Source organism: Oncorhynchus mykiss, chromosome 31, assembly GCF_013265735.2.
Source record: "Oncorhynchus mykiss isolate Arlee chromosome 31, USDA_OmykA_1.1, whole genome shotgun sequence".
NCBI lineage: Eukaryota > Metazoa > Chordata > Actinopteri > Salmoniformes > Salmonidae > Oncorhynchus > Oncorhynchus mykiss.
The window spans coordinates 28328185-28399134 of NC_050571.1; the positions used below are offsets into that span (position 1 = coordinate 28328185).

The 70950-nt window shown below is 43.0% G+C and overlaps 4 protein-coding genes and 1 non-coding gene across 15 annotated transcripts; 2 read left to right on the forward strand and 3 right to left on the reverse strand.

Annotated features, from left to right (window-relative positions):
• Positions 1-758: 758 nt before the first annotated feature.
• LOC110504930 (BCL-6 corepressor-like protein 1) lies at positions 759-30275 on the reverse strand. Of its 8 annotated transcripts, none has more exons than XM_036969911.1 (14): positions 30121-30274; positions 27690-27778; positions 27113-27184; positions 10396-10483; positions 7716-10268; positions 7219-7351; positions 6632-7114; positions 6019-6227; positions 5469-5738; positions 4056-4222; positions 3698-3843; positions 3498-3575; positions 3085-3247; positions 759-2874 (listed from the first exon to the last, which is right to left on the reverse strand). In XM_036969911.1, the coding sequence occupies exons 2-14, from the start codon at positions 27773-27775 to the stop codon at positions 2565-2567; spliced, it is 4758 nt and encodes a 1585-aa protein (XP_036825806.1). In that variant the 5' UTR covers positions 27776-27778; positions 30121-30274; the 3' UTR covers positions 759-2564. The 8 variants fall into 8 exon arrangements, 7 of the variants coding, with proteins under 7 accessions (XP_036825806.1, XP_036825805.1, XP_036825804.1 ...); XM_036969910.1 differs by having other exon boundaries at positions 6632-7111; positions 7219-7354; XM_036969909.1 differs by having other exon boundaries at positions 5469-5735; positions 7219-7354.
• Positions 25433-25505, forward strand: trnav-uac. The gene has a single exon. It is a non-coding gene; the product is annotated as a tRNA-Val (tRNA).
• Positions 30276-30507: 232 nt separating the features above from the next.
• LOC110504931 (cleavage stimulation factor subunit 2) lies at positions 30508-42323 on the forward strand. 4 transcript variants are annotated; one of them, XM_036969776.1, is made up of 15 exons: positions 30508-30662; positions 32161-32239; positions 32787-32956; positions 33128-33264; positions 33455-33574; positions 33790-33912; positions 34122-34221; positions 34957-35016; positions 38057-38156; positions 40231-40355; positions 40401-40727; positions 40928-41052; positions 41126-41200; positions 41511-41658; positions 42001-42323. In XM_036969776.1, exons 1-14 carry the CDS (start codon positions 30581-30583, stop codon positions 41631-41633), a joined length of 1746 nt encoding a protein of 581 aa, XP_036825671.1. In that variant the 5' UTR covers positions 30508-30580; the 3' UTR covers positions 41634-41658; positions 42001-42323. The 4 variants fall into 4 exon arrangements, with proteins under 4 accessions (XP_036825671.1, XP_021439483.1, XP_021439485.1 ...); XM_021583808.2 differs by having other exon boundaries at positions 40231-40727; XM_021583810.2 differs by having other exon boundaries at positions 40231-40727; positions 42177-42323.
• LOC110504932 (cytochrome b-245 heavy chain) lies at positions 42322-52973 on the reverse strand. Its single transcript, XM_021583812.2, has 13 exons — positions 52692-52973; positions 52295-52390; positions 51930-52040; positions 51576-51660; positions 49787-49932; positions 47420-47601; positions 47203-47329; positions 46996-47088; positions 46647-46888; positions 46260-46422; positions 45836-45982; positions 45603-45727; positions 42322-45430 (listed from the first exon to the last, which is right to left on the reverse strand). The coding sequence occupies exons 1-13, from the start codon at positions 52734-52736 to the stop codon at positions 45304-45306; spliced, it is 1689 nt and encodes a 562-aa protein (XP_021439487.1). The 5' UTR covers positions 52737-52973; the 3' UTR covers positions 42322-45303.
• A 3293-nt stretch (positions 52974-56266) lies between these two features.
• On the reverse strand, positions 56267-63941 carry LOC110504933 (membrane transport protein XK). Its single transcript, XM_021583813.2, has 3 exons — positions 62674-63941; positions 57268-57527; positions 56267-57182 (listed from the first exon to the last, which is right to left on the reverse strand). The coding sequence occupies exons 1-3, from the start codon at positions 63021-63023 to the stop codon at positions 56344-56346; spliced, it is 1449 nt and encodes a 482-aa protein (XP_021439488.2). The 5' UTR covers positions 63024-63941; the 3' UTR covers positions 56267-56343.
• Between the last annotated feature and the right edge of the window lie 7009 nt (positions 63942-70950).

Below are 70950 nucleotides of genomic sequence, written 5' to 3' on the forward strand. Positions count from 1 at the left end.
GGTATTATATGACTAATGATAAGATTGGATAGACTACATACATACCTGACTCTGATGATCTCTTCAAAAGGTTGATTTATCACCAGTCTGAGTATTAAGATCAACTAACATCTGTCTGCCTTCAGCCTTACATAATACGGTTTACAATGTAAAAGGTTGATTTATCACCAGTCTGAGTATTAAGATCAGCTAACATCTGTCTGCCTTCAGCCTTACATAATACGGTTTACAATGTAAAAGGTTGATTTATCACCAGTCTGAGTATTAAGATCAGCTAACATCTGTCTGCCTTCAGCCTTACATAATACGGTTTACAATGTAAAAGGTTGATTTATCACCAGTCTGAGTATTAAGATCAGCTAACATCTGTCTGCCTTCAGCCTTACATAATACGGTTTACAATGTAAAAGGTTGATTTATCACCAGTCTGAGTATTAAGATCAGCTAACATCTGTCTGCCTTCAGCCTTACATAATACGGTTTACAATGTAAAAGGTTGATTTATCACCAGTCTGAGTATTAAGATCAGCTAACATCTGTCTGCCTTCAGCCTTACATAATACGGTTTACAATGTAAAAGGTTGATTTATCACCAGTCTGAGTATTAAGATCAGCTAACATCTGTCTGCCTTCAGCCTTACATAATACGGTTTACAATGTAAAAGGTTGCGGTAACCGTTTTCTTAAAAAGAGCACAGAGCAACCGACTGCAAATAGAATATGCTTTCTGATGAGCCAAATGAATACCCCACAAACAATACTTCACAATCATGCTTTATTCTGGTTGATTTAAAAATCAAATAAAAATTGAATAGAAGGTTAACCTGTTTTAACAGCACTCACACAAGCAGTACATTGTCCTCTTCTCCAGACTAGATGTATTCCACTTTCTTCATTTTAGGAAATGAAACGATACTTTTTCTTTACATTTCTGTCACTTCATCGTAATTAAATATAATTTATTGGTTTTAACTTCAAACAAAAACTTCATTGATTGTCAACACAAATTCTAGCTTAGCACCAGTACAATAAAACTGTACTTTTGCTTGTTAAAATACTGTTTGCAATAAGGGGAGAAAAAGAAACATCTCAGGAAGGATAAAGGGATCCTGAATTGTACATTTCAAATGAAGCACCAACCATACAAAGCAATTTTTCATAAATTGTTTGTCAGATACACAAGAGGTCAAATATATTAATGACTATTAAATTAAGCACAAACAACAGTGTAAATAAAACACACGCCACATAGCACGATGGAGTCCGCCCATAGCCCCATGAGGAGGGATTAGCAAGGCGCAGTAAAACAATACCTATCCTATCCCTCCTGTGAGTCACTCTTATGCAGCAAAGTGAAGGGTGGCAGTCAGAACAGAGGACGTTGGCCTCCCCAGACGCTATGTGGCACTTCTATTCCCACTCCCATCATCTGGTAAGCAGGAGGAGGGAAGAAAACTACAGGGACACCTTTCCATCTGTTGAGATCTGTAAACAAGTATTAATTCTCAACTAAATCAATCCATGATCTGAGGGTAAGAAGCCTACAGGTAGATGCTTGGTGAAATCATGTGCACTGCAAAATGAAAGACAAAAGAAAAGTAACACAAATCGAATGGCCAGATAGCCATTAGCAAACTTGAGAGTGCTGTGTGGTTGAAATGCATTACTGTGGTTCTATGGTTCTGTTAGCTGGGCAGATTGTGTGCCTGTGTGTGTGGGTCCGTGGTCTCTTCTCTGTGGGTCTCTGGGTCTCCCATTTTAACAGAGGAACCATCTGGCCCTGGGGCCTTCCTGCCACTGTTAGCTGGCCTGGCTGTAAGCCTTTTAGCTGCACGCAAGAGTTCACCGAGATAAAAGCCTTGGATTATCTCCCACCCAAAAATATTATCTTTCCTTCAGGAACAAACAAACTGAACAAAACCACAAAAATAAAATCCTAAACATAATCCATCCCTTGCCACACGAATACATTAATACCAAATGCGATCACTCTCATGGCAAGATATACATATAGTACCATATACATACAGAATCATAAAAAAGATCGTTCCAGAATATTTCTTGGGTCCTGAAAAATACCTACAGATTGGAACCTGAAATCTGCTCTCCAGCACCGAGCACCCACACCCATCCTCAAGGTGGTGCTGCCTTGACCCCCATTTCTCCTCAATGTGGAAGTCCCAGGTCATTAGTGAGGTGTGTTCTTCCCAGTGGTGTAGACCAGTGGAGGCTGCTGAGGGGAGGACGGCTCATAATAATGGCCGGTAACGGAGCAAATGGAATGGCATTAAACACATGTAAACCATGTGTTTGATGCATTTGATACCATTCCACAAATTCCACTCCAGCCTTTATCACGAGCACATAGTCCCCAATTAAGGTGCCACCAGCCTCCTGTGGCGTAGACATTGTTTGGTATTACCATACCACAACCACCATTACAACGGCTGCAGCCTCCCAACATAGTTAATTTTAATCTGCTGCTTGCGGGAGGTTAGGGTGAGACTGAGGACGTGTAAGGGAACAGTTGGGATGTGTGAGGGGCTGTGAGAGAGCAGGGGGGGCTACCGACTGCAGGGCGTGGCTGTATCCATCCTGTCCCCTTCCTCCTCCTCCTCGTCCTCCTGTAGGATGTGAATGGAGGAACCCAGCAGTCCCTGGAGCTCCGGGACACAGCGGACCAGCTCCACCGGCCCCTCTCCCTCTTCCTGAGGCTGTGCAGAGGCTGTGCTCACCTGGCTGACAGACACCTGCCTACACATCTCTGTTCGCGACAGGCTCACCACCTCCAAGTGCGGGTACCGCGCCCGGAATATCCGGGAAGACATCTTCAGCCGCTTCAGGACGTCCGTCAACAGGAACCAATTGCAAAAGCTGTCAGGGACAAACGTAGGGTTGGTATTAGAACTAGCTGAGCCTATCCAACAAGCTGATTGCTGAAGAGCGGTTTGAAGGATTTCAAAAGGTGCTTCGGGGTTTAAAATAGTAAGGAACGAAAAGCACTGGATTATGGGTGGAAAAGCTGGGACTGTGTGTGTGAATGATTGTGTTGACAGGTGATTTTCTGCTCTGGTGTTGACTCACCCCTGGGTTAATGACACTTGGACATGGTAACAGGGTAAGAGGGGCTCCGAAGAGAACTCAAACATGAGACAGTCCCTATCAGAGTCTCTCTCCTTCCTTCCCTCGTCCTCCTCCTCCACCCGCTGAGAGAGCAGGAAGTCCCAGCATGCCTCCTGGCCATTCTCTGAAAATGTAGTGATGTGAGCTCAGGACGGCCAGGAGAACTTGATTCACCTTTGTTCTAAGGACAATAAGCCTCTTGTTTCACCATGGGCTTAAGGCTCCCCCTAGTGGACTGTCCTGTTCATACCAACCACACTACGCATTCTAATCACGGCATATACAAGTCATAGCACAGATAAGAGTGGATACATAGCAGTGGATGCAGAGGTCAATGGTGAGGAAAAGAAACCAATCAAACTAAGGCTTTTTACCAAACACGGAGCTGCTGTAGAAGTCCCATGGCAGACTGGGGTCCTGGTCACTTCTCCCCTCCAGGTCTGTGAAGTATTCTGAAACAAAGCAGATCCAGGGTCAGATTAAAACTCCACCAAGCACTCCTCTGTGATGTTCAGAAAAGGACAGACTGATGTGTGTCGCAGGGGTCACAAGTGATGATGACAGGTTAGAGTACCTTTGAGGAAGGTCTTCATGCTGGGGCTCTGGGCCAGTTTGACCGCCGTCTGTCCGGAGTAGGTAGCCAGGGTGGGGTCAGCCCCGTGGTTCAGCAGCATCCACAGCTCAGGTAGGTTATCACTGGCTACTGCGTCATGGATGGGCCTGAAAATATACAATAACACGTGTTACTTTTCTCATTTCATCAACATACATATCAACAGCATTACAACGGATCTCATATAAGCCAAGCGTGAATGTCCAGAATGAAAGTCCTTTATTGCAGGCATAACCATTCAGCTCAGGAGTGTATGGCATACAATATGCTCTCCAAGTCCGAGCCCTTATTAAGTGTTCAGAAATCATTAGACGCCCACCGTGTTCCGTCCTGGGCGCTGCAATTGACGTCGGCCCCGTGTTTCAGCAGCACCTGGACGATGTGGCTCCAGCCTCGAGAGCACGCCTCGTGGAGAGCCGTGTAACCTGCGTTGTCACGCCGATTGACCTCCCGCACATCTTTTTCCAGACAGTAGAGCACCACGTCCTGCAGGAGGGACAGCAGGGGTTTAACATCACAATATATAATACAATATATATATATTATATGTAAATAACACTGGTCTTTTCCTGCTAGCACTGACTGATCCATTTTTTGTTGTTGATTTGATTTTATTATTATATTGTCCTGTATCTTCAGGATGCCCAGCACACTTGGACTTATAAGACACTCTATTTGCTGTGGCAAAAATAAATAAATGAAGTCTATTTATGTTCACGTACACTACATGGCCAAAGGTATGTGGACACCTGCTGGTCGAACATCTCATTCTAAAATCATGGGCGTTAATATGGAATTGGTCCCCACTTTGCAGCTTTAACAGCCTCCACTCTTCTGGGAAGGCTTTCCACTAGATGTTGGAACATTGCTGAGGGGACTTGTTTCCATTCAGCCACAGAACATTAATGAGGTCGGGCACTGATGTTGGGCGATTATGCCTGGCTTGTTACAATTCATCCCAAAGGTGTTCGATGGGGTTGAGGTCAGGGCTCTGTGCAGACCAGTCAAGTTCTTTCACACCAATCTTGACAAACGATTTCTGTATGGACCTCACTTTGTGCACGGGAGCATTGTCATGCTGAAACAGGAAAAGGCCTTCCCAAAATTGTTGCCACAATGTTGGAAGCACAGAATCGTCTAGAATGTCATTGTATGCTGTAGTGTTAATATTTCCCTATACTGTAAATAAAGGGCCTAGCCCAAACCATGAAAAACAGCCCCATACCATTGTTCCTCTACCAAACTTACAGTTGGCACTATGCATTCGGGCAGGTAGCGTTATACTGGCATCTGCCAAACCCAGATTCGTCCGTCGCAGTGCCAGATGGTGAAGCGTGATTTATCACTACAGAGCTTTACACCACTCCAGCCGTGTGGCTGAAATAGCCAAATCTACTAATTTGATGGGGTGTCCACAGTCTTTTGGCCATGTAGTGTATAACATACTGATTTTGCTGATAACTATTTAATTGAAAATGTCTTTACTATTGATGACTGTGATATATAGTATAACTAGCTATCTTAAGATGAGTACACTAACTAACTGTAAGTCACTCTAGATAAGAGCGCCTGCTAAATTGTTCAAATGTAAATGTAATGTGTGATAAACTGAAACATCATTGGGTTAGGGTCTGGTATGGGGTATGGGGCCCACCACACCGGAGTAATGGTAGGGCGAAATGCGCTGAGGATGAATGCAGGCAGGTGATTGGGTGGAGCAGTAGAGCAGTACCAGGTAGCCCAATCGGGCAGCTCTTTGTAGCAGAGTCTCCCCGGCGTTCTTGTTGACAATGAGCCGGCGAACCTCTGGAGGAACAGGTCTGCTAGGGGGAGACTCTGGTACCCCTCCCCTCCCTGAGGTCCCCTTCTTACTGGCTGGAGGGGAGGACGAGCACTTAGGGGTAGCCTGGAGGCCTGCTGGTTTCTTAGCGTCGGGGCTGTCGTCATCCGTTGCCACAGAGGCAGGGCGCTTTCCCAAGCTGCAACGTTTGGTCTTGAGCTGCTTAAAAAAATAAACATTTTGCAGGGTAATGAGAAAGTAATGTGTGATGGAGAGTCACAGCAAGGACGAATGGCCTCACACTCTGCGCTGGAGGAAATCAGCTGCCAGAGCACAAAAAAATGTAATATGTTGTAGTAACGATTTGCGCCACAAGGGGGAACCATGAGCTAAGCCTTTAGGCTCATCACAGCACACTAAATCTCACAACAAGGATCTATTTGGCAGGAAACACAAAGTTCAGACCTATGGCCTCTGCGATGGATGCCGCTGAACTTCCTACCTTCTTGGGCTCATCTGTGTCACTCAAGTGCTTGCTCTTGAACTTCCTCTTCCCAGAGGGTTTGTCGCTGGGCTCTGGGGAGGCCTCTCTCTCCGGGCGCCGCACCGACCCTGAGCGGGTGAACGAGGGCCTCCTGGGATCAGGCTCTGGGCTGGTGCCACAGCAGGTCAGAGTGGCACTGAGGCGTGGGTACATGGCAGCCGTCAAATCTACAGAAACACAGCAAATATTTACTCAATGGTTCTAAGCAGTGTATTGGATGTTATTTAAACATGTTGTGTACCGACAGACTAATATGAAGCTACAAGACAAGAAAACAATGAGACCAGAACCAAAGCCCCATCACATTAAACATGCCTTCCATCTCTCCTGAAGTGTGCCATGCTAAATAAACGGTGGGTTAACAGCACTTTAAGGATATATGGATGTTTTAACATAATACGCTGCAAATAGTGGGAAGCTCCTGCATACGAAACCAGTTACACTGTATACAGTTCTATTCAGTCATTCAACTCGTACCAACTTTGCCTTGTGTAAGGCCCACTGTGATATTAACCACATCCAGACAAACCTGCAGCTGCTTCTATTTGTTCCATTTCCAGGTGAACAGTACCTGATTCAGATTGAGTGCCCTGCCTGGTGGTGACAGATCTCTCCTCCCCCTCTCCGTCTCCATCCCTGTCCTTCCCCGTGATGTACTCCCCATTCTGGTATTTCCTGTTCCGGCAGCGGGACCGTTTCTTGTGTTTGAGGGCGTCTCCCTCAGTGCTGGGGGCGGGTCTGGCCTTGCCCTGGGCTGCCTTCTCAGGCAGGGGGTTGGTGCGCGGTCTGCCCCTGGGCCGGCGGGCAGGCTGGAGAGGAGGGGCTGTAGGGGAGTGGGGGAGATTTGGGGGAGGTGGAGGAGCAAAGCCCCAGTCGTCCAGCCAAGCCTCATCACCCCTCCGTCGGCCCCTCCTCAGCCTGGGGGTGGAGCTCTCTGAGCACGCTGGCTCCTTATTGGGTCTTGCAGGGCTGCTGAAGGGGACTGGGGTCTCAGAGCACTGGGGACTGGGGAGAGGACTGCTCCCATTACCTGTGAAACCTACTTCGAAACCTACTGCAAAACAACGTGGGCAGAGGAATCATAATAAAGGATTTGTGATTAGATCTTTGGCTGATGTAGTATGTGAAGTTCTAATCTATCAGAAGAGACAGAAATACCTGGTTTGTTGTGAGCACTCTGCTTGTTATCAGTGGTGCTGGTCTTCTCCCTGCTAGTGTTCTCTCCCTCCTCCCTGTGTGGGGATGGTTCAGCCAGCGACAGACTGTGCTCCAGTACAGGTGCACATGGCTTCTTCTGTGGCAACACACAAGGGACAGAGTGAGAGCACTAAATGGGCCATTCAGGCAATTGCTCGTAAAGCTTTGATGGTAACGGAGAGCATATGGACTGTATAAGCACTGAATTGCCTTTGTATTTCAATCAGTATACTTTAATCATAATACAGACAGGTAAGTTGATGGGTGGTTGATATTTCACATATTTTTTCCAATTCTGCTTCATTATAAATGCGGACAAATGTGTCAAGTGTGTGAATGTAATACCCGTCTTTCTTTGTTCAACCAACAAAACAGAATAATGTCATTGTACAACACATAATCAAAACAACACACCTTGATGGAATTGTAAATATTACAAAAGCAGAATAACAACTTACCTTTTTGGGACGTGGTTCTTTCTTAACTGGAGTGGTCTCTTGGCCTGGCTTTTTCTTCACTGGCACTACAGCCTTCTTTGAAGGGTCCAGTGATGACTTTTCCTTTGCCGGCTTCCTTGGGCTAGGGGGCTTCTTCTGTTTGGTGAAGGCAGCTATTGGTTTGGTGGGAGACTCCTCTTTAGTTCCATTGGTCTTCTTCTCCACCTCGGCTAACCCTGCACACTGGCCAGTGAGGATGGATAGGGCAATCCCCTCCAATTTAGCACGGGGATCGAGACCAGCAGGGGCCATATTCTCCTCCTTCACCGTTCCTCCCTCCAACTCCTGGGCTAATTTGCTGTCCATCCTGTTTCTGTTAGCTGAACCACTACTTCCAAAGACCTGTATCTCTTTTCCACCTGCCTGCTCCCCCAGTTTAACATGTTTCTCAGAGCTCTTTTCTCTGCACTCAGAGACACCCGTTTTCTCAAGTTTGTTCATAACTTGTGTGGAATACCCTTTAGAGGAAAGTGTCTCTTTGTTCTCCACAGATCTGATAGGTGGACATCCAAAGGCAGCAGTCTGACGGAACAATGTGTCCTGGCCCATTGTGTGGGAGCTCACCACAGCCTTTCTGGATGCCATAGGCGATAGATGGCAGTATCCCTCGCCAGTCAATGCAGTGTTCTCTAGAGCTTTTTGCTTCACTATGGACTCAAGGTTGGACAGCGGGGACATTCTGGACAGGCTTTGATGGGCACTCTGAAATTTGGGACCTTCTGAACCTGTGGCCCCCTTGACTTTGGGAGTCCCTTGACTGATCTTTCTCTGAACAGAAGCACCTTGGTAAGGAAGAAGTGGTGGTTGCTGCCATAATGGCTTGACGACAGTGAGGGAGTATGGGATTGCTGCTTTGACACTTGCAGATTTCTGATAAGAGTGTGAGTTGGTAGAGCCGGGCAGAGCTGTGGAGAAAGCTCCCTTAAAGGGACAGCTTTCTGTTACAGCTGGGCTGGTACTGTTAGGGTGCTTGATACCATGAACGTGCTGGTTGCTCTTTGTCATGAACAATGCCTTCTTTCCCCTTGTGGCCAGGTGTTCCCCTTGGTCAATGATAGAGATAGTCTCTTGTCTAGCGAAAGTCTGGAACTCGTCCTCAAAGGACCCCTTCCCATCTTTGCTACGTAGGGTGGAAGCAAGTATGGGGCTGGCCACACCTACATAGGTTCCTGGGAGGTTATTAATAGGGCCTTGAGAGCAACCTTTGACCCAGGATGATTTGGGTTCCAAACCCTGGTGATTTAGGGGCCTGCTGCTCTGCTTCTGATAAGCCCCATTTCTGTGGGTGTCGGGTAGGATTGGGTATGGCCTCTTTGGATGGAGGGCAACTTTCTGACATGCCTCGTTATGGAGATGCTCTGTGGTGGCAACTGTGTTTGGGGGGTCTTTGACCGCTTTTGGCCTCTTCGACTTGGCGGACAGGTCGAGGGGCACGTCCCTTGCTTCAGTCGGGCAAGTGACCGCATGGTCCTTAGCAGCAGACGAAGCCTTCAGTTTTAGAAAGCCTACAGATGTCTTGTCTGCACTGCGGTGCGAAGGGCCTTTCTCCACATGGTTCAGCAGCCTGCCCTGAGTGGTGATGCTGGCCAGTGAAGGGCCACAGCAGATGGCAGCGGTGGGAGACAATGTGAAGCGGGTTGGTGGGGCAGAGCCTAATGCTGGGAGAGTGATAGTGGGAGAGGCCACCACTGAGGCGATGGAGGATTTCTGCTCCCCTCCAGCTTTGGAGCTCTTGCTACTGGACGTCGACTTACATTTGAGTTTGTGTGTTGCGGTGGGTGTTTTCTTTTCAAGCGCTGGACTTCGACCCACTGAGAAGTGATATGGATAGGTCCGCAGCAGTGGTGCCACGCCAGCAGCTGCGCTTTGTGGTTGACTCCCCTTCTGAAACTGGCTGCCTGTGGCTTCTCGCAATGCTGCGATCTGACCCAATGCGGGTGGAAGAGTGATTTTGCAGAGTGGGGATGAAAAGTTAGTGGAGGGAAGAAAAGCAACAGGCGGGCCTGGTTTAAATAGTGTTGAGCACTGAAAACCAGCTGGAAGACCAATCACTGGCTGGGTCTGAGTATGTGGTTTCTTATTGGACATCACACTGCTGTGACTTGGGTTAACTAGGTCCTCAGGGCTGTTCTTTGTACCACACGGCCACTGATGTGTGGGAACGACCCCAGCACCATCAGCCTTGGGTTTAGGGACCTCTGATCTCTTCTTGTCGGCTCTCTTGTCAGAGCTAATGAGGGGAGGGCCTGACGTTGGAGCATTGTTGTGTTCTTGCGGGGGATGGACAACTGGGCAATGGTTGAAGTTGCTAGGGTCTGAACAGACGTTGATCTGCGTTTTACAGTCTGTTGCTGTGGTGGTCTTATTTGGCTGACTGAGGGGCACATCTCCTCTGAGCTCAGGGGGCAGCGTCTGAGGGGGATTCCCCACCATGCTCGCAGACACTTTAATGGGAGCACCGATCTCTCGGCTCACCGTGCCTCCATCCCCTACATTCATTGGAGTGGGATCCACCTAGATAACAAGAAAGGTACATAAAGCCCATGTTCACTGCTCATGCATATATCTCTCAGGTAAAGCACCATAGCATAATCTGTGAAGCGTACAGCTCACTCAGTCAGTGATCAGGCACAACAATTACCTGCATATGCGTTTCCTTAACACAACATTTCTTAGGTGTAGTTGACCTCAGGTCTGCAGCAAGGTCTTCCTCTGTATAGGATGCTATGCTGTTGAATGAGCATATTTTCATTAACATAAAACAAAGCTGTAACTGCATTAGATTATAAAAAACAATGTCAAACATTCTGGAAAAGAGACAATTGTACAGATATTGCATTAATTTTCATCATGGTAACATTGGCTAATACAACCGAAACTGGTCAAAATGGCTGATTATTTTTAGCTCATGAGTCTTGTCATAGGAGAGGTTAGAAAAATATTAGTAACCTTGTAGTGTTGTGAAACCGTTTAGCCAGCCTACTGCTAACACTACCAAATATTCATAAAAGTAGTACACATTTATGTTAAGTTGGCACATTTAGGCTAGACATAATTGTTTAACGATTTTCGGGGGATTTGTTGAGAAAGTGCTTGATTGTTTTCTATGTGTAAAGGCTTGCACATGCATCACACTCAATGTGGATGTAGCGTTCGTCTGCCGATCATTCAGCGCATTTAGGGACCACCCGCTGTAGACGTCTGACTGCCGACACTGAACACACTCGATTCGCAAATTACATTCAGAGGTGCTAAGTACTCTCAGCCAGCAAACACTATTGGTGTGTCTCAGCCCAAAGAGAAGCTTGATGACGAGAGATGTCACTGTCCTCAGTGTCACACTCCAGGAAGGCTTGGATGTTGAAGTAAAAATATATGTTATATATTACTTTACTTTTTTTACTCTTTGGTATGTTATTCTTATAAAGAAAAATGCAATATTGGTACAAGGCATATTTGCCAATAACTTTCACTTACTCTATATTTATATTTTGTAGTTGAGCTATGAGTAGGCCTATTTGCATGGACATAAAGAACATTGGTGTTGATGGTTTGCCCTCGACTCGGGCCGGGATGATACCAGTATCATAAAACGTGTTAGTATCGAGGAAACAAAACAACGAAGCAGATTTGACTTCTTTAGGAGAACAGCCCTAATGTTGGAAACAAACATCATTATGTTGTCATCCAGAGTGATATGTATTTATTTTCCAAGCTACCGCACACAATATTTAAATAAAGTGGTTTTTATTTTTTTTAATTCCATGGAAAAAATATTGCGATACTGGTATCGTCACAACCCTACTCTTAGCCAAGGGAAATTGGCACATATTGCTTTAAAGATGGAAACCATATTTTATGACATCTCTCACAGTTCTCCTTAGTGTTGAACGGATGGACTCGGTCAGTGCTGACCAAGTCATGCATGCTGCAGCACAGTGGACTGTCTGAGACCACAGAGAGAAGAATAAACATGGGAAGCAGGTGGCGGTAGCATTCTGAAATCCCTATACCAAACTCATTCAAGCGGCCTCAACCCTCAACCCATTTCCAGCTCATTTAAGAAATCAATCCAAGAGTCAATGGGAAGAGTACCTGAGGAATAACGTCATATAGTGTAATTCAAATTCTTAACTACAGATACTCTATTATCAAGAATGAATCCTACAGTTGATACATCTCAAAGCAAGGGAGAGTAAAGAAGACTCAAAATGCAAGTCTAGCTTCTGTATCCCTGCCATGATGCCCACATTCCAAAGTAAAGAGAGCAGTTAGCAATGACATCTCATCAGATAGGCCAGGAGACTATAACAAGGGCCATATACATCAAAACTATGAAATAACACATATGGAATCATGTAGAAACCAAAAAAGTGTTAAACAAATCTAAATATATTTTAGATTCTTCAAAGTAGCCACTCTTTGCTTTGATGACAGCTTTGCACACTATTGGCATTCTCTCAACCAACTTCACCTGGAATGCTTTTCCAACAGTCTTGAAGGACTGGGCACTTGTTGTCTGTTTTTCCTTCACTCTGCAGTCCAACTCATCCCAAACCATCTCAATTGGGTTGAGGTCGGGTGATTGTGGAGGCAGGTCATCTGATGCAGCACTCCATCACTCTCCTTCTTGGTCAAATAGCCCTTACATAGCCTGGAGGGGTGTTGGGTCATTGTCCTGTTGAAAAACAAATGATAGCCCCACTAAGCGCAAACCAGATGGGATGGCGTTACGTTGCAGAATGCTGTGGCAGCCATGCCAGTTGAGTGTGCCTTGAATTCTAAATAAATCACTGAGTGTCACTAGCAAAGCACCACCTTGCCATCACACATCTTCGTCCATGCTTCACGGTGGGAACCACACATGCAGAGATAATCCGTTCACCTACTCTGCGTCTCAGAAAGACACGGCAGTTGGAAACAAAAATCTTACATTTGGACTCATCAGACCAAAGGACAGATTTCCACCGGTCTAATGTCCATTGCTCGTGTTTCTCTTCTTCTTATTGGTGTCCTTTAGTAGTGGTTTATTTGCAGCAAATCAACCATGAAGGCATGATTCATGCAGTCTCCCCTGAACAGTTGATGTTCAGATGTGTCTGTTACTTGAACTACATTAAGCATTTATTTGGGCTGCAATTTCAGAGGCTGGTAACTCTAATTAACTTATCCTTTGCAGGAAAGGTAACTCTGGATCTTCCTTTTCCTGTGGTGGTCCTCATGAGAGTCAGTTTCGCCATTGCGCTTGATGTTTTTTTGCGTCTGCACTTGAAGAAACCTTCAAAGCTCTTGAAGTTTTCCATATTGACTGACCTTCATGTCTTAAAGTAATGATGGACTGTCGTTTCGTTTTGCTTATTTGAGCTGTTCTTGCCATAATATGGACTTGGTATTTTACCAAATAGGGCTATCTTCTGTATACCACCCCTACCTTGTCACAACACAACTGATTTGCCTAAAACGCATTACGAAGGAAATAAATTCCACAAATTAACACCTGTTAATTGAAATGCATTCCAAGTGACTACATCATGAAGCTGGAGAATGACAAGAGTATGCAAAGCTGTCATCAAGGCAAAGGATGGCTACTTTGAAGAATCTCTAATCTAAAATATATTTTGATTTGTTTAACACTTTTTTGGTTACTACATGATTCCATATGTGTTATTTCAGTTTTGATGTCTTCACTATTATCCTACAATGTAGAAAATAGTACAAATAAAGAAAAACCCTTGAATGAGTAGGTGTGTCCAAACTTTTAACTGGTACTGTAAGTATTCCCACCCGAGTCAATACTTTGTATACTGAACAAAAATATTTACTCAACATGCAACAATTTCAACGATTTTACTGAGTTATAGTTCATATAAGGAAATCAGTCAATTGAAAAAAATTTATTTGCCCATAATCTATGGATTTCACGAGACTGGGAATACAGATATGCATCTATTGGTCACAGATACCAGATACCATGGATCAGAAAACCAGTCAGTATCTGGTGTAACCACCATTTGTCTCATGCAGCTCGACACATCTCCTTCACATAGAGTTGATCAGGCTGTTGATTTTGGCCTGTGGAATATTGTCCTACTCCTCTTCAATGGCTGTGCGAAGTTGCTGGATATCCAGAGCATCCCAAACATGGTATATAGGTGACATGTCGAGTATGGCGAGTATGCAGGTCAGGTAAGAACTGGGACATTTTCAGCTTCCAGAAATTGTGTACAGATCCTTGCAACATGGGGCTGTGCATTATCATGCTGAAACATGAGTTGATGGCAGCGGATGAATGGCACGACAATGGCCCTCAGAATCTCGTCACGATATCTCTGTGCATTAAAATTGTCATCAATAAAATGCAAATGTGTTGTGCCCATACCATAACCCCACCATGGGGCACTCTATTCACAACGTTGACATCAGCAAACTGCTCACCCACACAAGCCATACATGTAGTCTGCAGTTGTGAGGCCGGTTGGACGTGCTGCCAAATTCTCTAAAATTACGGAGGTGGCTTATGGTAGAGAAATGAGCATTCAATTCTCTGGCGACAGCTCTGGTGGACATTCCTGCAGTCAGCATGCCAATAGCACGCTCGCTCAAAACTTGAGACGTCTGTGGCATTGTGTTGTGTGACAAAACTACAAAATATGCTTTTTGCACATTTTGGAAAATGTCAGGGATCTTTTATTTCAGCTCATGAAACATGGGACCAACACTTTGCATGTTGTGTTCATATTTTTGTTCAGTTTACATACACTGAGTGTACAAAAGATTAAGAAACACTTGCTCTTTCCATGACATAGACTGACCAGGTCAAACTAGGATCCCTTATTGAGGTCACTAGTTAAATCCACTTCAAATCAGTGTAGACGAAGGGCAGGAGACAGGCTAACGAATGATTTTCAAGCATTGAGACATGGACTGTGTATGTGTGCCATTCAGAGGGTGAACGGCAAGACAAAAGATTGAAGTGCCTTTGATTGGGGTATGGTAGCAGGTGCCAGGCGCACCAGTTTGAATGTGTCAAGAACTGCAACGCTACTAGGTTTTTCATGCTAAACAGTTTCCTGTGTGTATCAAGAATGGTCCACCACCCAAAGGACATACAGGCAACCCAACTGTGGGAAGCATTGGAGTCAACATGGACAACCATCCCTGTGGAACGCTTGACAACTTGTAGAGTCCATGCCCTGATGAATCGAGGCTGTTCTGAGGGCAAAAGAGAGGGTGCAACTAAATATTACAAAGGTGTTTTTAATGTTTTGCATACTCAGTGTATATTTTGTACCCAATAAAGAAAATCTATTACGGGTCAACATGTAAATATTTCTCCCAGGTTTGATCAAAGCTCATAATTATTGATCTGACTGACTTTTAATTTCGCCTGCCTCTTTGCAATCATGTACAGATTTTTTTTCCTGTTACAGTGGGGCAAAAAGTATTTAGTCAGCCACTCATTGTGCAAGTTCTCGCACTTAAAAAGATGAGAGAGGCCTGTAATTTTCATCATAGGTACACTTCAACTATGACAGACAAAATGAGAAAAAAAATCCAGAAAATCACATTGTAGGATTGTTAATGAATTTATTTGCAAATGATGGTGGAAAATAAGTATTTGGTCAATAACAAAAGTTTATCTCAATACTTTGTTATATACTCTTTGTTGGCAATGACAGAGGTCAAACGTTTTCTGTAACTCTTCACAAGGTTTCCACACACTGTTGCTGGTATTTTGGCCCATTCCTCCATGTAGATCTCCTCTAAAGCAGTGATGTTTTGGGGCTGTTGCTGGGCAACACAGACTTTCAACTCCCTCCAAAGATTTTCTATGGGGTTGAGATCTGGAGACTGGCTAGGCCACTCCAGGACCTTGAAATGCTTCTTACAAAGCCACTCCTTCGTTGCCCAAGCGGTGTGTTTGGGATCATTGTCATGCTGAAAGACCCAGCCACGTTTCATCTTCAATGCCCTTGCTGATGGAAGGAGGTTTTCACTCAAAATCTCACGATACATGGCCCCATTCATTCTTTCCTTTACACGGATCAGTCGTCCTGGTCCCTTTGCAGAAAAACAGCCCCAAAGCATGATGTTTCCACCCCCATGCTTCACAGTCGGTATGGTGTTCTTTGGATGCAACTCAGCATTCTTTGTCCTCCAAACACGACGAGTTGAGTTTTTACCAAAAAGTTGTATTTTGGTTTCATCTGACCATATGACATTCTCCCAATCTTCTTCTGGATCATCCAAATGCTCTCTAACAAACTTCAGACAGGCCTGGACATGTACTGGCTTAAGCAGGGGGACACGTCTGGCACTGCAGGATTTGAGTCCCTGGCGGCGTAGTGTGTTACTGATGGTAGGCTTTGTTACTTTGGTCCCAGCTCTCTGCAGATCATTCACTAGGTCCCCCCGTGTGGTTCTGGGATTTTTGCTCACCGTTCTTGTGATCATTTTGACCCCACGGGGTGAGATCTTGCGTGGAGCCCCAGATCGAGGGAGATTATCAGTGGTCTTGTATGTCTTCAATTTCCTAATAATTGCTCCCACAGTTGATTTCTTCAAACCAAGCTGCTTACCTATTGCAGATTCAGTCTTCCCAGCCTGGTGCAGGTCTACAATTTTGTTTCTGGTGTCCTTTGACAGCTCTTTGGTCTTGGCCATAGTGGAGTTTGGAGTGTGACTGTTTGAGGTTGTGGACAGGTGTCTTTAATACTGATTACAAGTTCAAACAGTTGCCATTAATACAGGTAACGAGTGGAGGACAGAGGAACCTCTTAAAGAATAAGTTACAAGTCTGTGAGAGCCAGAAATGTTGCTTGTTTGTAGGTGACCAAATACTTATTTTCCACCATAATTTGCAAATAAATAAATAAAAAATCCTACAATGTGATTTTCTGGATTTTTTTTCTCATTTTGTCTGTCATAGTTGAAGTGTACCTATGATGAAAATTACAGGCCTCTCTCATATTTTGAAGTGGGAGAACTTGCACAATTGGTGGCTGACTAAATACTTTTTTGCCCCACTGTATGTGTGCAATTATGCAAATTACACCAAAAAATGTTACCACTACATAACTGATATTAATACAGAATCATAAGTAATATTCTAACAATTCATGTGAATGTGATAAAATTATAATCTGTGTGCTCCATTGATGTCTGTTTGTTCGGACACCAATGAACAGTAATGCCTCCCCCAACCCCTCCTTCTGGACCGCCCTAAAACTCAAACCCTGGATGTAAGTATCATATGCACCCACAATCATATGAATCTTGTAGTATTCCTAAATAATGGCACCTTAATGAATATATCTGCCAGAAAGCAACACTTCAAATGCTTTCAGACATCCAGTCAACATACCCTGCGAGGAAAGGTGAGCCACCCCACCCGACAATTAAATGAGACGACTACAAATGGGTCCGTTTATAACTATCCACCAGCAAATATGAGAGCAATGCATCGAGGTGTTAAGATCACTGTAGTTGCCGAAACATACCCGTAACGTAAAACGTGAGTGACAGCCGAGGTAGGCTATGTCTCTCCGCTGAAGTCGGCAAACATGGGCTGGATATAGCTGCAAGTACATAACTGAATATGAGAGGCTTCTGCATTCATTATCGCATAACATCATGTTGCTACTTGCTAATACTGCTAGTTTGTCTTTGTGCTACAGTTAAATCGTCTCATCTGCTGAGTATCCAACTGGAATGCTATGGATGTATTTGATAAACATATATTGTGTCAGTCATGCTGGCAAAACAAAGTCACATCTGTCCCAACTATAATGAGGTGGCTATCCCAGAGTCAATCGGATACGTCTAAAAGAGGAGTCAAATAATCTCCCTCGGACTCCAGACTAGTTACTTGCTCCCGGTCAATGGACTGCACAGCCCTCATGCAGAAAAGAGACGCATCCGTGTGTCAAATCTATATGCTTTTGGTGATGCAGAAAATACAGTCGACGAGCGGGGTCGTTTTATTCCACTAGTTCAACTAATCGAGAAATTGGTTCAATCTCTATAAAAACAACATATTCACGCAAAAACTCGGGGCATCCCACTCGCCCAAAGAGATGGAGATCATAAAAGGAAAGGCCGACACTATTGCCTCTCAGGTGAACAGTCAAAACAAATACACATGATCAAAATGGAACCAAATGTATCCTTGATTTTTGAAGCGAGAATTATGCGATAGCAACCAGCATAATAGGCTACAAAGCATGCATTTCCAATATCTACAACGAAACCACTGACTCGAGAATGTATTTTGCCATACTTACATCGTTCATCCGCACTTGCACGATACCCTACTTGCACAATGTGGACAACTACCGTCACATAATCTTGCCAACATCAATCGATAGCCAAATATCACGGAACAAACATTCCAAACTCCAATTACCATATTATTTAATCAATCCATAGACCACGAGGTACAGTGTCCATGACGTATTTTACTGATAAATAACATAATTGAAGAAACGAGGTAAAGATATAATGTTGGACTGTGTTGAATAGACTGAAATTGATTGTATGAGGGATACATTGCACTTTAGCTGACTGTTTCCTTTGCTCATTTTCTGACGAAAAGTATTTCAGAACTAACAGAGGGTAGGGCAACAATCTACACAGAACTTGTAGATGGATACTGTAATGTGCACCATACACAATAAGGAAAACCAAATGTAACTCAGGTTCAAAATACCACGAAAAAATGTCAGATCGCTGCGCAGCAAAGTCTCCGCGAAGCCAGTATTGGTCTGCATTACACAGTGCTATGCATGTTTAGACAGGCTACTGTATTTATCTCCGGCCGTGCGACACAAAATGTTGATTTGACTGTCTTTCATCGGCCCTTACCGAACCGCTTCTGTGTTCAAAGACATGCATGAGTCCGACCCGAACCGAGTCGTCTCGTCCCCGATACTGAATAATTCGAAGGGTACTTAGCAAGCAAGATAACGATGTCAAATGGCACAAACAATTACAAACCCGTTCGTCCAGGGTGTAAATGAACAGTATATATCGCGGCTCCGGCGAGAATCAAGTCTTTCGTTCTTGTAGGTTGCTGTTCACTAATCTCGACGGTTTTCGGTTCTGAAAGTCCGGGAGGTTTTGTCAAGACAGTCCGTACCGTATCTCGGTCTACGGTCTGGTGGGAGAGAAGGGGCAGAAGGTGGACTGATAGTCTGGGATTTGTAGTGTTTGGCTACCCACGCGCAAACTATACAAATCCTGTGGTGGGAGGAGTACAGACTGCAAGTACCAGCATGCAACGAAGTACTCCAGCCGCTCAAGGGGAAAGGGGGATCGCAGCGGTGCGCTAAACTGAAAAAGCTTACCGAAGTAACAAAGTGAAAATTGACATTTTCATCATAAAGACACCGATTTATAATGAATGAATGCAGGAATAACAATCATTCATAATCCAATGAATGGAAGTACCCCTGCGGATGGTTGCTTTATGGACTAAAGAGGGCCAACAAAAAAAAGTGAGAGGTATTGGTTCAAAGGAATTAACACGAGGGGGCCGAGATCCTGTCGGGTGTGTGAAGGGGAAATACTCACATTTCACGGTTTAGTTATGTTATGGAGTCCCCATCATTATCATACTGTAGCCTTTATGGATTTGATGTATGGTCAAAGAATATAGCCTTGTTGTAGGCGGCAGAAATCTATTTGGACAGACTTTCATATAAAACATAAAACATTACATTTTGACGAGAAGAATTAGGAAAAATATGACCACACTATATTATCACCCCTCGAGGCCCAGTTGTACACGCCCTGCTTACACTACTTAACAATGCACATTGCCCCTCACTGCCTCTCCTTTGACAACCAGGCCTCCAATCAACTTGTACTTCAAACATCCAAACACTGACCTTGATCAATGCCCTGAATTACAACCCCCTTTCTCACCTATTCCAGGCATCCACCTTAAATTTCAATCCCCTCCCCAATCATAATCTTAAATGACTGATATCCAGAAATGCACAATTTCCCCATCTCACACATCTGTCTCCCCTCCCCTATATCACTTGGTACTGTTTCCTGTATGTTTATTTACCTGGTCTCTCCCCCATTCTCTTTACATTGACCTTTGCTGTCCTCCCAACTCCTCCACTTCTTTAATGCCACTGTCCCTTCCTTCTCAAATTCATTCATACAGTCACAGCACAGCCTATAGGGCCTTTAGTCCCTCTTTGCCCCGTCTTGCATGGTTATTCATTTCTTCATCACTGTGCTGATAGCTTTATCTGTTAGACAAACATTGTGAGATCAAAATATATTTCTGAGGATGAATGGTTCGATTAAATTCACACTGTGCTTCATGACTGAAACAGGGAAAATTCCAAATATACACTGTGTGTACAAAACATTAGCAACAACTGCTCTTTCCATGACATAGACTGACCAGGTGAATCCAGGTGAAAACTATGATCCCTTATTGATGTCCCCTGTTAAATCCACTTCAATCAGTGTAGATGAAGGGGAGGAAACAGGTTAAATGAGGATTTTTAAGCTTTGAGAAAATTGAGACATGGATTGTGTATGTGTGCCATTCAAAGGGTGAATGGGCAAGACAAAATATTTAGGTGACTTTGAACAGGGCATGGTAATAGGTGCCATGCGCACAGGTTTGTTTGTCAAGAACTGCAACGCTGCTGAGATTTTCATGCTCAACAGTTTGCCGCGTGTATCAAGAATGGTCCACCACCCAACTTGACACAACTGTGGGAACCATTCGAGTCAACCTGGGCCAGCATCCCCGTGGAATGCTTTCGACACCTTGTTGATTCCATGCCTGATGTATTGAGGCTGTTCTGAAGAATGTGTTCTTAATGTTTTGTACACTCAGTGTATATGGCAAACTCTTTCTTTACATCACTCAAGAGTACTCAAATAACACAAGGGTGATTTCCTTTAGAGGTGCATCACATTTTATCATTTCAGTCTGACCCAATCTGACCCTTCATAAACGTGCAATAGGCCTACATTTATCCTGCTATAGGCTATTTCCTTCTGTTGGTCTCACTGATTTCTAGACAGCCATGGACATCAATTTCTAGGTTGTAGGCCATGCAAGACAGTGTCATTCTAGAAATATACTACAGAAGGTGAGATGACTCACTGGTTTTTGTTTTTTTAAATGTGCATGTGTTGAGTAATTCTACCTTTATCTTATATAATATTGGCACTGTGTCCCGCATGAAGGCCTTTTAACTGAGAATTATCATGACGATCAATATATCTGCATAAAATAAGACTGAGACATGCTTGATGTTTTAGAAGTGTATCAGCCAAGATATTATTATTTCAACACATAAAGTGACCTTACACGTTTCTATGACAAAATATTATGTTAATAAGTACTCAACTCATAAGCCTTTACAGGTGGTAATTAACAATGAACAACACATATATGAAGTAAACTAAAAGTTTTGGAGCATTGATTAATTGTTTTCATAGAGTTGTAAAGAATGCTGAGGTAAAATAGGTGTGAATGATCAAGGTTCAACCAATATAACACTGATTGCAAGTTTCAACGAGTGTCAGGTTATCTGGATACATCTTACCATTAATTTGAACAGGCACCTGTCCTAAAAAAATACATTGGAATGTTTGGAGATTTGGGAGATTTAATAAGGCGGAGAACCTATAAGTTGAATTACCTTGCAAGGTCAAAATGGTTAGAGACAGGTCTCGAAGCCTGGGTTGTTAATGCAGAATAAACATAATAGCCGAGCCCAAAACATTCAGCAGCCCACTCGCTCTTACAGTTGATATCTAGAGAAAAGCCTTTGGCACATGGCTTATAACAATTTCGTCTATCTAGAATCAGGCCGGCGCGGGACTCTTACCTGCATCATAGCTTATGCAGGTAAAAACGAAGTAACCATCTGGAATAGAATATCACCGATTTGTGAATATAATATAAATTCCGTTATAGCAAATGTCTAAATATCAGGTAGTCTAAATGATGATGGAAGTAAACATTTATGTTGGTTGTTTAACAATGACCTATTTCTTCACTGTCTCCCGGCCGCAGCCGTTGCAGCAGTGATGCACCCCCATCGGACGGACACACGTTCGTCTTTCAACTATTTCGCAGGCTTCATCTCGGTGAAGATATCTTTCGGTGTGTAGGATAATTTGCCCATTTCCCAACACCGTTCACTCGCGAACAGCAGTGAGTGCTGCATGTCGGCGGTCAGCCTAATATTGACATATAGCCAAATATCAAAATAGGACAAATATACACGTCACACCGCCCGAGCTACATAATAACACGCCTGATTTTGAATGTGCCTTCCTATAAGCGGAACCAGGTTGTCGACAGTGTTCACATTGCATTGTGTCGGAGCGGGGGTTACCCAGAGACCTCAACGACAGAGCGAAAGCAATCCCGGTAGTGACCGGCTGCTCGGGGCTTCTCCAGTTATCGACGAGTTTTAGTCCCTGCCACTACCAGCGGACGTTTGAAGCTATAGGTTCAAACAACTTAAATACAGTGGATTACAGTATTCCAGTTTAAATTTGACTGGTGATCAAAACAATCACACTTAAAACAGCAAGTTCACAGTGAATGAAGCCACAGTGTTTTGTTGAAGGCCTTGTGAAAATGACCGTCGTTCCCTTTCAAAACGGGGCTTCGGCTACTTTGAGTACATTTGGTCGATTTGTGGAATATTCTAACGCCTTATCCAAACAACCTAGGCCAGGGATACTGCCCCTATAGAGTAGGCCTAAGGCATGTCCTGTCACGTCTGAGTTCGCGGTTGCCATTACCTGGTATAATGTTTACGACGATAATGGAGTAAATCATCCTAGCCTATACCATGGAGGCAGAGAACAAGTTGGAGACGATGCTCTGAGTTGGCAGGTTGAGGATGCCACTGAGGTGTTAACTCATGGCAGATGGACAATAATATTATAATAAAATACAGTGTGAAACTAGAATTCACTTTATATGTTTCAAGGGATGCCTTAGCAAAATATAATATGGACCACTGCCTACTGAGACAGGATTTCACCCCAAGAAACATGTGACATGTTTATCATGACACTTGAAGACGTCTTTACATTACCAATTGCACACCTTGAATACCTTTAGACAGGTTTGTTATGGTCTGTACATGTATTTACAAACTTTACTGTACACAATTACTGCCAGCAAAGTTTGGGAGAGTTGACTGTTGCCCTCCATGGCGTAGTACCCTGCCCCCCTTAATGCCCCCTGCTCGCCAGTACGCCTTTGTTATTAATCGCATGGTATCGCACCGCCTTACCTTGCGCTCCAAACTGCCCTCACAAAGCTTGCAAATAGAGCCTTTCACACCGCGACAAGTGATTGCTTGAGAATTGGGGACTTCTGTAGGTGTCACTAATATGAATTTTTGGTAGAATAATTCCGGAGTGAAATTTTGACTTCTCCTCGCGATCTTCCCTCATCGCCCGTTTTCAGAACGCAGCAGCTGGAGATGAAAATCGCGCACACTGGGTCCTAGCGCCGACAGAGGCCTAGAGGTGCATAACAGGTGGTGACCGTAGTCGAGCCTTTTATTATATAATTGTTAATTCCTTTTCAAAACATTGACATCTTTGGAATCATTCTTTTCCAATAACGAATAGGTCTACCACTACAGCCGAACTCTGGTGGCCAAAGTGGTGTTTTGGTCGCATGCTTCCAAGTGTGGGTTTTTCTGAACCATCACTAGATAGCTGATAGAGTGGTAGTCAAATTACAAATATGACAATCGTACTTGTAATATGATGTCATATCATATTATCATATTCCTATATAATATTTGGCTACTGGATATTTCTTCCTGAAAATGATATGTACATTAGGAAAGTTACTAAACTATAACAATACAATAATTGTGCCACTAATTTGGGATTTTCTTCTCCAATTAAATGCATAACACATGACCATCCTGATGATGACGTAAAATATTTTTGGTGTAAAAGCATAGGCCTATTTCGTTATCATAAGGGTTTGTACATGGCTATATACTGGTACTCCCTGTATATAGCCATGTTATTTTCAACTTCCTATATATAGCCATGTTATTTTTTACTCCCTATGTATAGTCATGTTATTTTTTACTCCCTGTATATAGCCATGTTATTTTCAACTCCCTATGTATAGTCATGTTATTTTTTACTCCCTATGAATAGTCATGTTATTTTTTACTCCCTGTATATAGTCATGTTATTTTCTACTCCCTGTATATATCCATGTTATTTTCTACTCCCTATATATAGCCATGTTATTTTCTACTCCCTATATATATCCATGTTATTTTCTACTCCCTGTATAAAGCCATGTTATTTTTTACTCCCTGTATATAGCCATGTTATTTTCTACTCCCTATATATAGCCATGTTATTTTCTGCTCCCTATTTTCTACTCCCTATATATAGCCATTTTATTTTCTACTCCCTATGTATAGCCATTACTCGTTATTTTTATTCGTTATTCACTGTGCCACTATTTCATTTTTTAAATGTTTTTAATCTTATCTTTAACTGCATTGTTGGAAAATGACCCGTAAGTAAGCATTTTACTCTTAGTCTACACCTGTTGTCTACGAAGCAATTGATAAATAACATTTGTTTTAGAGTGTTAAATTTCTTCATTTTTTTGGCAAGTTAATATTGCTATTTCCTATATGTCAGCAGTCGAGTGCCCTCGATGTTGCTGTCATGTTTACACTAATTGGCGATTGCACAAAATTGCGATATTACAATGTGCTGCGAAGAGAGGACAGACACTTCGTGAAGTTACTTTGGATTAGAGACCTTACACTCGCTGCAAGTGACTAGAGCGGCAATCGAAGAAGCCAGTCAAGTAGAATGTAGGTAGACAACCAGTTTTACCTCCCGGTAAACGCGAGCCCTTTCGATAGCCTGCGTTCTGGTCACGAGGGTGTCGCACTGCTTTCCTCCACTTGTACAAAACAGGCGACGGAAATGGATAACAGTTTTTCGTACCGTACCAGCACGAGTTGGTCCGACGAACCTGTTGTATAGAGAGCCTGTCAAATGTTCTCAAATTTATTATAGGTACATTCACAGTAAAATAAATAACCAAAACCCTCAAATTATTTCTACAGATCCATATCACAACCAATGCATTCCAGACATTCCGGAAACATGATGTCAGTTGAGTCTGTTAAAAGTTTCGGTTTTGCACAACATTGTAAACTAAAAAACTATGGATCGGCCTCAAAGAGAGATACATCGGTGCGGATTAACTTTGGTTTATTATGGGCCAGCATTTTAACGTTCATGCATTGGTTACATTTGGTCATTTTTAGATCGAGTTCACATTTGGTGACTAGTATCCCTTTCTATGCCGCAGGTGGAGCTGGATAAAAGCAGAAATGTAGCTATAATACTAACATGACACAACTCAGCAGTAAACCAAATATCTTGCCATTGCAAATGCAGTTGCACACACGACTGCACTCCCCGCCATTATAGACCATTATAAAACTGAAATTCCACGCTTGTCTTAAAAATGAATATATAAACATCACGTAATATGTCTAACAGTTAAATACAGATAGTATAGATCAAACGATATTCATCGTAATGAGAAACATTAAAAACGGGCAAGACAACTTCATCTATAATACCTTTGCATTTGACCAATGAATTCAGTTGGTTCCATAGTGTAGTGGTTATCACGTCTGCTTTACACGCAGAAGGTCCTGGGTTCGAGCCCCAGTGGAACCACAAGTTTTTGATGACCCAAAGAAAACATTCAATGCTCTATACTGATACCATTTTTGACTGATAGCTTTTTTGCCAATATCAATATCTAAGATCTATTATCTAATGACAATTTAAAACATAATTTTAAAAAATTCTCTGATGTTTACAGATTTATTTGTCAGTCACTAGTCTACATATCAGTTACCAAACCTACTATGTAATACATGACATGACCAAAGGTATGTGGACACCTGCTCGTCAAACATCTCATTTCAAAATCATGGGCATAATGGAGTTGGTCCCCACTTTTCTGCTAGAACAGCTTCCACTCTTCTGGGAATGCTTTCCACTAGATGTTGCAACATTGCTGCTGGGACTCACTTTCATTCAGCCACAAGAACATCAGTGAGGTCGGGCACTGATGTTGGGCGATTAGGCCTGGTTCACAGTCTGCGTTCCGGGCTCTGTGGTCAGGGTCAGGGCTCTGTGCAGACCAGTCAAGTTCATCCACACCAATCTTGACAAACCATTTATGTATGGACCACGCTTTAAACATTGTCATGTTTAAACAGGAAAGGGCCTTGCACAAACTGTTTCCACAAAGAGTTGGAAGCACAGAATCGTCTAGAATGTCATTGTATACTGTAGCGTTAAGATTTCCCTTCACTGGAACTAAGAGGCCTAACTCGAACCATGAAAAACAGCCACAGTCAATTATTCCTCCTCCACCAAACTTTACAGTTGGCACTATGCATTGGGGAAGGTAGTGTTCTCCTGGCATCTGCCAAATCCAGATTCGTCCGTCGGACTGCCAGATGGTGAAGTGTGATTACTCCAGAGAATGCGTTTCCACTGCTCCAGAGTCCAATTGCGGTGAGCTTTACACCACTCCAACCGACGCTTGGCATCTGCTCGGCCATGGAAACTAATTTGATGAAGCTCCCGACAAACAGTTATTGTGTTAACGTTGCTTACAGGGGCAGTTTGGATCCTGTAGTGATGAGTGTTGCAACCGAGGACAGATTATTTTTATGCACTATCTTCTTCAGCACTCGGTGGTCCCGTTCTGTGAGCTTGTGTGGCCTACCACTTTGCGGCTGAGCCGTTGTTGCTCCTAGATGTTTCCACTTCACAATAACAGCACTTATAGTTGATCGGGGCAGCTCTAGCAGGGCAAAAATTTGACAAAATGACTTGTTGGAAAGGTGGCATCCTATGATGGTACCACGTTGAAAGTAACTGAGCTCTTCAATAAGGCCATTCTACTGTCAATGTTTGTCTATGGAGATTGCATGGCTGTGTGCTCAATTTTATACACCTGTCAACAATGGGTGAGGCTAAAATAGCCAAATCCACTCATTTAAAGGGGTGTCCACATACACTACATGGCCAAAAGTATCTCGATAACAAACAAGCTGCCTATTGTAAACTGCATTGTATTAAACTCTTGATTCACGATGAAATCGTTAATCATCGCAATTTATCTGATAAATGACACCTAAGATGTCCAGGTAGGCGACATATTTCAGAATGTAACATGAAATCTGTCATATGGCATAATACTGTAAATATCATGAGGTCAAGCTTTGACCTTGTGATATTTTAAAACAAACTGATAGCCTACTCACATCTCGTCTGTCCAGTGTGACCAATGTTTCTTCACTCCAGGTGTTTTGTTGCATTGCTGCAGTCCAGGTAACCTGCACTGAACAGAAATGCTGTTGTCAATTATTTCGCAAGAGACCACCACATTAATAGCAATTAAAGTTGTAAATTATTGTCACACAATTATTGTCATCTCAAATATGCTTGAAAATATGTTTAATTTCAAGAGGGAGAATACCCTATTACAAAGTTTTAGCAACAATAACATTATACTCAAAGTAATGTATAAGATTGTGGTAGTATAACTGTTTTTCCAATAGATAGAAAGTACCAGTAGTTACAATAATTGAATCCTTGTGGACTAAAATAAACAACCAATGTCATGATCAAACAATGTTTGTTTTTCATCTTGTTTCATCATGTTTTTCATCTTCAAATGATGGCGCAGGTGATGACTGCCGTCTTATCGGCTCTTAACCAACCATGCTATTTTGTGCATATTTTTTTGCGTTGTTCGTAACTTGTTTTGTACATAATGTTGCTGCTACTGTCGCTTATGACTGAAAAGAGCTTCTAGACATCAGAACTGCGATTACTCACCTCAGATTAGACAAAGAGTTATTCTTCAATGAGTCGGACGGGAGAGATATACTACAGACACCCGACCAAGCCCAGATCCCCGTCATTCACTGGAGAAGGAAACAGAGATTTGGCGGAAAAAGATCAGGGTGCCATGTGAGGATCAGGCGACAAGTGGCTAATCTGCCTTTGCCTTCTGTCCTGCTAGCTAACGTACAATCGCTGGAAAATAAATGGGATGAACTAAAAACACTGATATACTACCAACGGGACATTAAAAACTGTAATATCTTATGTTTCACCGAGTTGTGGCCGAATGGCAAACATTAAGAACATACAGCTGACGGGTTATACACTCTATCGGCAAGATAGAACAGCAGCCTCTGCTAAGACATGGGGCAGGGGCCTATGGATATATGTAAACAACAGCTGGTGCACGATATCTAAGGAAGTCTCAAGGTTTTGCTCGCCTGAGGTAGAGTACCTCATGATAAGCTGTAGACCACACTATCTACCTAGAGACTTTTCAACTGTATTTTTAGTAGCTGTCTACATACCACCGTAGACCGATGCTGGCACTAAAACCGCACTCAATGAGCTTTTATACAACCATAAGCAAAGAGGAAAACGCCTAGTGGCCGGGGACTTTAATGCAGGGAAACTAAAATCAGTTTTACCTCATTTCTAGCAGCATGTTAAATGTGCAACCAGAGGGAAAACAATTCTAGACCACCTTTACTCCACACACAGACGTGTACAAATCTCTCCCTCGCCCTCCATTTGGCAAATCTGACCATAATTCTATCCTCCTGATTCCTGCTTACAAGCAAAAATTAAAGTAGGAGGCGCCAGTGACTCGGTCTATAAAAAAGTGGTCAGAGATGAAGCAGATGCTAAACTACAGGACTGTTTTACTAGCACAGACTGGAAAATGTTCCAGGATTCTTCCGATGGCATTAAGGGGTACACCACATCAGTCACTGGCTTTATCAATAAGTGCATCGAGGACATCGTCCCCACAGTGACTGTACGTACATACCCCAACCAGAAGCCATGAATTACAGGCAACAACACCATAATGCCCTCAAAGGACCCTGGGACTAAACACCTCCCTCTGCAACTGGATGCTGGACTTCTTGAAGAGCTGCCCACAGGTGGTAAGGGTAGGTAACAACACATCCGCCACGCTGATCCTCAACACGGGGGCCCCTCATGGGGTGCGTGCTCAGTTCAATCCTGTACTCCCTGTTCACTTATGACTGCACGGCCAGGCACGACTCCAACACCATCATTAAGTTTGCTGATGAAACAACAGTGGTAGGCCTGATCACTGACAACGATGGGACAGCCTATAGGGAGGTGGTCTGAGACCTGACCGTGTGGTGCAAGGACAACAACCTTTGTTGTTATTTACTGCTGCTCTTGAATTACTTGTTATTCTTATCCCTTACCCTTTTTTTAAGGTATTTTTTTAAAACTGCATTGTTGGATAAGGGTTTGTAAAGTAAGCATTTCACTGTAAGGTCTACGCCTGTTTTATTCAGTGCATGTGACAAATACAATTTGATTTGATCTTGTTAGTTAGCACCCCCTACTGTTAAATCGGTTCTTTACAGGGTCCCAGGGCTTTCCAAGAGGTGAGGTAAGGAAGGATACAGCACTTTCTCAGGGCTTTCTTGTAATACAGATTTGAGAACCCACTTCTAGCTGATGCAGGATGATATACTTACCAATTTTGCTAACCACAATGCACATTCTCAAAGACTTTCTCCCCTCCGCCCTAATAAATGTTATTCCATAATTAGTATAGCACATGACTAAACACTGACTTCACATTCAATCGTTGAATTTGATAAATCCTGCAGGTAGTGACCAATTCTCCATTGTCAGGCATTTCTAAAATAATTTAGGGAATAAACAAACTATGAGGACATCATTTTAAAAAGCCAGCCATTCATAAACTAAGCTCAACCCAAGTTAACATGTTTGCCCCTTTACAAAATTTAAAATTAAACAATGACTGAAACTAGCTTGCAAACTGCTAATAACATATTTGCCACTGTCTGATACAGTAACGTTACTGTTAGTGTGATCCTGACAGCTAGTGGTAGTCTGGCACTGTACTAGGCACTGTACTAGCCAGTCCACGTGGAGAAACCATCTAATAATTCAAAAGGTAAACTAATCTAGGCTAGCTTGTTTGCAAAATTGGAATTAGATACATATTGCTAGGTGTAGAATAGTTGACACAAGTGTTGAACTTAAATTATCACTTCAAGCTCCTTGTCTCTACTAGGAAGTTAGTTAGATAACGTTACCCCAAAGATTAGAATAACTTTCATCTGTGATTTGACTGTAACAGTGTAAATTAACGTTAACAAGTTAGCTTGTCAGGACTAAGCTAGATAACATATGCCTACACATATCATTCGTTTCAACTTTAGCTACTTACCATATAATAACATCTATACATTCTGTGTTCGCACACTTGACTTGTTTAGCTAGCTACATAAACACTTGCATGAAGCAGTTAATAAAAAAATATTCGACACCAGAGGTCTGAACTAAAACTTTCGTGCGCATGCAAAACGTTACGCACCGCAACAAACGACGCCCCCTAGTGGACAACGAGACCTCGGTGTTTTCCCCGCCAAATGTGAAGTCATGTATGCAAATGTAGGAGTAAGATATTTGCGTTTATACAGTACGTTTATTGAAATCGTTTATTTTATGTGGACAACATTGGAAACCTTTAGCTCCTTTCATTCATTATATCAATGACTCCTCACTGCAAGGAGAAATGAAGTATGCGTTTGAAAATAGGTATTCAAACGAGGCCCACTCATAAACCGGATGGTGTTACACTTTAAAGTGTAGAATTTCCTTTTGCTACACCGTTATCATTCCCGAAAATGGCGACTTTAGCAGCTGCTGCTGTTGTTGCTGCCGCTGGCAGAGATCCCGCTGTTGACCGTTCATTGCGCTCTGTCTTTGGTACGTTTATTTATAGAGTAATACTAGTTGTTTCAAAGGTGTGTATATATGCCGGAGAATAAGTTTGTACTTATATGACCGCTAGTCCAGCGAGCTGGCTAGTTCGCAAAACGCGCCACTGTAGCGTTAGCTAGCTTCCTTTAGCCAACGCGTTTTCACTGAAATGTTTCCAAGATCTGTATCAACATTATTTTTATAGTATGCCTCACGTTTGCTAAACTATTAATCTCTGTCAGTATCACGAAACCTAAGCCAGAATCAGGGTTGACGGGAGACGTTGACATATGGCGATTCCTCTAAACCCATAATCTAGTTCACAACTGTGGTTTACTATACATGTAAGGTAATCAGTCAATTAAAATGAATTCATTAGGCCCCAATCTCAGGATTGCACATTACTGGGCAGGGGCATAGCCATGGGTGGGCCTGGGAAGGCATAGCCATGGGTGGGCCTGGGAAGGCATAGCCATGGGTGGGCCTGGGAAGGCATAGCCATGGGTGGGCCTGGGAAGGCATAGGTCCACCAACTGTGGAGCCAGTCCCAGCCAATCAGAATTAGTTTTTCTCCACAAGGGCTTTATTACAGACATAAATACTCCTCAATTTATTCAGCTGTCCTGGTGGCTGGTCTCAGACGATCCCGCAGGTGAAGAAGCTGGATGTGGAGGTCCTGGGCTGGCATGGTCACACGCGTGGTCTGTGGTTTTTAGTCCGGTTGGATATACTGCCAAATTCTCTAAATTGACATTGGAGATGGCTTATGGTAGAGAAATTAACATTAAATTCTGTGGCACAGCTCTGGTGGATATTCCTGCAGCCAGCATGTCAATTGCACACTCCCTCAACTTGAGACATCTCTGGCGTTGTGACAAAACTGCACATTTTAGTGGCCTTTCATTGACTCCTGCATAATGTGCACCTGTGTAATGACCATGCTGTTTAATCATCTTCTTGATATGACACACCTGTCAGGTGGATGGCTTATGTTGGCAAATGAGAAATGTTCACGAACAGGGATGTAAACAAATTTGAGCAAAATAAGCTTTTTGTGCATATGGAACATTTTTTTCAGAGATTTTATTTCAGCTCATTAAACATAGCAACAACACTTTCTTGTTTATTTTTGTTCAGTATAGTTAGTTTGCTAACACAGGTTTACACTTAGCTAGCTATGTGTATAGCTAGTTAGTTATATATCTTGCTAATAGTGTCATAATAGTCTTGGTCATAATTATATCACATAGCTAGCAGTGCTGTCTGCAGCAGGTGCTTAGCTAGCTAGCTAATTTGCTGTTGTTTCACAGACAACAGTAATGGGAACTAACAGGTCTGGCGCTTCCAAAATCGTTAACTAGCCAAAGCCCTGCGATCCAGGCTGTGTACGCATTTTTTTTCAGTTAACATATATTGTTATCTATGTACCAAGGATTCTTGAATTCTATAAGTTTCTCCACAACTCAGTCAAATTGCTGACTGGAACTCTTACTCAATTTCCCAGTGGGAAACATTCCATATGAGGCCACAGAGGAGCAACTGAAAGACATTTTTTCAGAAGTCGGTCTCGTTGTCAGCTTTCGGTAAGTGAGTAGTCTTAAAGTGTCACTCTGTCTCCTTTTTACCCCATTAAACACCAGATTTAGCCCCCAAAATATATTTACCAGCTTTCTGGTTGACCTATTTCTGAGAAACTTCCCATCACCGAAGGAGAATCTATAACCTGGAAGGCCTTACCAGTCGGTATGGGTTGTATAATGTGTACAGTAAAATAAAAGTTGAGATCAGCATTTTATGAAGTGGGCGCTCACAAGTCCTGGTTCTCCGTAGTAGTTGCCAGGCGAGATTCATGCGATATCCCAGATTTTTGTAAACTCTGGAAATGTTGGATATAAATGCTTATTTTCACACATGTTGTAACCTGTACCAAATGGTAAGGCATTCGGGATGGTAATTTGCCTTCTGTGACAGGAAAAGTTTATCGGAAGTAGGTAAACCAAAGAGCTGGTAAATGTTTTTGGGGATACAGGACCTAGCCTTCAGCGACATGAGCCCAGGTCTCCACGGAGGGAAGGGGCGAGCTTTTATGATACATGTGAAAATGGTTTGTAAGCCAAGACTTTCTTCTAGGTTGGTGTATGATAGGGAGACAGGCAAGCCGAAGGGATATGGCTTCTGTGAGTATCAGGACCAGGAGACAGCCCTCAGTGCCATGCGGAACCTGAACGGAAGAGAGTTCAGCGGCCGGGCTCTCCGTGTCGACAATGCTGCTAGTGAGAAAAACAAAGAGGAGCTCAAGAGTAAGTATCCACGGTTGCGTGCTATTAACCACACTGCAGTGCACTATTAACCACAAAGAGAATTTGTAGAGCGGATGGGCCATGTTTTGCTGCTCAATAATTGATTGAGCAGCAAAACATGTTAGCTTTCAGCACGACTCTTAAGACATATCTTCTGTTGTCGTCCCCCAGGTTTGGGGACAGGAGCCCCCATTATTGAGTCTCCCTACGGGGACAACATCATGCCAGACGAGGCTCCAGAGTCTATTAGCAGAGCTGTGGCCAGTTTGCCCCCAGAGCAGATGTTTGAGCTCATGAAACAGATGAAGGTGAGTCCGTTCTCTCTATAGACTCTATGCACAGTGACTGCTGCTGTTTTCCCAGGATCCTTGTATTGAGATTGTATATAATCACATTATAGCAGGATAGTTAATGCTCAGACGATAATTTGTGGATAATCCAAAGACAAATTAATTGGAATACATTGGACTCACATTGTGGTGTAATTACCCCCTCCAGCTGTGTGTGCAAAACAGTCCCCAGGAGGCCAGGAACATGCTGTTGCAGAACCCCCAGCTGGCCTTTGCTTTGCTGCAGGCCCAGGTTGTCATGAGGATCGTAGACCCTGAGATTGCCCTGGTGAGACTTTGTTATTCTGAAGTATTGTTTGGCTTGGGTTAGGTGGAAGCACCAGTGTTGTGGATGTCTTACTGATTTTAGAGCATAGCTGGTCAGAGGCTTTTCTCTTTGAGCATGAAAACATTCAGAGCTGATATTGGTCGCACATGTTCTCGTCGAGAGAGGTGTCAACGTGTAACCTGAATGTTCCTTTGTTTGTTTGACCCCTGCTGCAGAAAATGCTTCACCGTCAAACCCCAGTGCAGCCATTGGTTCCCAACAGTCAAGCTGGGCCAGTGCCAGTGGCCAACCAGCCTATTCCCCCAGCCAATGCTCCAGTCTCCCAGTCACAGCCCATGGTGAATCCACTTTGCAGACACCTTCACACACTGGAATAGAATTTAGATCAACTTAGGTCATCTGGCTGTTTTCTACATCTATTAGATCAACCTACATAATCTCTAAAGCTAAATCTAGGATCCACATTTAATATTTATTTTTTGATAATTGTTACATGATGCATGTCTGCTGTTCCCTGTGCTAATGTCTGGTTGTGTTTGCTGGTCAGCCGGGCATGCACATGAACGGAGCTCCTCAGATGATGCAGCCCCCTCCTATGGGTGGGGGACCTGGGCCCATGCCAGGACAGGGACCAGTGGGACCACCAGGTAAGGAGACACACACACACAGCCTCTCTGTATCTGGAAGTCAAAGGAGCACCCCTGTTGTGCTTCCCTTTGCCATTTCACCCCAGGCGGGATACAGCCACATATGAGAATTCCTCAGGGAGGTCCCGTTCTTATCGATAGGTGACAAGGTAACATACCTGTGTCTACAATTCAGCTTTTTTTGGGGGGGGGGGGTCACCATCCACCCACCCATCCATTCCTGGTCAGTGGTCCCAGTGCTTCAATTTAAATATTTTCCAATTTAAGTCTTCGCTTTATCACATTTTGCCCTCTGATTTTATTTTCATGTCTTCCTTTTCTCCATTGCTCTTTGTTGACACTAGGTGGCAGTGGGAACTAGTGGTTGAAGAGCTTCAGGACTGGGGTTAACTATGCTTATAGCATTGCCGTTAGAAGCATAACGTAATGGATCAGATATGATTGTCCAACTATGTAGATATCAATGAGACTTTTTTTGGGGGGGGGGGGGGTGTACTGAGGTATATTTATTTCTGCAATATATTTGTTTAACATTTTCACCACAAAATGCACCTCATCCACTTCAGCCATCCATATCAGTTACAATTTAGTGCTGCTCTCTGTATGCTCTGAACTGTTGCTATGAAGTCTGGTCTTCTCTCTGTCAGTGTGACATGTGATGGTGTGCTCCTATGTGTTGCTGCTTTGCTCTCTGAGTTGTGTGTCTCCTGTTCTTTTCACTTAATGCTGGCTCAGGAAACCTCCAGCACTCACCCGTAGGATCATCTGGGCAGGCTGCTATCGAGCGACCTCAAGGTATCACCCTAACCCTAGGCTCCGGCCTGCCTCCCGAGACTCCAGCCAGGCCAACAGGGCTGTTATGATCTGGCTACAGCCTGACGACTGGGGCTGGAGTGCTCTTATGTCTTATATTTGCTATGTAAAACACAAGGAACTTTTGAGGGCAGAAGTTGAACGTCGAACTTGAGGAACAGCTCATAAGAGCAGTAGTTGAGTAGGCGTCCTGTCAGAATAAATGCATTTAGGTCATTTATAAATGTTTTATTAATCTGACTGGTCATGCATAGAACTGTTGCGGTGACCGTATTACCACCACAACGGCTGTCATGAAGGCAATCAAATTCCACTTGACCGTTTAGTCACAGTGATTAGGCATCTCCAAGCTCTGATGCTGCTGGACATTAGTAGCATACCAAACTTGCTAACTGGCTGATACTCAGCACCCCTGTCTCTCTAATCACTCCGACGTCAATGCAAATGTAATCGAAAATCTAATCAATCGCTTGATGAGAGCCCATGAGCTCATGTGGCGCAACATTTTTATATGCTATGCAATTGCATGAGAAAACAGAGTGATGGCCTCTAGTAAAGAGAGGAGGATCCCATCAGCTTTCTATAGGCTTTAATATATTTATTTATCAACTTTCCTAATATTAAGCACATTGCTTATTTTCATGATTATGAACCACAGGAAAAGCATCCTCCATTCGCTATTTAAGTCCATTTTCCGCTGCCCCTGTTTTGATACAGGTGCATAATGGTGTATATGTAAAGACAAGATTCAATCAAGATTAGTCTGAGGGGTGACAATATTAGCCTATCACGTGTGAATTATATATTATCACCTATGAATGATGCCCATCATAAGAAACAATGCCCTTAAAAAAATACAAAAAAACCAGATTTAAATAAATGTATAAAAAAATCTTCCGAATCATAGTTGCACACCTCATGTAGCCTAAACCATGGGCCTTTGGTTAAGGTTTGTATCACGACAAAAGTGGCCAGAAAACGTCTTAAAATTAAGCACTTTCGGCTTTACACCCCTTGTAAAGCGGATTAACTGGCATACATAAACAGCGCGTGAGTTTAAAGTTTGGGGAATATAATTTTCACCATTAAAAATGCACCTTTTTATAATAAAAACATTACATGCATAATTGCATTTGCGGTCACTTTTGATAATGGTATTTTCCTGCTAATGGAATATTCGCGTTTATAGCCTACTACCATGTGCGTTTATAATGTGAAGAAATAGCCTAATAGTTTATCAACATTTTTAAGCTAAACGTTCTGATCTGTTGCGTCACCCACATTGCGTAAAAAAGGTTTTTGGATGCTAGTGGTTGTATCAATTTGGGATCTATCGCATCCTACAACTGTCCCAGACTATGTTTGGAATATTTATTTATTGCACAGAATAGGTCGACTTTTTTGTATTATGGGGGATAGTAGATTGACATAGGCTAGTGCTTTTGAAGTTCGTTAGGCCTGCCGGTGTTGGCTGACGGAGGAAATTTGGACAGTTCTTCCAAAATCTTCTATATGCACCTCGGAATTGGATAAGGACACGCGCAGTTGCGTCCCTGATGTCTGTCATTTGTAGCCTGTGAGAAAGACCCGATCGATCACGCGAAGGAGATCGATGTGAGTGAGAGGTGATTCGGAACGCAGGGAGAAGGACACAACGGCCACTGGCGGCAAAAGTAATGCTTTTTTGGGGGGGTGTATTACGGCCAAAAGGGGATGCCGCAGCGAACTTCTAGGCGTTATCAAGTGCTTGTCAGATTGTGAATGAGTGACTGATGTAGTTTGTACACCCTGCCCCCAAAAAACTAAGTGGAGCCCATGCCTTTCAAGCGACTTTTTCCAAATCCTCATGAGTCGCATCATGCAGCCTTACAATGTATAAAACAACGTAAATGTATAGCGCAACTAAAGTTGCATGAATAACTTTAAATTAAGCATATATGAGTACCTATTTCTTTGTTAACCACTCAACACAGAATAGCACATCGCACTCCCTCAAATCGTTTTGGAGAAAATATCCTTTCTATTTTATTCAGCTTTGTTCAATTGTGTTCTTCATACTATAAAATAATGGCATGGAATTCTAAGCAAATATTGTCTACTAAATTAACTAGTGTGTGCCATAACCAGATCAGGGCCTAACATAAGGACAACTGAGTATGCTATTCTGTTCTTCTGAAATAGACTACATTTTCTTCATATCATATTTCTTTAGACCTGTCTAAAATAATGGATTTATTGTGATGGTGTAGGCTATATTACATGGATTTATTAGACTTTTTAAAATGTAGATGTTCCAAAGATCTCTATCGGTGGCTTGTAGGTTGTGTAGATGCTAAATATTATGTTAATTAACTGCCACAACCATAGTCATGCATACAATTACAGAAATATGGGTTTGCTTCAGGCTAACAATACCCATTGTTATAAAAACCTGTCATGTCATAGTTTGGGAGATGCGTTTGGTGCAACCGCAAATTCTGACTGATTACAAGGGTGATTAATGACTTGAGTGATTGCTGTAGTTGCACAATGTTCCTAAGAAGGCCCGTATGAACAAATATACATTCCATTTGGAGGAATAGGATTAATGCATTTCTTCTAGCACGTATTTGTGTTGTAGACGTTGACCTGCTGTTTTTGTAATTGCATGAGGACACCCCCGTGGTCTGTCTTATGTCACTAACGCATCTTCTGTTGACGTGACCAGACGTACAAGTAGGCAAACCACTTGAATGCAGATCATTTTCAAAGATGTGCCGTGCTCCTTTTGTGCGAGACCTCCCTCTTTGGTAGAGTACTACCCTGTTCCGCTGTCCCTCGGTCCTCTCCCTGTCTGTGGTGTGGTGATGAGCGGTGTCGCTGCAGTGGTTAGTGTGACCTGTAGTGTCTGTGTCTGTCTGTAGTGTGAACTATGGGAGGGATGTGATATGACCATAGAATGAAGCATTACGGTGTAGTGAGTGATGTCGTGTGGTGTCCTTCGTACATGTCTATGTTTGACTGATGTGTGTTCTCCCCTCAGGACCAGGTGGTATCCCTCCCAGAGGCCTGCTTGGTGATGGCCCCAATGACCCCAGAGGAGGAACCCTGCTCTCTGTTACAGGAGAGGTCATCGAACCCAGGTGAGGGAAGAGTAGGGCTGTGGCATCCTTATGCTAGTCGTCCTTATGCTGGTCGTCCTTATGCTGGTCGTCCTTATGCTAGTCGTCCTTATGCTAGTCCCTATCTGGCTATGCCATATGGCTGTAGGCTACACTAGTTCATTTAGCAGGCAAGAATTCCAGTGGCATTTTATAGTAACAACAATAAAATTGAACATAGTGTGCACATGCGGCTATTCTGTGTTGTGATTAACAAAGAAACAGGTCCACCATCATGCTAAATGTATAGTTACCTATTTAACTTTAGTTGTGATATGTTTTGATTCCTAATACATTATAAGGCTGCATGTTTCAACGAATGGTGATTTTGAAAAAAGTGTCATGAAAGGAAAGCACTTCGCACTGTTTCTTTTGAAGGCTGCACACACTACATCAGTCTCTCATTCACAATCTGACAAGCACTTGATAATATTCCCACGTAGTATTCTCAATTTTAATCTGGTCTTTACATTAGCCAACTAATGTGTGGAATTATTTTAGATTTAGTGGCCAACCTCTTAAAAAAAAAAAAAAAAGAGTATAGCCTGCACTCGAATAGAGGATACCTGCAGTTACTTTTTCAATATGCCAGGTAGGCTACACCGTTTTGTCATTCTGAATGTAATAAATATAGCAGCATGAGAAAGCTGGGATCCACTTATTATATAGTGGCTAGTCTAAACTTTTCACATGCGTTTGCCCAATGACTGGCTTATAAGCACACATTTCACTAGGCTCTGTAGGCTATGGGCTCTCAATTGGGATCTGGTACGTTCAAGACATCTGGAAAAATAAGAGGTAAGATCCTGACTCCTGTGATCTTCAGGTCAGAGCTATAGAAAGAGGCCCGAGTTCCCAAGTTGAAATTCCGAGTTGGATGACCCCAGTTGTCTGGAACGCACTGAAGTCTGAGATTTCCTAGTTGTTTTGAAAGCAGCCTAATGTCCATTGCTCGTGTTTCTTGACCCAAGCAAGCCTCATGAGAGCTAATTTCATCATAGCGCTTTATGGTTTTTGCGACTGCATTTGAAGGAAACATTCAAAGTTCATGTCTTAAAGTAATGATGGACTGTCATTTATCTTTGCTTATTTGAGCTGTTCTTGCCATAATATGGACTTGGTCTTTTACCAAATAGGGCTATCTTCTGTATACCACCCCTACCTTGTCACAACACAACTGATTGGCTCAAATGCATTACAAAGGAAAGAAATTCCACAAATTAACTTTTAAGAAGGCACACCTGTTAATTGAAATGCATTCCAGGTGACCATGAAGTTTGTTGAGAGAATGTCAAGAGTGTTCAAAGCTGTCTTCAAGGCAAAGGGTGGCTATTTTAAGAATCTCAAGTATAAAATATATTTAGATTTGTTTAACACTTTCTTTTGTTACTACATGATTCCATATTTGGTGTTTCATAGTTTTGATGTATTCACTATTATTCTACAATATATAAAAATAAAGAAAATCCTTGAATGAGTAGGTGTGTCCAAACTTTGGACTGGTACTGTAAGTATTCCCACCAGAGTCAATACTTTGTATACTGAACAAAAATATTAACGCAACATGTAACAATTTCAATGATTTTACTAATTTACAGTTCATATAAGGAAATCAGTCAATTGACACTTTTGACTGGTACTGTATGTAGTAGGTCTAGCCTATAGAAAGCTGATGGATTTAATAGAGGTCATCAAAACTCTGTTTTCACATGCCATTGCAGAGCATAGCCTATAGAAATGTTTCACAACAGGAACACTTTATTCCATGCATCAACTAGCTGAGGTGCTGGCTCTCGCTGTGCAACAGGTTATTATTCTGAATGCCAGGGCTCTCATGTTTTGATTTGATTTTCAATTTAATTTGTATTGAAGTCGGTGATTAGAGAGACAATAGAGCGCTGAGTACCGGCGGTAATATGGTCACCATAACAGCCCTAGGGAAAAGCCTTAGACTCAGAAGCACCATTGTGTAGTTCGTCATTTGATTGAATCTGTTGCATTCTTATAGCACCTCTCAATGTCTGAATTACTCTTATTCTGTGTTCTTTGTGTCCAGTCGAGGAGGAGGCTTCATCGGGGCCCCCCCACCACACCAGGGGCCCCCCATGCACATGAACCAGATGGTTGGAGGGCCTCCTCTGGACATGAGGCCGCCCCATGACATGAGAGGACCCCCCATGGGTGAACCCAGAGGCATGATGGGAGAGCCCCGGGGACCCCCCATGGGTGAACCCAGAGGGATGATGGGAGAGCCCCGGGGACCCCCCATGGGTGAACCCAGAGGGATGATGGGAGAGCCCCGGGGACCCCCCATGGGTGAACCCAGGGGCATGATGGGAGAGCCCCGGGGACCCCCCATGGGTGAATCCAGGGGCATGATGGGAGAGCCCCGGGGACCCCCCATGGGTGAATCCAGGGGCATGATGGGAGAGCCCCGGGGACCCCCCATGGGTGAACCCAGGGGCATGATGGGAGAGCCCCGGGGACCCCCCATGATGGAACAGCGGGGACCCCCCATGATGGAGCCCAGGGGACCCCCCATGGAGAACAGAGGTAACCAAATCACAGTATTATCAAGTCCAATTAATTTCTTATTTTTTCTCTCTCTCTTAGCAGACATTTTATAAGATGCATTTTTGCCATCATTTAGAACTATGTACAAAAACAGGTTGACAAGCGCCTGTGCTTAGACTAGTTAGGTCTGATCAGCAATGAATGAGTAACCTGGTAAGGAATGGCTGTTTTTTCTCAAGGTCGGGACCCCCGAGCGGTGGACCCCCGTGGACCAGTGTCGGGCCAGAGGGTTCCCACTGCACAAGGAATGCAGGGCCCCTCCCCTCACTCCATGAATACTAATGCCCCTCCACCTGCCAGACCGGTACAGCCTACCTACAGCTTTACTACATTAGATGCTATGTCAATGAAAACTGCTCTAATAACTGTTTGTTCAGGGTCCTGGTGTACCACAGTCCGGAGGTAGCTTCAGCCCAGGGCAAAGCCAGGTGACCTCACAGGACCATGAGAAGGTGGGTGTGGCTTGTCACTGGTTCACAATGACATCAAAATGCCTGGATAGATGGTAAAAGATAATGGCTGATTGTCTGCTGTCTAGAGAAACTGGACTATCAAGATTGACAAGGTCTGCACTACATTCTGTAGTTATTCCATGGGGAAAAAATCTGAACATTTTCACTGTAAACTAGTTTTAGCTGATAACTATTTTTATAGATTGGACTTTCCATCTCCATCATGCTTTTTGTGGTCTTTTGTTTTCACATTACTGTTATCTGATCTGAGAGCAGTGTGGTTCACCAGTCTGTTTATGATGTTCTTCAGGCCGCCTTGATCATGCAAGTGCTGCAGCTGACCCCAGAACAGATCGCCATGCTGCCCCCAGAACAGAGGCAGAGCATTCTTGTCCTCAAAGAGCAGATCCTGAAGACCACCGGGGCACCCTGAATACCCCCACACCCATAGGCTCAAGGTAACACATAGATGTAATGTTGCAGAACGTTCAGATGGAACTGTATGATGTAGAACATATATGATAGACAGGGCATTGTGGCAGCGCTAGTTGTTGCATTTCTATCTGAACTATTCAGAACAATTTTACGTCACTGAATATACCATTGGGTTCTCAAGTGAGATAATTCCCCCTTTCCATGACGAGTGATGCGAGATTCCATTTTCCTTGATTTAAGCGGTCTGTCTTCTCAGTGGAGATGTCAGCATGTTTTGCATTGTGGCTCAGTTGTGGAACACCCTCTAATTAATCTACACATGATCTCCCTGGAGAATACTGACCCTTCCTGGTTGTGTTTTCAAGACTGTCACAGGACCCCGACACCCCTGCCCCCTGTAACCTCGACGTTGGCTTGATCAGAACACGTCACCTCACTTCAAACATTTTGGGGATGGTTTTTGTATTATATGGTCTTTTTTTTTTTTAAATGGACGTTTAAAGTGTTAGTGATTTGAAGAATGTCTGTTATTCTTTTGAAGGGGAACACTTCATAGTCAGTTCAACTGAGAGAAGCGTTGCTGGATGTTACGTGATGCCCAACCCTTTTCATTTTGTGGCTGGAACCTGTTGCCTGTCTGGATATTTGTTCAATTAAATAAACATTTCAATAGAAACTGTTCACAATTTTTTTTTGCATTACAGTATTTTATTCAGATAAGATGTTGGTATGTACAGAAGAGGATTAAAGTGTCATTGTAGACTACAAAGTGATCTATTTGCTTTAAAAGAAACAGAATCAAGACCAAAAAGAATGTGAAATAATTGTGCAGGGTCAGAGGGAACAGGGAGTGTTCCCTGTTACATCATTGTAAGGGAAGTACACTTTATAAGAACATCATTCCTATCTAATCTAGAACACATTCCCTGGTTGACTGGCAATGCCTCACCTTCCTTTCCTTCCTTCCAGTTATGTCTTTTCCAAGAAATTGAGATTTATTATTCTATAGGGCTTTAATGTAGGAGTATTGTTTCCTTCTCTGTGGCCACACCCCTTGAAAGCACAAAACAACGCTTAAGCATTTAAGGTGGGTTATCTTGCCCAAGCTACCATTTCTGTAAAAGCAAATGAACAATTTTCGGTACATTGGCAGTGTACATTTTGTTACACCCCCATAAAGTAGTATAGAAATTGCCCCCAATAAGAGTGACTTTGATTTCTCTGCTATCTAGAGAAATCTTATTTCCCTTATCAAAATCTCCAATATTTAGATAATGAGGGGGGCAAACAAAATCCAATGGTTGGCCTGGGCCACATGTATAACGCCACTCCATTACAGGTAACCTACCAAACCACTCCCTACACTTTAGTGAATATCTAACTCATCCATGTGTCATTTAATGGCAGTCATTTTAACAAGATGAGCTATTCTGTACAAAGGTCTTCAATTAATAACAGTAAGTGACTTCATACATGATTCATTGTGAAAAGCGGGAAGCAAAGGAGCCAGCCAATCCCTGAGTAGTTCAGATATAACAAAGCTTCTGTCTCTGTGTGCAAGGCTTGTCGGTTTTCTGTGGAAGAGGTAGAATCCAAAAAGGTATTCAAGTGCCGAAACACACCCATATATTCACTGAGGCAGCCAGCTTTCAGTCCCAAGATTTATGCCCCAAACTTTTTGCAGACCTTTCTGAAAGGTATCAACTCCACCATGGCTTGTTGACCAAAGCCTGTAGGGAAAGGAAGGTTTTTTTTCCGAGCTGGCTAGCCAGTTCAAATAATTACTAGAACATATCTGACGTTTTGTGTTCAACTGTAGCCAACTTTTTATTAACCATAACAGGAAAATGTAACACATTTACAAGGTAATTATTTACAAGTATGGCGAGCTTCTAACTTACTGTTTGTCAGTGGTGTGTAGTACTTTCAAGTATTTTTTTATTTAAGTAGTTTTTTTAGGGTATCTTTACTATTTATATTTTTGACCAGTTTTACATCACTACAATCCTAAAGAAAAGTATGTACTTTTTATTCCATACATTTTCCCTGACACCCAAAAGTACTAGTTACATTTTCAATGCTTAGCAGGACAGGAAAATTGTCCAATTCACACACTTATCAAGAGAACATCCCTGGTCATCCTACTGCCTGTGATCTGGCGGACTCACTAAACACATGCTTCATTTGTAAATGATGTCTGAGTATTGGAGCGTGGCCGTAGCTAGCCGTAAATTAAAATAAAAAAACAATGCCATCTGGTTTGCTTAATATAAGGAATTTGAAATGTATACTTTTTTATACTTAAGTATATTTAAAACCAAAAACGTTTAAACTTTTACTCAAGCCGTTTTCTATTAATTAAGATGTCTTTACTTTTACTCGAGTATGACAATTGGGTACCTTTTCCTCCACTGCTGTTTGTGAATGTGAACAAATGAAAGCAGTGCACTGCAGTTTGTCCTATTGGAGAAATTTAGAAATGGATCAATAGAGCGCAATAGTAGTGGTGTCTTTTGTAGGCATTAAACAGAGGCTGAGTCCACCATGGCTCTTTGGCCAACACCCATGGGGAAATGTTTTTTGGGGGGGATAAATGCTGAAAATAAGGTCTGTGGTAAACACAGGCTTATGAGATCTTATACATTTTGTTCTATGAGATAACCTTCATCAGCAAACATACGTTTTTGTGAATTTTGAAGCATTTATGTAATAACAAAAATTACGACAAAGCACATTAAGGCTGCAAGATGCATAAAGGTCATGTTAACTGACTGATAATATATCATAGAACAAAATGTATAAGATCTTCTAAGCCTGTGTTAACCTCAAACCTAATTTTTGGCATTTATCCCAAAACCCTATTCTTTCTCCATTAATTTCGCCCATAGGAATGACTGAATGAACCAGAAGTTTAACAAAGATGTTTTAAACTAACCCAAGATGGACCACAGCCTGTCATTTCCAATGGGAACAAATTAGTCATAGTGGGCAGAACAAGGAAGGAGGTGGGCAGAGCCAAGCACGAGCTAGTGAGGTCCTATTGGTGCGTTCTAACAAACATTTGCATATTTCCGTTAGGGAACGCCTACTCTGTGAAGTGCGTGTGTGCAATAACTCAATTCACCTTTGTCCTTCTAAACAACACCATTTTTTACAACTTTGGCAAAGGGTAAAATCGACTAAACTTAGTCCACTCAGTTCGTAACAGATTATCTTTTTGGAACATAAAACTGTGTTGAGATCAAATGTTTCATCGATGTGAAAATGCAAGAGAATTTCGGACAAAATCCATCTCATTCCATCTTCTCCCATTGCTAGCCACCGGGTGTGGAAATGCCAAGCAGATGCTTACACTACAAACTGGCGAGCTCAATGCTGCCTGCTGCACCAGGTTATCATGACAATGGTCGCAACAACCTGGTCAAAGTTGAATGTCTCTTGCTCAGTTGCTGCCTAAGTAATTCCTATAATAAAATATGAATGCCGACAAGATACGTGGTAAAGATGGAGCTGAATCCTATGTGAAATAAATATTAGACAACCTACCAGGATCGGTCATTGTCCATTGTGTTCAGATGAATGGTCTAAAAAAAATCTCTGTTGCCAATATTTTGGAAAACCAAAGATCCAGCTTTTCTTCAAGAGGAGCAGATTAGACATTGTTTTGCTCAGAAGTTCTCCTTGTTGAAGTAGAATTTGGTCTTTCGGGGATCGACATCCGTGTATTTGACACATTTCTTTGACAAGACAGTAGCTAAGACTGCAGGGCCACACAAGAATGTGCCCACCACTGACCTGTGGACATTGTTAAGAGACCAAAATATATAGTAATTTAGTCAATGTAGGGTACACACCAAGCTATATGTTTTAGATGTAATACCACTGCTATTAACTACCAACTGCAATGTCCAAAAGTGATTTATAAGGGGAATACTGTCATGTCAAAATGTGTTGTAAACAAACTTACGTCGGATTCTCTTTGCGTACTTGTTCAAACTCCTTATCCCAGTTGGGCCTGCCATAGTTTGTTTTCTGCTTCAAACCAGTGACCACATCTGTGTCCGCATCGGCATGAACCATCACATGGTTTGCCTATGGGGAAGAAAGATAGTGAACAGACGCTACCACAACTATTGCATGTCTCACAGTGGAAATGGTAATACAGATTGTTGGTGGGTGTATGTATGCTGCCTCACGTACATGGCTCTGATCCCATCCAGTGAGGTAGAGTTTGTAGGTGAGGAAGCTTCCCATGCCTCTTTCCTCCATCTCCCTCTCCAGCAGCTGCAGCAGATCTGCAAACCACTCAAAGGCATGCGTCTCTCTGCACAACCAATAGAAGTAGATCTGCAACCAGGAAGTAAACATGAGAATGTGATTTCAAACAAAGGCATGACATGCCATGCTGGTAATAGTCCATGAAAAATGAGCATATTCACATAGATAGAATCCAAGGTTTATGTGACCTTTTGCTTAAGAAACAAGAAATGCTTGGTGTCAGCCAACAGTCAGGTGCATCATGGAATCTTTCCACTTTGTAAATGTGCTAGACTGGTTACCAGCATTAAAGCTGTCTGGTTAGTCACTTCAATGGAAAGCCATAGAGTATCAATGTGTTCCCTACCTTTCTGGTGCGTAGCTTTGGGTTGGAGTCTTTGAATTTGTACCAGATGGACTTGAGGATGGAGGCGAAGGGGGTGACTCCAATGCCAGCGCCAACCAGCATGGCAACCTCGTAGTCAAACACATCCTCACTGGCCGTACCAAACGGTCCATCTACACCCATTCTGAGGGACAGGTCAAAGGTCAAGCAATGGCAAACAGGAAGGGAGGGCAGGAAAATTTTACCAGCTAAGCCTAATTCCTATGGTTTCCAATTTAAAATCTGTGCATATGTAACTTCAATTTATCACAGAAATCCTGCATTGCCTTATCCTTATCCACTGAACTGAGGATCTTGCTAATACAGTATAAGCCATTGTCTGCTTTTCTATAAAGAGGAGTAAATTACTTGGGTCCCTCAGCCCCCTCAGGAAGCTGCTCCACAATGCTGATGAGTTTCTGGGTCCAGTCGCCCACGGAGCGGATGTGCACACTGAAGAAGTCCTCCTCGGGGGCCGAGGTCATGGTGAAGGGGTGCCACTCCAGCTGGGAGATGGCTGGGCAGTTGAGGAAGACATACTGACCCACGTCCATCTTGAAACCGTTCTTCACCAGCTGCAGCTCCAACACTTTGGATGGTCGAATAACTATCTAAGAGAGGAGAGTTGTAGAGACAGATGTTGATTATCTTTTAATGGAATGGAAAACACAATTATTGTCAATTACAAAGAAAAGTCACTTGTTACTGCAGTGCACACCTTCCTGTATTTGACGGTCTGCATGTAGCGGATGAAGCGCAGCAAGCGCTCACACACATAGAGGATCATGGGACCGATCACCCACATCCAGGTCTGTAGGGACAAGGGAACACAGGATATACAGTTTCTGAGACAATTCTCTTACCATGAGGCCTGGGATTCACAGAAGATATTTTTAGTTGTAGGTGTCATTGAGGAATCTCTTACCTGTGGGAACCCCCCTGCAAACTGGGGAACGGGACACTCCTGAATCTTCCCCCAGTCATCTATTCGATCTTTACAGAAGGTGGCATTATGTGGTGGATTGGTGGTGGTCTGACTTCGCACGATGCGTCTGTAGACAAAGGACAAGGCCATTTACTCTTGATCCAAAACAAATATTTCTACATGAAATTAATGGGAGCTGGGACTGAGAGAACCTTACCCGGCTCCATGGATGACCAGCCCAGCGAAGAAGACGATGAAAAGGTGGTGTGTGAACCAGAAGACCTCGAAGTAGCTGCGCCTGATGACCTCCATGGATGAGGTGATTATGAGGATGAGTGACAGCGTGATGATTACGCCTGTGATCCCCGCGACGCTGGTGAACACCAGGAGAGTCGGCGTCTGAGAAAGAAGGAGCCAATCAGAATACATTCAAGTCAGTCAGATGACCTCTATGCCTATATAAGACACCTAAAATGACTCTGTGCCAGGAGTTTCTTCTGATGACCAGACCTGACTAGGATAACCTCTGTACCTTAGTTATAATAACATACAAAGCATTATAATACAGTACTATATATATAGAGAGAGAGAGAAATTTGTGGAGTGGTTGAAAAACGAGTTTAATGACTCCAACCTAAGTGTGTGTAAACTTCCGACTTCAACTGTGTGTGTGTGTATATATATATATATATATATATATATATACACACACATACAGTTGAAGTCGGAATAAAACTATAGTTTTGGTAAGTCGGTTAGGACATCTACTTTGTGCATGACACAAGTAATTTTTCCAACAATTGTTTACAGACAGATTATTTCACTTGTAATTCACTGTATCACAATTCCAGTGGGTCAGAAGTGTACATACACTAAGTTGACTGTGCCTTTAAACAGCTTGGAAGATTCCAGAAAATTATGTCATGGCTTTAGAAGCTTCTGATAGGCTAATTGACATAATTTGAGTCAATCGGAGGTGTACCTGTGGATGTATTTCAAGGCCTACCTTCAAACTCAGTGCCTCTTTGCTTGACATCATGGGAAAATCAAAAGAAATCAGCCAAGACCTCAGAAAAAAATTGTAGACCTCCACAAGTCTGGTTCATCCTTGGGAGCAATTTCCAAACGCCTGAAGGTACCACGTTCATCTGTACAAACAGTACGCAAGTATAAACACCATGGGACCACGCAGCTGTCATACCATTCAGGAAGGAGACGCGTTCTGTCTCCTAGAGATGAACGTACTTTGTTTAGAAAAGTGAAAATCAATCCCAGAACAACAGCAAAGGACCTTGTGAAGATGCTGGAGGAAACGGGTACAAAAGTATCTATATCCACAGTAAAACGAGTCCTATATCGACATAACCTGAAAGGACACTCAGCAAGGAAGAAGCCACTGCTCCAAAACCACCATAAAAAAATCCAGACTACGGTTTGCAACTGCACATGGGGACAAAGACCATACTTTTTGGAGAAATGTCCTCTGGTCTGATGAAACAAAAATAGAACTGTTTGGCCATAATTACCATCGTTATGTTTGGAGGAAAAAGGGAGAGGCTTGCAAGCTGAAGAACACCATCCCAACCGTGATGCACGGGGGTGGCAGCATCATGTTGTGGGGGTGCTTTGCTGCAGGAGGGACGGGTTCACTTCACATAATAGATGGCATCATGAGGCAGGAAAATTATGTGGATATATTGAAGCAACATCTCAAGACATCAGTCAGGAAGTTAAAGCTTGGTCGCAAATGGGTCTTCCAAATGGACAATAACGCCAAGCAAACTTCCAAAGTTGTGGCAAAATGGCTTAAGGACAACAAAGTCAAGGTATTGGAGTGGCCATCACAAAGCCCTGACCTCAATCCTACGGAAAATTTGTGGGCAAACCTGAAAAATCATGTGCAAGCAAGGAGGCCTGAAAACCTGACTCGGTTACACCAGCTCTGGCAGGAGGAATGGGCCAAAATTCACCCAACTTATTGTGGGAAGCTTGTGGAAGGCTACCCAAAACGTTTGACCCAAGTTAAACAATTTAAAGGCAATGCTACCAAATACTAATTGAGTGTATGTAAACTTCTGACCCACTGGGAATGTGATGAAAGAAATAAAAGCTGAAATAAATAATTCTCTCTACTATTATTCTGACACTTCATATTGTGGTGATCCTAACTGACCTAAAACAGGGAAGTTTTACTAGAATTAAATGTCAGGAATTGTGAAAAACTGAGTTTAAATGCATTTGGCTAAGGTGTATGTAAACCTCTGACTTCAACTGTGTGTGTGTGTGTGTATATATATATATATATATATATATATATATATATTCCAATGGCCAATAGCTGCTAGGGTCAAATCTATGGTGGAAAGCTATTTAGGGGGCTGTCAATGTTTTGACCTCTAGCTGAACCAATCCTCCCATAACGAAGTGTAAACTGATATTTTAAACTGTAGTACTGTGTGTTTTAATTGTTTGAAACTTTATGTACTGCTTTTTTGACCAGGTCTCTTGCAAAGGAAATTTTTAATCTCAATGAGACTAACCTAGTACAATATAAATAAAATTAAATACAAATTGTAATCCGTACAGTGGTTGTAGAACGGATTGGGTTCAGGAAGGTGGTGTTTCCTGAGTCATCCAGGCTGGAAAGGGCCATGCTGAGGTCATCATACTTCCCAAGCCTGCTATTATAGTACCACTCCACATTCAGAAAATGGGCAATGGTGTGAACAGCTGCACCAAAATGAGGAAAAGAAACAGCAACATTTCCATTAGGACATATTTGTTCAACAGGATAATTCCACACCCAAATTTGACATCCATTTAGGGCAATGAAGGTTAATTAGTTGGTCTCCGCAGCAATGTTCCAACATCTAGTGGAAAGCCTTCCCAGAAGAGTGGAGAATGTTATAATAGCAAAGGGGGGACCAACTCCATATTAATGCCCATGATTGTGTAATGAGATGTTCGATGAGCAGGTGTCCACATACTTTTGGTCATGTAGTTTATCTTGAATAGTACATCTCAAGATACTGGAGGAATAATGTTCCCATGTTCTATCAAAAGTGTCACATACAGTGCTGTGAAAAAGTATTTCCCCCCTTTCTAATTTTCTCTACTTTTATATGTTTGTGATACGGAATGTTATCAGATCTTCAACCAAAACCTGGTACTAGATTAAGGGAACCTGAGGGAACCGATAACACAACAATTACTTACTTATTTAATTTATTTCATAAACAAAGTTATGCAACACCCAATTTCCCCCTTACACACATCCAGGTCCTGAGACAGAAAAGCATCCCCAAACCATCACAATACCACCATGCTTGACCGTTGGTGGAATGGAGTATATGGTTTTCGCCAGGAATAATGGAACCCCTGCCTCAGGATTTGGACGACTTGCCTTAACAGAAGGATCCATGAATTCTGCTCTGTATCAGATAATTCTACAGGAGAATGTCAGGCCATTCGTCTGTGAGCTGAAGCTAAAGGGCAACTGGGTCATGCAGCAAGACAATGATTCAAAATACACAAGTCTACAAGAAAATGGTTAAAAAGCAACAACAAAATATATGTTTTGGAATGGCCTAGTCAAAGTCCAGAACTAATCCCAATTGAGATGTTGTGGCAGGACTTGCTTGAAATGTCACTGAGTTAAAGCAGTTCTGCATGTAAGAGTGGGACAACATTACTCCACAGCGATATGAGAGACTGATCAACAACTACAGGAAGCATTCGGTTGCAGTCATTGCAGCTAAAGGTGGCACAACCAATTATTGAGTGTAAGGTGGCAATTACTTTTCACGTAGAGGCATTGAGTGTTGCATAACTTTGTTAATTAAATAAATAAAATAAGTATATCTTTTTTGTTATATGTAAACTCAAGTTCCCTTTATTTAATACTAGGTTTTGGTTGAAGATGTGCTAACATTCAGTATAAAAAATATGCAAAAGTAGAGAATCAGAGAGGGGGCAAATACTTTTTCACAGGACTGTTTGTTTTCTAAAGGCTGGGTTGTTTCCTTTGTCCTTCTTGAAACAGACTTTGTGAGGGCTCTAGTCTCTCCGAGGTCAAGACTTTCCTATATAACACAATACACCCTAAGTCAATATTTAGCTTCAGTATCCCTTTATCTAGCATAAGTCAAGGGGTGAAAAAGACAAAGATAGATTTATTATTGCATATGCCTTCCCCACAATGAGAAAGTGTCATATTTTGTGGTGACTAAATAAAACTGGTAACAATTTCACATAAATCTTGCATGTTTCATAAGTACTGTTGACTAAAATTTAGTAGAGTATTTATCTCTGCAAAAGGCTTCAGGTTAGGGGTTTTCAGCTGCTTATCTGACCAGCAAGCAAGTGTTCCATACCTGTCATCAGCCCAATCATGTAGGCCACCAGCTTGTGGAAACTGATATTTTTGTCCAGCTGTTTTCTCATAGTTCGCCCACAGCACTAAAACAGCAACACAAGAACGTTCAAGAAAAATCACAATGAAGATGACAATCAAAGTCAATTAAAGGCCATGAACCTTTATCATCTATTAGAAAAACAATTCAACTATACAAGTCTGTTCCATTATAGGTGTCATCAGACAATATGACTACGCAGTCATTTACAGAACACAGGGAATTACAGCCACAATATTCTCTGATGACAAATTAGACACTTGCACAATGAATGTCCCCACCCTTGGCCCAGCCCTTGGCACTAGAAAGTCTTACCATGAAGGAGCCTCGAATGAGAGACAGCAGGTTACGACACACGGGCAGCAGAATCAGCAGGCAGTTGAAGTTGAGGACGGCTGCAGGGGCTCTGGCCCAGGCCAATGCAGACTGAAAGCCCAAAGACACCCATGTCAACCTGTGTAATGTGTTATCCTATACATACTATCTTTGACATCTGTCCTATCATTAGGAATGGTGTACGCTACAGGTAGACCTCAATTAAAACTGCAATTATATAGAATTAAAAAACTCAACGGACATCGGAAAATTGCATACTTGTCCTATTTAAGTCAAATGCATGGATCATTGAGCACATACTATGTTTATACTACCTAAGGCCTAAATAATATGGTAAGACTCACCCCTAAAATGTGGCGTGTGTAGAAAAACTGATCCCCCAAGTCGTAGAAGAAATAGAACCAGAGGAACAGGAATATATTGATGGCCATCCAGACCACCTGTAAATCCAGCCAGGAGGAGGTCATTACCCAAAACAGCAGGATCGTGACTATTGTATGTTACTTAATTGTATTTATTACTCCTAAAAATAACATATATTTTAGGGTTTCAGTAAGGCTAACCCTAGTTATATTATTTTGTGCATTTGGAGAGATATTGCGCATCTGGGTCATCACTCAGATGGGCTTTGTCTGGCAGTCCAGATAAGAGCCCAAATTGTTTTTATCTCATTCATTTACATTATAGAATAATTGTAGCCTACACTGTCGAAGATGATTAAGGTAATACTCATGTTCTTACCAGTATGAAGGATGACAGTCCATGGTTAATTATCCAGTTGCCCATTTTGAAGGACTTTCGCCATCCACCAGTGACGCTACTGGTCTTTACATCGTTACCTGTTGTTTTTATGTAGCGTATGTTCACACCCCGCCTATTTAAAGTCAGTCACTAGTCCAAGTCATGACATGAGGAAAAGTACAGTCCATAAAATTGCATTACTCAATGAGTAAAGTAATCCTTTGTGTTTGTTGAAAGCGAAATGTCAGCATGTCATTCCTCGCGTCTGTGGAATGAGGAAGAATTGTATTTTTTTGACTGAATGTTGCTGGCTCTTGGGCTCCAAGAAGAGGGCGGTTTTTTGGACAATTGAGAAAGAGCCAGTCCGCCCGACTATATCCATCTCTGTCTGCATCCATAGGCCTCACGTTAACTTTCCCATGGCTCTATATGTTTTTTGGAAAGCAATATCAAGAGTACTAGTACATTTTTTAAAGACAAAATATGATTTATATTACATCATTTTAAAGTAAAGTAACAATGCAGTGGTTAAGGCACTATCTTCATATATTCTATAATACTTTCGAAAACAGTGGCGTACCGCAGTTTCGCGGGCCCAGCCAGGTCTGGTTCATCCCAATTGTTTTAAGTGAAAGACGGACAATTTATGTCAGCCGGGCAAGTTGAGCCTGCTCTGTGGTTGTCCCATTAGGCAGGGGATTTTTTAATACGTTTTTTACCTGTTACACTGGGATAGCAACTTTTGGTCAGGGTGAGCAGAGCACGAGCCATTTCATCCTATTGCTCCGGCCGAGATACTGTACACTGGGCTGCCTGTGTAAACGCAGCCAAAGTGATAAATCAGTTGCTAAACGGTTTAATATGGGCTATGATGAAAATAGAGTTTTCTAATCAGGTCACATAGTTTTAGAGTCCTGGAAAACACCTTGCCCTGTAGGGAGGATGTAAACCCTGTAAAACTGCATAAACGGTGTACTTTTTCATATGAATTCTATTTAAAAACTAGACTAACAGGGGACTTTCCATTACACAGGCAACTGTGATTAGTCAATATAACTAACAGGGCTGTGCTTGTTTTAAACAGGGTTGCATCATGTAGGCCCAGGAATGGGAATGGCCTGTGCCCAAAACCCTTAAGTTATATTCAGTCTAGCCTGTCATTACTATTTGTCGATTTGATTTATTCGTCAATAATGTTGGATTTAAAAGGCCTAGGTATCCTAGCCAACCGAAGTTTGAATATAAACCACATTTTATCTTAACACAGATCAATTGGCTTAGGCTATAAACACAGTATGATTGATTTGCAGTCTTCAGTTTTAAAAGCCCATCTGCCATAAATTGTCCTTCTTTCTCTTAAACAATGGGGATGACCCAGAAAGACAAGTTCCAGGCTAGTTCTTCTGGAATTCCTTCCCGTTTTTCACCAACAAAACAAAAATCTTTCTCTCTATCAGCTGGGCAACTTTAGAGCAGGCTCAACTTGTCCAACAGCTCAGTTCACTTGCCCCAGGCAATAGTGCAACCCTTAAGGTCCCTGCTACAACTTGGTTCAGGAGTTTTGCCAAGGGACCTGTGGTGCCAGCGCTGATGAACACCTCAGAGCGTTGGGCCAATAAACGAAAGGTTGCTGGATCGAATCCCTGAACTGACAAGGTAAAAATCTGTATATTTCAGTTGAATGCATTCAGTTGTACAACTGACTAGGTATCCCCCTTTCCTTTCATGTTTACCTTCCTATCTATAAAAGGTTTTTCGGAAAGCTATACCATAGGCTACTATTATAATAATTAACGACATAATATGATATATATATATATATATAACAGCATTTTTTATTCAACAAATTTACATTCAAGTAACAATGCAAAAGATAATGCACTTAAAAACAGACCATACAAAACAAAAACAGGGATTAAATGCACTTCAACGCTACAGACATAAGGTACCAATAAGGCATCAAGTTCTTTATATTAAGTTCTCATTGAAAGTAAAAAGATATGTTCTGAATTGCATTTAAATTACAATATATTTACAAGGACAGTGTGATTACATAAGATCTATTGGCTCTTCAACCCACTTCAAAAGGATCACTGTGAGACTCAATTTGCCTTTTAACCACTGTGTTTGCAAAGGAAAAAAATGAAGGGCAAACTGATACTACACAGCCAGATACTACACTGAAAAAAAATATAAACGCAACATGTAAAGTGTTGGTCCCATGTTTCATGAGATGAAATAAAAGATCCCAGAAATGTTCCATATTTCTCATAAAAGTGCACAGATTTGTTTACATCCCTGTTAGTGAGCATTTATCCTTTGCCAAGATAATCCATCCACCTGACAGGTGTAGCATATCAAGAAGCTGATTAAACAGCATGATCATAACACAGGTGCACCTTGTGCTGGAGACAAACGGCCTCTAAAGTGTGCAGTTGTCACAACGCAATGCCACAGATTTCTCAAGTTGAGGGAGTGTGCAATTGGCATGCTAACTGCAGGAATGTCTACCAATGCTGTTGCCAGATAATTTAATGTTAATTTCTCTACCATAAGCCACCTCCAATGTCATTTTAGAGAATTTGGCAGTACGTCCAATCGGCCTCACAACCACAGACCACGTGGAACCACGCCAGCCCAGGACCTCCACATCCGGCTTCTTCACCTGTTGGATCGTCTGAGACCAGCCACCAGGACGGGACGAAACTGAGGAGTATTTCTGGTCAGTAATAAAGCCCTTTTGCAAAGAAAAACTAATTCTGATTGGCTGGGACTGGCTCCCAAATGGGTGGGCCTATGCCCTCCCATGGCTGTGCCCCTGCCCAGTAATGTGAAATCCATAGATTAGAGTCTAATTCATTTAGTTAAATTGACTGATTTCCTTACATGAACTGTAACTCAGTAAAATCGTTGAAACTGTTGCGTTTACATTTTTGTTCAGTATAATACAAACCATTCATTACAGTGGGTGGAGTGGGGTATGAGGAAGGTAGCTCGGATTTCATCTAACCTTTTATTTCCCCCATCTTACATATGGGCGTGCAGATGAAAAAGAACCCTAATGCAACGTCTGGAGTTTGTTCATTAAGTAAACCCCCGAGAACTAAGCAGGGGAAGTCCCAGTTTAAAGGGCAAATCAGTCCTCTAGGGCCGGAGACACTTGGCATGCTTCCCACACACCTGGCCCCACTGTATCTGACCCTGTGCTGCTCTCTCAAGGCTGCCTTTGTGCATCACACCGGCATATCTTAACAGAGTACATTCTTTGGACTCCCTTGACCCACTGTCTCTCTACCTGTACAGTAGATGTCCAGTACAAACGGTGCACTCGTCAGTAGCCCATTTCCCATTCAACAACAGTGATGTAACATTGTCTATATCATGGCTTATCTTTTTAAGTCCAAGGCTCTGCGTGCACGTGTTATTCTAAAACGAGCAGCATCGATAAAATCATGGCACCAATTTGAAATGCGCTTAGCTAACCACTTGAGACCAACTTGTCCTCTGTGCACCGCAGTACAGAATGAGCTGCTCTGTCCATCTCCTAATCTGCACCACTCACAGTATAACAGTCCTGAGTGTACATAGCCATTAGTTCAGTAGCTGCACCAAGCAGTGGCCCTATATCATCAAATCACAATGTGGGGCCTTCTCAAGCCGCCTCCATGTCTTCAGCGATTGCAGTCTCGTGCTCCCCCAGCTGGCTGGTGAGGTCAGGGGGTTGCAGGTCTGGCGGCTCCAGCGGCACCAGCACCATGGTGGCAGTGGTGGAATAGGAGTGGGGATGCCCCTCCCCCGCTCTCCCCACACCCCTCCGACAGCAGCAGACGCAGGCCAGGCAGTCGTGCACGTTGTGCCTGAAGAGACGCCGGCACGGGTGGCAGAACTGGTAGAAGAGTAGCATGAAGAGCACGGCCAGGCTGTAGCAGATGAGCAGCTGGGCCACCAGCAACGGGGCGCACACGTACGAGTAGAAGTCTGACTTGTAGAAGTACCAGAGGGCGATGAGCACGCTGTTCTCCAGGAAGCGTCCGCCGTAGTAGGCGGCCAGGCGGCCCCAGTGCTGCTTCATCTCGATGAGGTCGCGGTGGCCCAGGTCTAGCTGCACGGCCGACCAGCAGAAGACGTTGATGCAGGCGTACAGGAAGGTGACCAGCGACAGCACCACCGTGGTGCCCAGCTTGCTGAAGTTCTTCTCCACATTGTCGGGCAGCGAGGCGCGTCGAGACCAAAACTCAGCCCAGGGCTGCAGGAAGAAGAAAAGCAGGTTGCCCAGGCCCACGAGGATCACCCAATAGGTGAGCGCGGAGCTGAACAACACCAGGGAGGTGACGCGTGTGGCGATCTCCAGGCCCCGCCACAGGATCATACAGAGGTAGGCGGCTGGGCGCAGCCGCACCTTGTAGTCGTCGTAGCGGATGTTGATGGCCAACACGCTGCACACCAGGGCCCCGTAGGTGATGGAGATGAGGCAGATGACCATCAAAGTCACTGGAATGAACACAGAGACAAAAGTACTCGTTAGACCCTCCAAAACAGCAGCATTCGCCATGAATGCCATCAAGAGGACGCTTACGTCTGATAGGGAGGAAGTACTTCTCCTGGATGTTGGCGTACAGCTGCAGGGTGAGCTGGGGTGTGGATCCCAGGAAGGCCTGGATGACGGCGGTGCGTTTGAAGGCGTTACGGTGGGTGGCAAGCTTGCGCTCCGAGTGGCCGATCTCCCACTCCATGGGCGTGGCCTGGTCCTTCTTCAGCTTGATCTTCCTGGAGATGGTCACATACGGCTCCTCCTCTTTACCCGCTTTGAAGTAAACCACCAGAGCCTCAAAACACCTGAGGAGGAAAGGAGAGAATGGAGTAATACCACAGCCACCAGAGGGCAGTACAGGCTGACAAAAAAAAGAAAACTAAGATTGGAAGTAAAAAAACTAATCACATGATTTGCATTATCATTCAATATTTTCATAAATAAATATTACATTTTGCTTCATATTTAAAATGTAAAAAAATGCAACATTGCTATATGGCTCCAAAACATCTACTTTGGACATGGGCTTAGGGGAGAGAACATAGACAGGCTAGCTACTAGTATTCTCTTCCTGCTAGCTCAGCTGTGGGCTGCTACAGGACACCACATCCAGCCGTCAGCCATTTACAGACGGTGGCTGTTGTGGTGCTGGAGAAATCACGTTCGCTGTGACCTTACAGTGCACAACCAAAACAAGAGCCTCTCGTCTGACTTCAATTCTCTCGGAAACAAGAGACATTTGGGAGGGGCCCAAGCCACCCCTCATCTCTCCAGTGGTACTACTGGTAGCCTATGCAAAAAAAACTGTTGGAGAGTTTTATGACTGGTCTACAGATGGGAGGTGGTAGCGGTCACAAGACTATGATTTTCTGATTGATTTCCAGGGAAGCTTGGCATTATAATGCAGCTAAGAATGCATGCTGGAGTCAGACCAGCCAGCCAGAAATTCAGGTTCTGAATGACTAAGAAACAATGTATTTCACTTAGAGGAAAAAGCACAGCTGTGGAAAAGGTTGGTTGACAGAATCAATATGCCTGATGTCCACAGCAGCATCTAAATGGTACCATCAGCCGAAGCAAAAAGTGCCTACTGCCAGGTAATTACTCCCTGGCCATAAAAATCACTTTGCTCTCTGCTTAGGCTACCAGTACTTGTAAAGAGTACAAAGTAAAACACACATGCAATAAGGAACTACCTTAAATCTGTAGTAGCTTCATCCATTTTTGAACTTACAAATTAATGATATGTAGCCTACCCAGAGATTCTTGAATATAACTTACAAATGCCTCTTGAGCTTAGTTCAACTGTCATACCCCATCAGAACCCAAAATATAAGCCTGTTTTACTCCAATGTAAATAAACATTGTTTAGCTTTATAATTTTATATCATGGATGGTCAAGTCCTGGCATCCATAGCTCTGTCTATGAATTTGAGTGGTTACATTTCTCCAGCCTCATTCCTCAGCTTTTTAGCAAAACAGTGGCGGTGAGATTGCTTTTTATTGTTTCAACTGCTGATTGCCACTTTAAGACATGTGCTGCAGTTCAAGCAACCGTTGCAGTGGTCTTTCATCAAAAAAGCCACAAGGGTAGTTTCATCATCAGGAAATCCTCTCAGCATGCTCCTTGAGAGACAGTAGAGACTCTCACCTCGTTCTGGTTAACAACCGTGATTTGGCATAACACCCACAAGATGCATTGGGGCTAAGGACATACAGACACCAACCTTTCTTCATTGTCTGTAAACATCGTTTCAGTGCTGCATGCTGGGAAAGGGAGATTGCTATCAACTAAGTATGTAGCTACTTTTGCCTCAGGGGAGGAATATATTCTCTCAGAGACAAGCTGTGACAAGGTCCACTCAAGCAGGGAACCAACCTGACACTACAGGGATTCCCAGATGGCCATGTTACACAACATCTTGTCAGATTATCTAAGATATAGATTGCCAGACACATTCATATAGTGAAACTGTACTTTGTGTTAAGTTTACAGATATGCGAGTAACAAGACAAACACTACCCTGTGAGGTAGTCCTTGCCTATTACAAGGTAAAGCAAGCCATGCAGCCAGCAGCATTTCAACCCTTGGTCGGAGTTGCTAAGAAACCTGCTATATCGAAATGCGTCAACACCGATAATGATCTGTGATTTTATCATCCACCAAACTCCACAGGAAGTGCACAGCTGATAAGAAAAAAAAGTGTTATTGTCACATACACTAGAGAGGTTCAGTGAAATGTGCTGTTTTACAGGGTCAGTCATAGTACTACCCCGCCCCTGGAGAAAATTAGGGTTAAGTGCCTTGCTCAAGGGCACAGAGATTATTTTCACCTTGTCGGCTCAGGTATTCAAACTAGCGACCTTTCGGTTACTGACTCAACACTAACCGCTAGGCTACCTGCCGCCCCAAGATCAGCGCAAAGCTCAGATGGGACAGTGGGAGTAACTAACTAATGCACAGCTGTTTCTCTAGTGCAGGGGTCTCCAACAGGTCGACTGCGAGTTACCAGTACCTTGCAGCCCACCTAGGAGTAGCTCACCAAACAATTCTGAAGTATATGCAATTTTCACGTTCTACCGCAAACTGACATAAACAAATCTCCCAAGTAGGCTATCAGACACCGCAAGCAGACAGAAGAATGTGCCTATTTGAAAACTATATAAAAAAAAGTGTAGCTCGCAAGATAATTTTTTAAAAGTAGCTCTCATACCACAAAAGGTTGGAGACCCCTGATCTAGTGCCTCTCTGTTTGACACAGTTAACCATCCACTTAGAAATAAAATAGGGTTTGAGGCAGGGAGTTAATGATATGAAGCTTCCTGCCCAAGGGAACCACATCTCCAGACAAGCCAACCTCCAGAGTATAATTATAGAACTGTGTAGCTGTAGCACAACAACCCTGAAACCAAACCTTGATCTGGTTCTACTGGAAACTGAAGGGCTGCTTCTCACTGGTTACCACAGTGGGGGAGTAGGGGAGCAGGGCTGTTAACAGTGTGCCAATGTCATGTGCTGGCTTGGCAAATGCCTGCTAGTCAGTGACTTGATTTGTCATAAAGCTGTGGTGCTCAAGTACTATTTGAGGAGGTCCGGTCACAAATTTCCTAGGTATTAAAGGTCCGGATGGATAATGTAATTTATCGACATAGCAACAAACCTAGTAACCTCCAACTGTTCACACCCCTTTAGCTGGAAGAGAGAAAATGTTGCAGTTTTAAAACTAATTTTCTGCAATTCAATGCATTCTTCCATGTCTTATGTGTGTTTATATGATACCATGGGTTGAAGCACAACCAAGTTTTTTAAAAATGACAAAATCTTCCTTGTCATTTTTTTTCTTATTTTTTTCGGGGCCCGCCACCCTTATTGACCCCATTCTGGATCCGGTCCACCAGTTGAGTATAGGGGCCATAAAGGGTGCAGCCAGTACAGCCAAAGAGATCATGATAAAAATGACCTTTGAATTGACAAGATATGCGCTGTAAAAGTAAGGTATTCTGGGATGTATTCTAATCTTAGGATATATAAAATCTCTAAAACATTTAACAATTTAAAAAACATTGATAGTGTGTTTTCATGCAGTAAATCTGCTACTCTAGAGGAATCTGGAGGGATATGACACAGGTCACTGCTTCCACATCCGTCAGAGGCTCCGCTAGAAATTTGAATACTTGACACAGTGGTTTCTTCCACACATGGCTGATAGTCACACTTCACTAAATGGATCACATTCACCTCACAGATTCAAGGCAGTTCCTTGATGTGGAAAATATTCAATGCAGAACGACAATAATGAATTATAGGAAACACTATTATTCTACTTTTCTGGGTCTTTTGTTATCTGTAATGTTATCCATTGTACACCATATGGAATGGTAAGTCACGCAGAGCTAAAGACAACATGCCAAAGGCCTACTTCTTGCAGTGTTAAAGGGCCACACCCTCAGCTATCTACAAGGTCTACGGTGTAGAGCTGGGACGATAAACCGGTGTTGATAATTGGTGACCACTTATCGCAGACATTTTGCTGATATCATTTATTGTAGAGAAACATGACATTTGAAATTAAATACGTTTGCTAATATGGGTGATTGTTAATGTGACAATTTATGGCTACAACCATTAAACTACTAGTAGTTTAAAAGATTAATACTATCTTTGCACATTAATGTTATATACTTATCGTTAACACATCAATTCACAGTGCTATGGATTTTTGCCCATATTGTCCAGCTCTACTACAATGGATCAAATATTAGTCAAATCCAAGGTACGGTTGACAAACCAAAGCTCACCAACAGTGTCACTCAAGATATGCCCCGTTTCTAAACAGCTACCAAAGACTCCCCTTGAACTTTATTTTGCAAGTGACAAATGGCTCACGGTTTGTTCAACAGGTTTAGCTAAGAGTGATTTGTATTTAAAGAATTAAGTGAGGGGACTTTCAGCGTTTGAGCAGCAATGGAAGCCTTCAAAGGGTGGGCATTTCACACCAAAGCAAAAGGAGAGGTATGGTTCTCTAATTTCAGCCAATTAGATATGTGAAACTAATTAAATAAAAAGTGTCTCATCAAAACTAAGACATACATTTCTGTATACCAATGGCATTGACCTCAAAATGGGGCCCCACTCCTTACAACTTGTCACTTTGCACTGACAGCTCAAACCCAATTAGAAGTGGGTTGACACAAAGAAGCAGCTGTATCTACAGTAGACTACACGACTGGCATGTCTGACAAAGGAGTAAATGAGAGGGTCCATCTGAACATTTACCCACTTCACATCTGGTCAAACAGGTTTGAAGAGGCAGGAAAACACACGGCCTAATTTATAGGATAACTGAGTAAACATTGTAGAGCGTTTCCTAGTATGCCTGCAGTACTGTAGCGGGAAAGAAAGTCGTTTCGTGAGGGCTCATGAGTGCAGTATGTTGCAAATACTGCGTCCAAATTAAGTATTTTTTTACTGCAGTAATTTTGCAGTACACTGCAGTTGTTTAATTACTGCATCCAAAACACCACAGTCAACTGCAGTTACTGCACTTTTACTGCAGTGTCAAAACGGAAATATTTTTTGTAAGGCGGGGTATAGTGTTCTACACTATGTCAGGCAGTAGAACGCTCATATATAAACCATTTTACACATTACCCTCTCTCCTTCGAGAAGCATCTTCCCGCACAGTCCCACCTGACAACAGGTACGCTTCCCCAACACCCCGCCCGAGACCACCAAATTGGAATGATCTCACCAATGTAGCCGGAGAGAGAACAGCTGATTGGGGGCAAGATTCTACTGTGCAGAGGTGAGCGCTCTACTGCCTGTACCACGAACGCCTGGGCGGCAGTAGACAACTCACATTACAGTACAACTCAGCACTATGCTTCAAGTCCTCCTAGTTGCGGTCCGAAGCTACTCAGCACTGTGATTACTTGTGGTACTATACCTACCTAATAAGTGGGCCCAGGAGTAGTAGATGCAAGAAGAGGACGAGGGGGCGGTCTCTTCCTAAATCTCTATGAATGAATGTCAGCGCCAACTGAGTCAATACAGCGGGCACCAACATGAAGGTGATGGTTGACCCCATCCAGATGTCGTCATCGCTCTTGTGGTAAACGTTGCAAAGCACCGCTGCGCAGACAAACTCTGCACAATACAACAATGTGGCCAACACCACGCTGAAAGGGGGCTGAATGTTACTGTGGTTGACAACCAACATGACTCCATTTTCAGAGGCGGTTTCATGGTGGGATTGCTCGACGTCCGAGATATTTTCGACGTGGTCGCCCACTTCTGCCATGGCCCTCTCACTGAACAAAAACAACGTCAGATAATTGAGAACTGTAGGGCGGATGGATGGCTCCGTTTTAGGCAGGAAAGTAGGCTATGGATTGCAGTGTCACATTGTATCCTTATTCAGACATAATGTATCAATTTCTTCAAACAAATCAGGTCAGTTGTATCATTCATGAACATATAAAGTTTGTCAAACAACGTCTACAATTGTTTCCTCGTTAAATGTTTGCTTCGGTAGGTCCTGTGCTTTCGTCAAATTTCAATACACAACAATAACTCTTTACAGTTCAGCATGACGCGCTCTCTTGTGCTTATTTTCATTCCGTTTACAGACAGTTTCGACCATGGCCACTATAAAATAAAAACAGCATCGTATCTCTCCGGTAGCCTTCCAAGTCAAGACCGGGTGGTTGTACGTGTAAACACCAGTCATTGTCAAAGATTTGCATTGCGCTCGAAACTTTCTTTGCCAAAGACATGCATGCAGCTGATGTCCGCCTGCAAATGTTGTGCTCAGTGCCCCCCATTTACCCCCAAAGCGACGTCAAATGTTGTATCCTTATCAACACCGAAACAATCCATCCACTGTAGTGTCCCATTGCAAATTTGAATGTTTTCGTTAGCTCCGCTAGTGATCAAGAAAGCAAACCATGTGTCTGAACAGGTCTCCTATTTTTTTTTTTTTTTTCTAATTTGTTTTCTTTCTATGGAAGTGTTTGTAGGGTAGGGGCAGTGCTGCCGCTCACAGCCCCTGGGTCCTAGGCCCGGTTGTCTCCTTCTTCTATGATATAATGGAGGTCCCCAAACAATCGTGTAACTGTGTGCCGCCACCTACTGTGCTGGAATGTACGATCAATCATGATCTGCCCAATTCTGCACAACCAAAATTATTTTAAAAAGTTTTAGAACACCAACTCATTCAAGGGTTTTTATTTTCTTTATTTAGACTATTTTCTACATTGTATAATAATAGTGAAGACATCAAAACTATGAAATAACACATATGGAATCATGTAATAACCAAAAAAGTGTTAAACAAATAAAAATATGTTATATTTCAGATTCTTCAAATAGCCACACTTTGCCTTGATGACAGCTGTGCACACTCTTGGCATTCTCTCAACCAGCTTCATGAGGTAGTCACCTGGAATGCATTTCAATTAACAGGTGTGCCTTCTTAAAAGTTCATTTGTGGAATTTCTTTCCTTCTTAATGCGTTTGAGCCAATCAGTTGTGTTGTGACAAGGTAGGGGTGGTATACAGAAGATAGCCCTATTTGGTAAAATACCAAGTCCATATTATGGCAAGAACAACTCAAATAAGCAAAGAGAAACGACAGTCCATCATTACTTTAAGACATGAAGGTCAGTGAATACAGAACATTTCAAGAGCTTTGAAGGTTTCTTCAAGTGCAGACGCAAAAACCATCAAGCGCTATGATGAATCTGGCTCTCATGAGGACCGCCACAGGAAAGGAAGTCCCAGAGTTACCTCTGCTGCAGAAGATAAGTTCATTAGAGTTAACTGCACCTCCGATTGCAGCCCAAATAAATGCTTCACATAGTTCAAGTAACAGACACATCTCAACATCAACAGTTCAGAGGAGACTGCATGAATCAGGCCTTCATGGTCGAATTGCTGCAAAGAAACCACTACTAAATGACACCAAGAAGAAGAAGAGACTTGCTTGGGCCAAGAAATATGAGAAATGTGTTCTTTAGTCTGGAGTCCAAATTCAAGATTTATGGTTCCAACCGCCGTGTCTTTGTGAGACGCGGTGTAGGTGAACGGATGATCTCTGCATGTGTATTTCCCACCTTAAAGCATGGAGGAGGAGGTGTTATGGTGTGTGGGTGCATTTCTGGTGACATTGTTTGTGATTTATTTAGAATTCAAGGCACACTTAACCAGCATGGCCATCACAGCATTTTGCAGTGATACGCCATCCCATCTGGTTTGGGCCTCCAGGCTGTGTAAGGGCTATTATATCTAGAAAGAGCGTGATGAGTGCTGCATTAGAAGACCTGGCCTCCACAATCCCCCGACCTCAACCAATTGAGAGGGTTTGGGATGAGTCGGACCGCAGAGTGGAAAAGCATTCCAGGTGAAGCTGGTTGAGAGAATGCCAAGCGTGTGCAAAGCTGTCATCAAGGCAAAAGGGTGGCTACTTTGAAGAATCTCAAATATAAAACATATTTTGATATGTTTAATACTTTTTTGTCATTACATGACTCCATATGTGGTATTTCATAGTTGTGATGCCTTTACTATTATTCTACAATGCAGACAGAACATAGTATAAATAAAGAAAAACCCTTGAATGAGTAGGTGTTCTAAAACTTTTGACCAGTAGCATATATAATAATAATAATTCAAAACCAAATAAATCCCTAACTTCTACCCCCCCTCCTCCCCAACCCCATTAAACTTTATCTAGATGATACTAAAACACTCCACCCTTAGGATTGTTCAGCATATAAACAACCATTTCAACAGTAACATCTGTTACCCCCAATATCTATTTTGCCGTCTCCACAATAACCTTCAACCTGGCATTTTGATATTGATAACCTTACCAATAGAAGCTATTAAATCAACTTGATTCATTATTAAAGTGTCCTTTGATTCCGCACATTCATGAGCACAACATTTCTGAACAGGCCTCAAAACCCTGCCAGGACCATGAGAAGCATCAGCCCTGACAGTAGGTCCACTTACTACAGGTACATCCATGTAATCTCCATCAGTCCCCACTGTAGTTCTACCAATCTGTTTCACGGCCTCTTCATATGACACATCATGACTGATCCTATATCTCTGAGCTTCTCTATCCTCTCTCTGTACTTGGCATCCACCAAGATTATGTGCTGTGGAAGCACAGAATCATCTAGAACATGGGTAGGCAACCCTGGTCCTGGAGTGATGCAGGCACTTCATGTTTTGGATTTAACCAACCTGTAAGACCAGGTGTGTTGAATTTAGGCAATCACTGAACTGATCAATTTGTTCAGTTGGTCAGGTGTGGTGCGTAGTTGAAACACTCTAAAGTTTCCAAAACTGTGAAAATATTGTCTGTGAGTATAACAGAACTGATATTGCAGGCGAAAACCTGAGGAAAATCCAACCCGGAAGTGGCTGCTATTTTTTAAGCTCCATGTTCCATAGCCTGCCTTCGCTCCATTTAAAGGGATATCAACCAGATTCCTTTTCCTATGGCTTCCCCATGGTGTGAACAGCGAGAAAGATCACATCGCGTAAGGGGATGGCTGGGTGCCAGCAGCGTTTTGCATGCGCAACTGCTTGGAGCAGACATTTTCTCTCTCCTATTGAAGAAGCCACAGTCCCGGTTGATATATTATTGATTATATATTGTAAAAACAACCTGAGGATTGATTATAAAAAACGTTTGACATGTTTCTACGAACATTACGGATACTATTTGGAATTTTCGTCTGCGATGTCGTGACCGCTCGAGCCTGTGGATTTCTGAACATAAGGTATTTTCGATATAAAATAATCTTTATGGAACAAAAGGAACAGTTATTGTGTAACTGGGAGTCTCGTGAGTGCAAACATCCGAAGATCATCAAAGGTAAGCAATTTAATTGATTGCTTTTCTGACTTTCGTGACCAATCTACTTGGCTGCTAGCTGTTTGTAATATTTTGTCTACTGAGAGAGATGTCCTTACATAAACGCTTGGTATGCTTTCACCGAAAAGCTTTATTGAAGTCTGACACGCCAGGTGGATTAACAACAAGCTAAGCTGTGTTTTGCTATATTGCACTTGTGATTTCATGAAAATTTAATATTTTTAGTAATTTAATTTGAATTTGGCGCTCTGCAATTCAATGGATTTTGACGAAAATGATCCCGCTAACGGGATGGGTGCATCAAGAAGTTTTAAGATAGAGTTGGTTCCCTCTTTGCTGCTATAACAGCCTCCACTCTTCTGGGAAGGCTTTCCACTAGATGTTGGAACATTGCTGGCTCGCAGTCAGCATTCCAATTCATCCCAAAGGTGTTCGATGGGATTGAGGTCAAGTTCTTCCACAACGTTCTCGACAAACCATTTCTGTATGGACCTCGCTTTGTGCACTGGGGCATTGTCATGCTGGAACAGGAAAGGGCCTTCCCCAAACTGTTGCCACAAAGTTGGAAGCACAGAATCATCTAGAACATGGGTAGGCAACCCTGGTCCTGGAGTGATGCAGGCACTTCATGTTTTGGATTTAACCAACCTGTAAGACCAGGTGTGTTGCATTTAGGCAATCACTGAACTGATCAATTTGCTCAGTTGGTCAGGTGTGGTGCGTAGTTGGAACAAAATCCTGCAGCACCTGTGGCACTCCAGGAACAGGGTTGCCTATCCCTGGTCTAGAATGTCATTGTTTGCTGTAGGGTTAAGATTTCCCTTCACTGGAACTAAGCCCAAACCATGAAAAACAGCCCCAGACCATGATTCCTCCTCTACCAAACTTTACAGTTGGCACTATGCATTGGGGCAGGTAGTGTTCTCCTACCATACGCCAAACCCAGATTCGTCCATCAGACTGCCAGATGGTGAAGCGTGATTCATCACTCCAGGGAATGGGTTTACACTACAAAATAGTCCAATGGCGGCCTCCCGGGTGGCGCAGTGTACTGCAGCGCCAGCTGTGCCACCAGAGACTCTGGGTTCGCGCCCAGGCTCTGTCGTAACCGGCCGCGACCGGGAGGTCCGTGGGGCGACGCATAATTAGCCTAACGTCGTCCGGGTTAGGGAGGGTTTGGCTGGTAGGGATATCCTTGTCTCATCGCGCACCAGCGACTCCTGTGGCGGGCCGGGCGCAGTGCGCGCTAACCAAGGTTGCCAGGTGCACGGTGTTTCCTCCGACATGTTGGATGCGCGCTGTGTTAATAAGCAGTGCGGCTTGGTTGAGTTGTGTATCGGAGGACGCATGACTTTCAACCTTCAACCGTCTCTCCCGAGCCCGTACGGGAGTTGTAGTGATGAGACAAGATAGTAGCTACTAACAATTGGATACCACGAAATTGGGGAGAAAAAAGGGGTCAAATTCAAACAACAAAATAAAGTCCAATGGCGATGAGCTTTACACCACCCCAGCTGGTGCTTGGCACATTGTGATCTTAGGCTTGTGTGCAGCTGCTTAGGCTTGTGTGCGGCTGCCCATTTCATGAATCTCCTGATGAACAGTTCTTGTGCTGAGTTGCTCCCAGCGGCAGTTTGGAACTCGGTAGTGACTGTTGCAACCGAGGACAGAAGATTATTACGCTCTTCCGCACTCGGCGGGCCCATTCTGTGAGCTTGTTTGGCCTACCACTTCGCTGCTGAGCCGTTGTTGCTCCAAGATGTTTCCACTTCACAATAACAGCACTTGATTGGGGCAGCACTAGCAGGGCAGAAAAGGTGGAAAGGTGGCATCCTATGACGGTGAAAGTCACTGAGCTCTTCAATAAGGCCATTCTACTGCCAGTGTTTGTCTATGGAGATTCCATGGCGGTGTGATGAATTTTATACACCTGTCAGCAACAGGTGTGGCTGAAATAGCCAAACCCACTAATTTGAAGGGGTTTCCACATACTTTCATATATACAGTGCATTGAGATCAGTTTAGAAAGATGAAGAATGAAACTCTTATTATAACAATACTATGGCCAGCTATATACAGTACCTCTCAACCTTTCGTAAAGTGTACTATGATTAACTGAATGCTCTCTTTCACAGTGCCTGTGTGTTGTACAGGGCAGGAGCACAGAGAGATGAGTTGTCCTCAGTTTCTCATTTTAGGCTCCACTACAACTACTAGGACAGACCTGACCTGTTACAGCACCACAGCTATGTGGAGCACTGCTATGTGGAACCCTGCTATGTGGAACCCTATGTTACTTTTACTAGTGTTGCTATGTGAAACCCTGTTATGTAGAGCCCTGCTATGTGTAACCCTGCTATGTGGAGCCCTGCTATGTATAACCCTGCTATGTGGAGCCGTGGAATGCTGCTATGTGTAACCCTGCTATGTGGAGCCCTGCTATGTGGAGCGCTGCTATGTGGAATGCTGCTATGTGTAACCCTGCTATGTGGAGCCCTGCTATGTGGAGCCCTGCTATGTGTAACCCTGCTATGTGTAACCCTGCTATGTGGAGCCCTGCTATGTGTAACCCTGCTATGTGGAGCCCTGCTATGTGTAACCCTGCTATGTGGAGCCCTGCTATGTGGAGCCCTGCTATGTGGAGCCCTGCGATGTGTAACCCTGCTATGTGGAATGCTGCTATGTGGACATGTGCAGTGGGAGAGCCAGGCTAGCTCATATCCAAACATTGAAGGGTTGCTGGTGTCCATGACTTACTTTCACTAGTATAACAAGTGCTCTGAGAGTCAGGAAGCAAGTTCAGGGAGTGAGTGTTTTAAGAAATAAACACAACTAAATACAAAACAAGAAACACAAAGAACGCACAGACATGACACTGGAACAGAAACAATAACGCCTGGGGAAGGAACCAAAGGGAGTGACATATATAGAGCAAGTAATCAGGGAGGTAATGGAGGCCAGGTGAGTCTGATGCTGCACAGGTGCCGCGTAACGATGGTGACAGGTGTGCAGCATAACGAGCAGCCTGGTGACCTAGACCCCGGAGAGGGAGCACTAGGTTCTGTATAGTCCAGGGGTGTCAAACTCATTTAATAGAGGGCAGAGTGTCTGCAAGTTTTTGTTTTTTCCTTTCAATTAAGATCTAGACAACCAGGTGAGGGGAGTTCCTTACTAATTAGTAACATTAATTCATCAATCAAGTACAAGGGTGGAGTGAAAACACAGACACTTGGCCCTCCCTGGAATGAGTTTCACACGTGGCCAGAAACCAGTCTGGTTATAGACTTACGATAGCCATGACACACATAGTGTTGCATTTGGTTTACATTTCAATTTGGAACTAAGTTTTACAAAAAAAAAAAAAAAGACAAACGAAGTCACATCTTTTAAATGAAAGGGACCCCAGGGGACCGTTTATTGTTTTCTCCGGCTGAGAGGGATCCCATCTGCTTCTTTTGGCTTTGCCTTTTGGTCAGTGCTAAAGTGGTGTCTTTAATTTAATGTTGACTTCAATCTGGCCAATCATTTGAAACTATCTCTAAACTTGGAATTAAGATGTTGTGCTCAACAACAGAGAATGTAAAATGCAGACTGTTGTCGATAGATTTATCATCACAACTAATGTTATATAAACCATCTAATTTTTGTATTCGTATTATGACCACAGTGCACTGTTTTCCATATGAAAGCCCAAACCCAGATTAAACATTCATGTTTTTTCCAGAGCGGCACAATAACAGCTCAAAGGCACAGTGATACCCGTGATGAGTCAACCCAAAATATGAGCATCACTCCCCAGTGTAACCAGATGGGTCCCAGGCAGTCAGTGCTGCATTGTGAATGGGGCTTACAAAGTCTGCTGGAGGCCCTCCTGCTATTAATAATGAATGTGTGTGGCGAGACAGCGCTGTGGGTCAGTGGCTGGAGACTGTAGAGGTTGTTTACCATGTAGCAGGTCTGAGGCCCTGTCATTAGTGGCCCAGCAGGTTTTTATACCCAGAGAGGGTTTAAGATAATTTACTTTGCCCAGAATCTGTCCGTGTGAGATAAGCCCTTTTTTGTATGGAGATCTATGAGAGAGTGTCAAATTTTGTGAGGCTTATTTGATCGAATAGAAGTTTAGTAATGTTCAGGCTGTTACAAATGTACTGATATAAGTGGAGGTACGTGGCATTCTGGCAACTTTGAGAAAAACAACTTAGTTGTGCCTGTTGTTCATCTGCCCTCTCATTGGCTAGAATGACCTAATAAGACTCTTAAGGGAACGTTCTCTAAAGTTGTGGGAACATTTAGTGTTAGCTGGGTCTAGCCAATCAGATCAGACGAAACAAACTCCCTA

Excerpts from the sequence above, each read along its gene's own strand:
- LOC110504930 (XM_036969908.1), bottom strand. The coding sequence starts at position 27,775 with ATGACGGGGATCTGGGCTTGGTCGGGTGTCTGTAGTATATCTCTCCCG. Across the intron at positions 3,576-3,697 it reads CATGAAGACCTTCCTCAAAG|AATACTTCACAGACCTGGAG; the intron begins GTACTCTAACCT and ends GCTTTGTTTCAG. Across the intron at positions 2,875-3,084 it reads CAAGTGTCATTAACCCAGGG|CTTTTGCAATTGGTTCCTGT; the intron begins GTGAGTCAACAC and ends TGTCCCTGACAG.
- LOC110504931 (XM_021583808.2), top strand. The coding sequence starts at position 30,581 with ATGGCGACTTTAGCAGCTGCTGCTGTTGTTGCTGCCGCTGGCAGAGAT. Across the intron at positions 33,575-33,789 it reads TAGACCCTGAGATTGCCCTG|AAAATGCTTCACCGTCAAAC; the intron begins GTGAGACTTTGT and ends CCCCTGCTGCAG. Across the intron at positions 35,017-38,056 it reads TGCTATCGAGCGACCTCAAG|GACCAGGTGGTATCCCTCCC; the intron begins GTATCACCCTAA and ends TTCTCCCCTCAG.
- LOC110504932 (XM_021583812.2), bottom strand. The coding sequence starts at position 52,736 with ATGGGCAACTGGATAATTAACCATGGACTGTCATCCTTCATACTG. Across the intron at positions 49,933-51,575 it reads CATGATTGGGCTGATGACAG|CTGTTCACACCATTGCCCAT; the intron begins GTATGGAACACT and ends ATTTTGGTGCAG. Across the intron at positions 46,889-46,995 it reads AGACCGTCAAATACAGGAAG|ATAGTTATTCGACCATCCAA; the intron begins GTGTGCACTGCA and ends CTCCTCTCTTAG.
- LOC110504933 (XM_021583813.2), bottom strand. The coding sequence starts at position 63,023 with ATGGCAGAAGTGGGCGACCACGTCGAAAATATCTCGGACGTCGAGCAA. Across the intron at positions 57,528-62,673 it reads CTCCTGGGCCCACTTATTAG|GTGTTTTGAGGCTCTGGTGG; the intron begins GTAGGTATAGTA and ends TTTCCTCCTCAG. Across the intron at positions 57,183-57,267 it reads GTACTTCCTCCCTATCAGAC|TGACTTTGATGGTCATCTGC; the intron begins GTAAGCGTCCTC and ends TGTTCATTCCAG.